A 72089-nucleotide genomic window follows, 5' to 3' on the forward strand; every position below is an offset into this window, starting at 1 on the left:
GGCAAAAATGACTTTAGTGCGGTTAAAGCGAAAATCTTGAGGTTTGAGTCACACAAGCAAATCCACCTTGGAGGGAAGCCTTAAGCACTATACCTGAGGCTAAGCCACAAAGAGTTCTTCTTGAAGAAGTCATCTCACGGGCTACAACACCAAAAGCATGACGCCTGAGCCATAAACAAAGCCCACATTGGAAGGAAACCTCTGTAGTTAGAGCCATGCTTCCATCGTTGAAGCCACGTCCTAGAAAGTTTAAAAAAATAGAGTTGCTCCTTTTTTTTAGGAGACTTCTGGAATGATCTTAGAGAGATACTTTTAGAGAGTTTTTCATACATTTTCCTCTATACTTTTAGAGAATATTATTAGAGGTTTAAGAGATGATATCTCTTTTTTGTATTGAATTCTTTCCATCCATCACGAGGAGCTAAATCTCCAAAAATGTTGAAGCAATATGTAACCCTTTGAATCTCTCTTGTAACTGGTATTGTTTTATTTATGAAAGTATGTTTTTAATTACATGTTTGCTAATTGGTTTATACTTGTTGTTGGATGAACTGATCACTCAATACAAGCCTTGAAAAGTCCTTGTGATGATAACTTGCTTGTGAGTGTGTTTGGTATGTGGTTAAATGAAAGGCAAAGTTGATTCATGTTACATTATGATGGTGGATGTAAGAGTGTCACCTCAATATACACTTTTGAGTGCTTGAGTGAAACACTTTTGAGTGCTTGAGTGAAACACTTTTGAGTGCTTGAGTGAAACACTGCCTTTGGTGAGGAATAGTTTCATACACATAGGGTAACATTTTATCTGCTTGTTGATCACTCATAAGGTTGTTGCATCTGTTGTGTATTTCTTGATTATGTGAGCACCATAATTGAAGCTTGATTGGCTATGACATCATCTATCTTGATTGATCTTTCTATGATGAGCAAACATGAGTGATTTACTTGTTCTAGATAAAAATGCTTTTTTGGTGTGCTAGACCAATGTAGTTTAACTATGTTATTTAAGCCAGGTTTTGTTTTGCTTGAGGACAAGCAAAGTTTCAAGTTTGGGCTTGTGATAACAGTTGAAAAACCGTTATTTTTATACTTAATTTTGATATTAAAAACACCCTTTCTGACTTAGAAACTTGCTTTAACTCATGTTTTTGCTTTAGTTTTGTGAATAAGAGAACTGAAGGTGAATTTAATGGTTTTGTGCTAGATTCCCTTGATTTTGTAGGCTATTGGAATGATTTGAAAGAAGAGTTAAAGTACCGAATGGTTGAAATGCAGAAAAGTCAACCAGAATGCAGAAAAGTCAACCAGAGTGCAGAAAAGTCAACCTGAATGCAGAAAAGTCAACCAGTCAATCAGAGTGTAGAAAAGTCAATCAATGTGCAGAAAAAGTAGCGCTGAGCGCCAGTTTAAGTGTCGTTTTCCGCCTGGGCGCCCCACTTAGGGCGTTGAGCGTCAGCGAAGTGGGCTTGGACCTGTTTTCTGTTATTTTTCTGGTCTATTTAAGGACTTTTACGTCCTAGGGAATGTATCTTTTGATGGCTTGATCACAAAAACACATTTTTCACCCCTTGGGGGTAGATTTTGGGAAGTGACAGCTCTCCTCTTCTCTTTCTAGGTTTTTTCTATCTCTTTCGTTCTTTCATTCTTTCATTCTTTCATTCTTTCATTCTTTCATTCTTTCATTGTTCATCTAGTTTCTCCATGATAATGGGGAACTAAACCTTATTTGTTGTTGGGAAAGATGTAACCTCTTAAACTCTCATGTATTTAATTGATTCTTGATTATATATGCTTTACTTCATTAATTGTTAGGGTTTTTCCTCTATACTCTATGCATGCTTTGTTTAACTCATTCAATTGCATGATTATTGGTTGTCACTATGGACACATATAAGAAAATCTAGAACTGGGAAAATTCTCCCGAAAGCAATATTACCTAGACTTAAGAATAGGAGGATCGGTTGCCTTTAAGCTTCTGTACGAATGTAATGCATGATTAATTGCTAGGGAGACAAGACATTGTGAACTAGTAATTAGGAGTAGGCTTTCTTCACCGAGACATCGGGTTTAAGGTAAATTAAAAAGTGGCATTAACATTAATGAAGAAGATGAATTCATATATGCATGAGAGTAAATTAGGTGAAATCTAAACCCAACAACAATATCATCAACTTTAGTCATTCATTATTGTGTTTAGCCTCAATTGATCAAATTGCATTCATGTTTATTTTATTGCATTTGCATTCAAAAACCCCAAAATTTGTTCTTTAGAGTCTTAATTAGTTGAGTAATCACATAAATGTTTAGTGTCATGAGTCTCTTGGGAAACGATACTTGGTCTTACCATTTATTATTATTTGATACGATTCGATACACTTGCCAAGGTCTTAACAAGTTTTTGACTCCGTTTTTGGGGATTAAAAATTTGTTTATCAAGTTTTTAGCGTCGTTGTCGTGGACTCGTGGTATAACTATTCTATTTGTGTGATTCTTAACCGATTTTAGACTTTTTATCTTTTTATTTTTTTTATCTTTTTATTTTTTATCTTTCTATCTTTTTATCTTTTTCTCTTTTATCTTTTTCTCTTTTTATCTTTTTCTCTTTTTATCTTTTCATCTTTTTACCTTTTTATCTTTTTATCTTTTTACCTTTTTATTTTTATTTTTCTATCTTTTCATCTTTCTATCTTTCTATGTTTCTATCTTTCTATCCTTCTATCTTTCTATCTTTTTATTTTTTTCTTTCTATCCTTCTATCTTTCTATCTTTTATTTTTTTCTTTCTATCTTTCTATCTTTCTATCTTTCTATCTTTTTATCTTTTTATCTTTCTATCTTTCTATTTTTTTATCTTTTTAATTTTTTATCTTTCTATCTTGTTCTAAAGTTGCTCTATTGTTCTATCTTTCTATCTTTCTATCTTTCATATCTCTTCATTTTTTTATCTTTTTAATTTTTTATCTGTTTGTGCTAATTGGGTGATCTAGTGTAGTGTTCTTTAGTGTTTGCAGGATAAAATTTGAAAATCTGTACTAGGTGCACAAGATCATCAAGAGAAGAAGGAGGAAAGCATCTACTGAGGGATGCTAGGAGGACTCGGATGACAACATCTACTGATGGATGCTGTTATGATGAGGGTGATGAATGATAGCGTCTATTGATGGAGGTTATGTGATTAAGCATCTATTGATGGATGCTATGTGATTAAGCATCTTCTGTGAAGCATGAGAGAAATATAAGGCATTGTGAAAAAAATTTCCAAACCATAGATTTGATGATCTATAGCACAACTGAACATGTTTTACAATGGGCTTAAGCCATAGACCAAGATGTCACTTGATGGTTATGTAGGTGAAATCATGATGATGAGAAGTGTTGAAGAGGTCATTATAATCTTTGAATCATTGGGAACAAGTGACTATCAAGTCCAATATGACAAAATTCACCCTTCTAAGAGAGGAATTATGGAGTTGGGAAGACAAGGTGCTATTCTAGCACAAAATAAACTCATTTCTCAATAAATGGAATAATTAAAGAAGCAAATGACTACATTGAACTTAGGTTGCGATCGTAGGCTCAGCTCAACAAAAATATTGAAATGTGACGTTTATTACAACATTGACAAGCACATCAAATCGTTTCCCAAGAGACTCGTGTAATACTAAATAATCATACAATTAGTAACTCATATAGACTAAAGAATAGTTCATGAATGTATGTGCAAGAATGGAAAAACTTAGAAATAGACATAAGGGAAGTATCATTTCCAAAGACTAAAGTTTTAAAGAGGATAGGTGCATAAAATGTGATGACATTGTTGGAAAAAGGGAATCAAAGAGAAAAAAGTGAGTTGAGGTTTGTATTTTAGTTCCGTAATGTTCTTCCATGGATGTTCAACATCTTTGGCTGCTTTAGTCGCCTTAACGAGATCTTGAAACTCCTCTTCAACATTATCCATGCCACAAATCTTTTGCAGCATTTTCTTAGCTTCTTCTTTTTTACCTCTTTCGATTAAGGAGTTAAGGGTGTCACCTAAAAAAAGAGATCCTACACATAGCATGATTTTAGGAACTACATCAGCACCTAAAGAAATTCTCCAACCATATTCTAGTTTGCCAGTGTCGTAATTAATAAGGTTTGCAACCAATATGGCAATTGTGATCATTATTTGAAATCCAATATTAAGTGCACCTCTTATCATGTTGGAGCCATTTCAGACAAGTAGACAAGTACAGACTATTGGAAATAATAATAGCAAAAAAGAAAAAGGAAATGTTAAAAAAATTCAATAATGAAGGTTTCCCCATAGTCATATAACCAAATTGGAAAGCATTGACAATGATGCAAAGCCTTACCTGATTATAATATCCAACACCAAAACCAAGTAATAATCGACCTATGATGAGCATTTCAATATTGACTGCAAAATTGTTCAACAACGCACCAGCAAGGAAGAATAAACCACCTACAAACATTAAGGTCTTGTGTCCCATCATTCTTGAGGTGGTGGAAGTAAAGAAAGAAACTATTAATGCACCAAGATATAAAGAAGAGGTGAACAAAGTAATGAGTTTGTTGTTAAACTTGCGGTATTGACTTTCATGGAGAGACTCATCTTTCATTTTTTTATAAAAACTTGGGAAGAGTTTTAATAAGAATGGTTTCATGGAAGTCACTCCTCCCGTGATTCCAAGAACATAACCAAATAATAGAACACTCATTGCTACTACAAAACATGTGACCAACACGAATAATGTGATCTTACTTCCATATTGTCTTCCATTTTCTAAAGTAGCATAAGCTCCATCTGCCATCTTTAAAATGTTATATTTTAAGTGGATCACTTTCTTTTCTTAAACTTTCTTTCTTTTTCTACATATAAGATTTTACGAACTTGTTTTATAATCTAAAATATGCTAATAATAACATCTAACGGATAAGAATGAGTTATTTAATTGAAATAACTTTGCTAACAATACAATATCTTTTATGCTTCTAATTATCTATCATGTTGTTAATAGCCAAACTGAAATGTATGGTTCTTTTTTCGTTAGAACTCATAAGTTATTTTAAGGACTTAAGATAAGAACTAGTTAGTGAAAATTTAAAGAGTAGCTGTTTTTTTAAACTAAGGTTAATTTGGTCATTATGGATGATAATAATTTGTTTATAATTTAACAACATCGATTAATACTCAGTTTATTTGTTCATTCGTTTATAAGAATTTATAAAAAAAAGTCAACAATATTTTAATTTATAAAGTAAAGTGCTTTTATTGAAATTTTGAATAATTGATAAAAAATATTGTATGCACAACTTATTTAAGAGACAATTGAGTACTCTTGTTGTTTGTCTCTTGTAAAAAAAAATCGACTTTCTAATACTTAATTCTAAACCTCAAGTCATATAAAAAAAGAAGAGAAAAATAAATTTGTGATTCAATTACAACAATATATTCTAAAAAAATAAATTGGTGCACTAAGCTTATAGTTTCAACCACAAAGAAAAAAATTAAATAAAAAATTTTAAAAGAAAGTTTATAAGTAACCAAAACTTAAAAAACAAAGAACTGAAAGAAAAATGCCTATTTTTTAAACTATAAATTTTATTTAGTATTATTCTTAAAAAAGAGAAATTTTATTAACATGTATGGAGGAATAGAAAAGAAAACATCTTCCAACAAAACAAATTTGTACATAACTTAAATAATTTATTTTTCATGAATGGATCTTAGTTTTAGTTCGTATTATTATCATCTTATTTCTCCAACTAATTCTTTTTTTTTAATGACTCTGTTATATTTTATTTTTGTTAGTTAGTATTTATGACTTTATTTCATGTTATGGCAACAAAAGAAAATGACAACAACAAAAACTAATGTAACAAAAGGTGTTATTAATGGTATTGTTATTGTCTTAAAATCCCTACAATAAAACATCATCAACAACAAGATCTTTCAATACAAAGCTATCGATCATAAGATGTCATGATTGTCTTAATGATCTTTTAGTAAAAGGTTATCACTTCGATGTCAATCATAAAATCTCATTGAATCAATTTAGATGATATAATATAAACACACTAGGCAAACTTAAATAAATATAAAAAAACTCTTGAAGGATTTAGTGTGAAACTCAATGTCGTATACGTATAGATAAGATGATACCCTTAATTAGTATAAACAAACTCTAAAGGGTTTAGTACATATAGCCTACATTTGCTTTCCAATCCATGTGAATAAGTCATAATTTTTTAAACTATTCTATATCCATTACAAAGTTGTTAACAATAAGTAATCTGATTACTTATATCATCCCAAGCATACATAATCAATGTTATATATGATCTCAACTTAACTAAATTTTCTTTATTACAAATTATGTTTATTTTTAACCAACATTTATTTTTATTTTTTAATTACAACAAACTCAACATACAATACTATCATTATTCTTATTATTTTTATTATTATTTTAATCTATAATTTCGTCTTCTCTCAACTATGACTTCGAATAATAGAGGAGAACTTTTTGTGTTCAAATTCAGTAAAAACAACTTTTTGTTTAGACGAACATGTGAATATTTTCGTTGATATTTTATGTATTTAATTGAACTTTTTCTTTCATTGACTTCCAATAAGTTCAAGGATATATATCTTAAAGAAGCACATTCTCATTCTTTGAAAATCTAATTTTCTAAATCAAAATTTAAAAAATTCCTCTTTCTTTTACATGAGTTATAAAAGATAACTATTTTTCAATCAAAAATAAAATAAAAAATCTAATATGTTTATGTGTCTCATATCTTAATTTGATAATGATTTCTATTAGGAATCTAAGTATGAGTTTAAGCCTCATTTATGTAGAAATGAGAGAATGGACCACCGTATAAAGGTAAAGATATAATAATCCATTCTCTTAAGATTTTAAATTGAGGTAAAGATATAATAATCCATTCTCTTAAGATTTTAAATTGAGAGAATAATATCAATTCTTTATGATTAGAATCATATTTCACTGGTGTTGTGTTTCCCAAGAAAACACTTCTTATCAATCCAACAATGTTAGTTTGGTAACAATATTGTTATTAGTTAAACTATCGAAATTATAATTTCACACCAATTTCAATTCTAATTAAATTTAAGCACGGTTTATGTATGTAATAATTGATGTTTAAACACTACAAGTAAACATTGAAATAATATTTACTTTTTGTGGTGTTTAAAAGTCATTACCAATTCATTAACTTGTCTAATGCTTAAACTTACTTTTTGTATTCCCTGGTTCTTTTATCCTTGTACTATATGAAATATACCGATCGAAATTAATTGTTATTTATGGACAATTAACAGATATTAATAGGTCAGATTGACTTACACTTTACAATTATACGGTATTATTGGGTTTGATTGCCTAAAAATATATTCCACTAATGGTTAATCAATGGATTTGGCTATCACAAGTCCTATAGGTACAATGATCTTGATCTATTATAATCAAATATAGACATCTTTATAAAACATATCTGACTTGAGCGTCGGAGTGTCTTCTGCAGGTCAACAACCCATCGGAGTGGATTGCGTTCTCGGAGAGGATTGGACAATCGAAAGAAAGTAGAGCAAGGAAGGATGACCGACCCTCGGACAAATACAACCGAAACATTTTGGCACCCACCATGGGGTCGAGCGACATCCCCATGAAACCACGAGGAACGAGACATGTAGACGTGCGCTCGGCCTCGACATTGCTACTTCTAATCAATACCAGGTTTTGCAATAAGAGTACAAAATTCCATAATAATCTCTAAAGGCATGTCTTTTGTTTTGAGAACTTTCAAGAACTTTCAACCCTACATCCAACCTTGAAGGTTCAGTCTAACGTTCAACCTTGTCAGGTTCTGCTTTTATTATAATTTATAAATTATAATATATTGAAGCATTTATTTTATTTTGTTTAACTCATTTTTGTGAGTAAAAATATTCTTTACACGAAGGTTCAGTCTTACGTTCAACTTACGTTCAACCTTGTCAGGTTCTACTTTTTATTATAATTTATAAATTATGATATATTGAAGCATTTATTTTATTTTGTTTAACTCATATTTTTGTGAGTAAAAATATCCTTTATAGGAAGGTTTAGTCTTACGTTCAACCCTGTTAGGTTCCACTTTTTATTATAATTTATAAATTATAATTTTTATTTTGTTTAACTCATATTTTTGTGAGTAAAAATATCCTCCAATTTACATTATTTTATTTAAATCATATTTTTTTGAGTAAAAATATCATGTGCGGGAGTCCAATGTTTAGCCTTGTCAGGTTCTAATAGGGCTCCTCATTATAAAAATAAAATATGAAATATTTTATTTAACACATTTTTCTGAGTAAAAATATCTTGCACAAGAAAGTTCAGACCAATGTTCAACCAACTTTCAACCTTATCAGGTTCTAATGTCATCTCATTATTGAATATTTTATTTAACACATATTTTTGTGAGTAAAAATATCTTGCACAGGAAGGATCAGACCAACGTTCAACCTTATCAGGTTGTAATGTCATCTCATTATTCAATATTTTATTTAATGCATATTTTTGTGAGTAAAAATATTCTAAGCAGGAAAAAGTTCTAAAAAGAACTCCTATCGTTTGCTGCTCGGCTTAGGAAAAAGTTCTAGAAAAAGAACTCTTATCAGTCGTCACTCAACGTGGGAAAAGGCTCTCGCTCTATTAAGCTCAAAAGGGAGTCCCCACTGATCATTGCCCAACATAGGAAAAGGCTCTCGGGCTATTATGCTCCAAAGGGAGTCCCTACCGTTCGTTGCTCAACGTGGGAAAAGGCTCTCGGACTATTAAGCTCAAAAGGGAGTCCTCACCGATCATTGCCCAACGTAGGAAAAGGCTCTCGGGCTATTATGCTCAAAAGGGAGTCCGTACCGTTCTTACTCAACGTGGGAAAAAGCTCTCGGGTTATTAAGCTCAAAAGGGAGTCCCCACTGATCATTGCCCAACGTAGGAAAAGGCTCTCGGGCTATTATGCTCAAAATGGAGTCCCTACCATTCTTACTCAACGTGGGAAAAAGTTCTCGGATTATTAAGCTCAAAAGGAAGTCCCCACCGATCATTGCCCAACGTAGGAAAAGGCTATCGGGCTATTATGCTCAAAAGCGAATCCCTACCGCTCGTCGCTCAACGTAGGAAAAGGTTCTCGGGCTCTTAAGCTCAAAAGGGAATCCCTACCACTCGGCCTAAAGAAAAAAGTTCAAAAAAGAACTCTTATCAGTCAACTACTCAACAAGTCCAATCATTTCCCGCTCAGACCACCTACGTTCAGCTTTATCAGGTTCCAATGTCTTCTCATTATTAAAATAGATATTGAAGTGTTTACTTTATTTTGTTGAACGCATATTTTTTGGAGAGAAAATTTCTTGGACAATATGCCGCTTGGTACAGAAAGAAATGAAGACTTAAAGCGCATAGAAAATAGACTCCCTAAATACAACGTGAGCGACCTCTTTTAAAGCTCATAATAATCCCTACGCACCTCTTTTAATAAAGAGCTTGTTTGGGCTTGGGGGGCTTATGTACATATGAAATATATCGATCGAAATTAATTGTCATTTATGGACAATTAACAGGTATTAATAGGTCAGATTGCCTTACACTTTACAAATATATGGTATTATTGGGTTTGATTGCCTAAAAATATATTTCACTAATGGTTAATCAATGGACTTGGCTGTCACAAGTCCTATAAATATGCAATTGATGTCCAGATACAATGATCTTGATCTATTATAATAAAATATAGACCCTTTATAAAACATATATGACTTGAGCGTCGGAGTGTCTTCTGCAAGTCAACAACCCATCAGAGTGGATTGCATTCTTGGAGAGGATTGGACGATCGAAAAAACAAAATAAGGAAGGATGACCGATCCTCGGACAAATTCAACTCAAACAATCCTTATCATAGAAAGTGTGATTATTTTGATAGTAGAGAGTATCTTAGAACATTTAAATCGAAATAGAAAACAAGTTTCAACAAAACAAAGTTATACATGTCTAACTTAAATAATATTTTATTTTTCATGAAAGGGATCTTAGTTTTAGTTCATATTATTATCATTATGCTTGTCCTACTAATCTTTTTTTTTAATAATTATATTTTATTTTGTTTAGTATTGATGACTTCATTGCACATCATGACGAGAAAAAACTTGTAACCAAAAAGTTTAATAATGAATAGCATTTAAAAGTATAATATTTTTTAAAATGTAATATATCAAACATGGCCAATCTTTTAAGACATCAATGTTGTAAAACGTTTATTTGAAATATATAAAGATGGATTATTGTGTTAATGCAATATTTACAAAATAAAAAATATTATTGTAAGCGAAGTTAAGTTTAAAAATTGCATATTCATTATGCATTACCTTCAACACTTCCAAAATCATCTTCAATGTTATGCATTACCTTATCTGCAAACTCCAATTGTAAATTCGTTTGATTTCTGATGGAGATCTTCAACATATTTTTATGTTAAGACATATCAATTATGAAACTAAATAATAATAATAATAATTCAATAATAAAAAATAAATGTTAATACTATTTTAATAAGTATATTTAAAATTTTATTTTATTTTAAAAAATTTGTTTGGAACTAAAATTAACATAAATTTATATATTATAAATTTGTTTTACGAGAAAAAAAAATTATAGTAATATGAGGAGAATGTTGAGGGGTCGTGTTCATTTGATAATTTTAGGCTTAATATCTCTTTTGGTCCCTCGAAAGAGGAGAAATGTTCATAACTGTCCTATCTTTTTTAAAAAGTTAAAAATGATCCCAACTTTTTAAAAGAACTGGTCAAATTAATCATTTTTTGTTACGACGTCAAATTTCTAACGGTGCATCTGCCACCCTGGAGAAAACTTAATGACGTGGCACACTGAGGTAATATAACGTGTCAATTTTGAATTTTTTTTAAAAAAGTTGTTTGCCACATCAACTCTATCTTCCACCTCTAGAAACGTTAGAGCCACAAGCAGCCGCCGTCAACACCTCAGACCACCGCTAAGGCTACCAACTTCTTCCTAACAACCCGATCACATTTTTCTCCTCCATATACAACTGCAATGAAACCAAAAAACCACCATCATCTTCTCCGCTAGACTTTCGAAAAAACTCAGAAACAAAAATGTGAGCTTCTCCACCAATCTCCTCCTTCGAAACTTGCAAGAAACCGTAGAAACCTAAAGAAATCCAAATTGAGCCTCATCCATAGCCACCAAGAACCTGCGAAAACCAAATCCCATATTAACACTAATCGCAAAACAGGAAAGCCCAAATTAGGAACCCTAATCGCGAGTTCATCACGAATAAAAAAACGCCCAAATAATTTGACTGGAAAAAAATTGGAGGAAGGTAGTGTTGGGGTTGAAGGGTTGCTGGTCGTCAGGATCGGAGGGGTCGACGTCGGATCGTATCTCGCGAGGATGCGGTTGGTCTCCTCGATAAGGTTCTGGTTGACGGCGTGGAATCGGAGGAACCGAGATTGACGCCAATGGTGCCGCGGAGGACGAGGATGGTGACAAAGCCGCATAGTATAGTGATCTTGATGTTGTTGAAGGTCTTCTAGATCTGGCAGCTATGGGGGATCCCGATGGCGCAGCCTTGGACGTTGGAGTTGCGCTTGTGGTGATTGTCTTGCCCCTCACCCCTCACAGTGTAAGGCAATCACAGAAACTTGACACATAATTAAGTTTTCTCTAGGATGGCAGCTGCACCGTTAGAAATTTGACGTTGTAACAAAAAAAGATGAACTTAACCAGTTTTTTCAAAAGTTAAGACCGTTTTTAACTTTTAAAAAAAAATAGGATGATTCTGAACATTCTCATCTTTCTAACGACCAAAAGAGATATTAAACCTGAATTTAAATAGTGTGTTCGGAATTATGTTAGCAACTACTAACTGCCCATTCATGTCAATCCATCAATAGAAAAGCCTATAAAACCATTGTCTATTAATAATCTATTAAAGATATTGGTTAGTGAGGGAAGGCCATGGATCCAAGTCTATGTTTGATTTTACTTGCCTGTTGTCTGGGTTTTTCATTTTGTAATTTTCTCTTATTACCACATTGTTTTTCTCCTTCCACACTAACTGTGCATGTGTTTTTCTTCCCAGAAAAAATATAATAATAATTCTTTCTTTCTTTTTTATGGATTCCAAGTTAAACTAAACAAATTATTAGGTGAGGAAAAGAAGGCCAAGAGGTGGAAGAAAAAGGAACCTTGAACCTTATATTTATTTCTCACTGTAGCCTGCTAACCTTATTTTGTTTTAAAAAAAAATAGAAATTATATAGTTTTGACTCATCTATATACTTTAATAGTTTTTTTTAAAGAGTCTATGAACACATTTTAATAATTATTAAAAGTTATTTTTTAATATAATTTTTATATATTTATTATATGAAAAGATAAATTTTAATTTTAATTTATATATTTTTTAATTATACCTCTCACTTATTCTAGTCTAACTTTTGTGTACAAAATATAAACATTCCATTGAATTAAAAAATATTTTACAAATAACTCTTATAAGAAAATAATCATTCCTTTGAATCAGTAATCATGTTGATATATTTCGAGATATTTTATTTTTTTAAACTTTAATATAAAATTAACCAATATTAATTAAATTTAAGTAAAGTTAAATAAAGTATTGTATAATGTTTCATAAAATTAAGGATACAAAAAATAAGATAAAAGCAAGTTGGCCAGAAATAAACAAATAAGTGAATAAAACTAACAAAACAAACTATTTCTTTCTATTCCCGTTTACAGTGTGTTTCATACACAAATATGATTTAATATTTTGTAAAAGAAATTAAAAATCTTAAGAAAATAAAAGAATAACAACAATCCAATTTCAAAAACAGTGTGTAATGGGTTAAAAACAAATAATTGATTTTTAATATTTTTAATTTAATCTAAACTATTTAATTAAAATTAGGTTCATTTTTTGTGGTAATTATATTGGAATAAAATAAATCATTATATTTTTAATTTATAATCTTATATTATTTTATATAATTTTTTATTGAAAGAAGTTTTATAAGTCTTAACGAGGACCACATGAACAAGTGTTTACATGCCAAACTAAAATATCCTGTTGTACATGCTCTCAATGAGGTTAAACACATGCTTCATGAACTACGGATTTCTCTTCTATTATCTATACAATGATAATGTTAACATTTACAATGAAATCAGTCCTTTTATACAAGGAATCCTCCCTCCCCACTCTATCGTCAAAAGGATGAAAGCCATAAATCAACTTGTTCAAATAATCTTACCTTGAAAAAATATTTACATTTTTTACTTTGCAGCTTCCAAGAACTTTTGAAGTAAATGATTACTTCTCTTAATAAAAATAAACTACTTGTATAAAAATAATATTAAATATTCTTATACGGGTCTAGGACAGAGGAGAAAGTCTGGTTGTTGTCTCTGTAGCAGTATCCCACAAAAGGGACAAAACGGTTTTGAGGACACGCTTGAGAGAAGATTTAATGAAAGAGTCTGAATCTACATGAAATGAAGACATTCTAAAAAGTGGCTCTGGTGCCAATCTAAACCCTGACCTTTGGCAACAGACACAATACCACAAGGGAGTAATGGGGCAAACCTGCATACAAACAACACATCTTAGTAACCTGTGAGACTTAACATCATCATCACTGGAATTTTCACATTGACAAAAACCAAACTCAGGGATTCAAATGGAACGGAAGCTGAACAAAAACTGCATGTCTCCACTGCTGAACATCTATTGGCCAGGAACCTGCATTTTAAGAGAAACACATTAGTATAATTATCATATTTGAAGTTTTGAACCAAATCTACGTATTTGTATGTCAATTTTAAAAGCTTATGGTTGTTGCAGGAGCAATTAGATATATATCCGTATTTGTATGACAATTTTAAAAGCTTATGGTTGTTGCAGGAGCAATTAGATATATAGTTTTGAACTACCGCAAGGGAAATATGTACAAACAAAAATTTACAAATAAAAACTAGGGCAAGTGTGCACATAAAGCAAAACTGGAAGATAACCTTTTTCAGAAAAATGCCAATGTATATGTGTTCTAATTAGAGAAATATTTATAGAATTTTCTTAATTAGAAAAAATATCTATAGAATTTTCTAATTAGAGAAAATATTGTAGGATCTTCTAGATTATATTTTAGTATATTGTTTCCTTATTTCTCTTTTTTAGAAGATTAGATTATTACAGACAGAGGTAAGGAAAATGTAATTGATATGAATGAATATAATAAACTCATTCTCTTTTTCAAGTATATGTTACTCAGATTGACATTTGATTATCCTCGGGGACAAAAAATATTTATGCACATAAGTAGAGTGAATAAAAAAATCATTATACAGATGACAAACAGTAAAAAGAAACAATATCTAAAATCTAAAAAGTACCTTTTCTTGTGACTAACTTCTGAAACAATGGCTTTCAACTGGTCACCTAAATGTTTCTGGTCTGCAGCAATCCATTGTTCCATCTGTGCTAGTCCAACTGGATACCAACAACCATGTTGGGAAGATGTTTCAGGATTGGACATGCTAGTTCGGTAAATGGAAAAACTGAAACCCACAAGCCTTTTCCGGAGCTCCCTTTCACTGCTCAGAAGAATTTCTGTCCACTTTGTAATGTGTTTTTCCATGGCAGGACATACCGTTTCCAGCTTTTCAACCTTTCTGGTTAATCCAGTTATTTGATCAGCATCCAGCTCTGCTAATATTACACGTCTACAGATTATGTTGAACAAATGCAGCAGTCGAGATGGAATATCTGACAAGCTTGAAGAGACAAATGATAAAACTTTTTCAGAGGAAAGATCCATATCTAATTGAAGGAATGATGATGCGATCCACTTAATGATTATATGTTCTGCATATTTTGAATTGTGATCCTTCAACGCCAATAATGCTGTAATTATATCCCAAAGAACCAAAGGTTTATCATGAAATTGAATTGGTTTAAAGACCATATGATATTGGTTCCCCAATAAATTAATTCTTTTTCCAGATAACTAGAATTTCCTTCAATGCAACATGAAAAAGGAGATTTCAGCTGAACATCCATTTGTAGCCCTCCAATCCAAAAGTAATCAATGGCTGCCCTCAGAATCCTGTCCAAAGTTCAAGAAAAATTTCAAATTTCCACATGTATACTTTTTCTTTCATGAAACCCATGTTTTGAAGGACAAGTGGTACAAAAAAAAATAGAAGACCTAGTATATAAACATTAAATTACACTTGTTCTTGTTTTCAACTTTAATAAGTCGAATGTCAGAATAATCATTGTATACGTACAAGATTTCTATCCGTTGCCATTCTTTTGCTACTTTTAACATGATTGACTTGAATAGCAATTTTGTAAATAGTATACTTCCAATTGGTGCCAAATTCCAAATTATAGGTAACCAATAAAAATACGTATGTCTCTCCACATACTCAACAATAAGAAAAGGCAAGAAAATAATAATTTGCAAATCAAGTTTATACCTTCCTTCATACATTCGATTCAATTTCTCAATATCAAAGCAATGAACCTGCAATGAATAAGCAATAATAATCAAACATAACATATTCAAATATGATCCAAGCAAATAAAATAATAGGCTAAATCACAACTTCAGTTCCTCTTTAAATCCTGATATGTGATTTTGGTTCCCTTATTTAGTCACCATGTTTTAGAAAATATGCAAATTTGGTTTAATTCTCAACTTTACAAATTTGTATTATTTTTCATAATTTAGTTAAACTAATTATTTTTCTAACCGTAGCTTAAATGATATGTTAGATTTAAGGTTCAATTGATCAATAAATAAAAGAAATAAATGCATTTAAAAATGAGATTTGGACCAAAATTTCAGTTTTCGAAAATATAGAAGCTAAAATCACAAAAATGAAATTAGGGAAACCAAAATCAAAGATTAGGAATAAAAGGTAGACCAAACTTGTAATTTAGCCTAAAAAATATTAAAGATGAAAATGAATTGCTATGTTATGTGGCAACATATTTATTTCTCATGCTCTGGTTATTGTTATTTAGCCAATTATCAACTAACCCAGTCAACATAATGCCTCTTTGAGAAAAAGACAGGAAAAAAGTGACATATGTAGCAGGTTGGAACCTAAGATTAACATAAATTGTTAGAACTCAATTAATTAGGGTTAAGGAATGATTGGTGAACTACAAAGTCAGCTCTCACTTCTTTGTATTATCTACAAGAATAATGGAATAAATAGTAAATTACAATCAAACACCACGGAACATAAAAACCTCGCTCTATCATGGAAAAGATTGTTCACATAAAATAAGTTATAGAAAGTCGAGCTAGGGAATTAATATTTGTGATTCAGACAAAAGACTAAGGGGCTTCAACAAAAACAAAACAAAAAAGACAAGAGCTTAAGGGTGACATTCAAATCCCAGGATATAAGGAATTTTACATAAAATGCGCCCCTTATCCACAACAACCATCTAAAAGGGACACATTTACCCAGGCATTTCACCAAAAGAAGCATTCCTCCGATTGCCTTTGCCTCTGTTCTGCAGCAACAGCCAAAAAAAAAAGGCAAGGTGGTTTCCGTTCTACTTGAGTAGGTCAAAGATGTCAAAATGTCAAGGCGAGAGAGCATAGTATATGACATGATTTTTTTCTTAGAAAAGCTTGCTTGTATTTTGCAACCCTCTTTTCTTAAATAGGCAGCATAGAATATTTTTACATTAATATGGAAGATTGCAAAAGAAATGCAATAAAGGGATGGATTATAGGAGATTTCCTATTTACAGAAAGTAATTGTTGATACCTAATAGCAATCTATTAAAGATAGAACATAATCTAATAAAGAGTAATAAAATACATTAACACCCCCCCCCCCCCCCCCCCTCAAATTGATTATGGTAAGTGAATAGGGGAGATGTAAAGTAGAGAGTTGACAGTGTTGGTCAAGGCTTTCCAAATATAATGACAATCTACTTCATTATACTTGGTAGATTCATCAAACACTGGATTTGCAGTAATTTGAATAGCACTCATATTATCGACATGAATAGGTGTAGATGTAGGTTGAGAAAACCCAAGCTGCTCCAAAAGATCAAGTAACCACACAACTTCAGCACAAGCAGATGCATTGAACTATATTCAGCCTCAGTAGAAGATTTAGAAACATGATCTTACTCCTTACATTTCCAAGAAATTAAGGCACCACTAAAACATACACCAAGCTTTAGTAGATCAACGAGTATCTGGACAACTTGCCCAATTAGCATCATTATATGCCACAAGTTGTAAAGAATAAGTCTTTTGGAAAGAATGACCAAAGTGTAGGTGACCCTTTAAGGTATCGAATAATGCGACAAACAACAGCAAAATGAAGATGATGAGGAGCAAGCATAAAGTAGCTCACCTGGTGAACAACATACGAAATGTCAGGTTGAGTATTGGTTATGTGGATAAGACTTCCTACCAAACACCAATAGAGTGGGATCCGACAAAATATCTCCTTCATCTTTTTGGTACTTGTCATTGACTTCCATAAGAGTATCAACTGACAAAGTTCCATCTAAACTCTCCAATTGAATCAAATCTTGAATGTACTTTTGTTGGTTTAAAAATATTCCATTGGATCGATGACGTACCTCCAATCCTAAAAAATAGGTGACTATCCAAGATCTTTCATGTGAAATGTTGCATCTAGCTCAATGTGCAACTTCTTAAATAAGTCATGATTAGTTCTTGTAATGATGAAATCATCCACATAAATCAAAAGGAGAACTATATAGTGGAAGACTTGTGAAAGAAGAGACAATAGTCATATTGACTCTATGTGAAGGAGAACTGAAGTAGATTAGTACGAAACTTCTCAAACCAAACCAAAGGATCCAAGTTTAGGCCTATACAAGGAAAGTCATAGTTTACAAATATCAGTAGAAGAAGAAAGCAAACCAGAAGGAAGTTTCATGTAGATTTTTTCTTTGAGATCACTGTGAAGAAAGACATTCTTCACATCCATTTGATGCAATTGCCAAGATTGAGAAGCAACAAGAGCAAGGATTGTCCGAATTGTAGTCATCTTGGCAATAAGAGAACATGTCTCCTTATAATCAATCCCATACTCTTGTCTATTACCAAGAGCTACTAATCGAGCTTTATAGCGATCTAAAGAGCCCTCAGATCGAAGCTTGACAGAGAAAACCCATTTACTTCCAATAGGTTTGATCATTGAAGGACAAGACACAATGTCCCATGTGTGATTTTCTTGAAGTGCCTAAAGTTCTTTGTATTGCCTTTTTCCAACATTCATGTTCCATAGCCTAGGTATAACTAGAAGGAATAGAAATAGAAGACAAGGTAGTTGATGAAGAAACAGAGTGGACCAGCAAAGAGGTAGAACAAACAGAACAAGTTCCAGTGCAGGAGGTGGGTCAGGATCAAGTGTTAGAGCATCATCATGAAGGGTACTAAGAGGATGGGACGACGTCTTTCATACACAAAACCAAGCTTGAATCGTTCCATAGTTTGTGAAGGAGCTCACCAGCCGAGTAGACAACACCAATCTCACGAACTTGTGAGTGCTACGTATGAAGACGGAGGGTAGGTTCTAAAACCTGCGTTTGCGGTGCAACGAACTCACGAAACTTTTAGGATCAAGACAAAATGAAGATACCATCCTTAAGAGGTGCTTTACTCCAACCCCAAGATACTCACAAGAAACACACTAGAACCCAAGAAAAGACCACAATTTAAAGACCAAGCTCTGATACCATGTCAAAATGTCAAGGCAAGAGAGAGCATAGTATATGACATGATTTCTTTGCTTAGAAAAAAATGTTTGTATTTTGCAGTCCACTTTTCTTAAATAGCCATCATGGAATAATTTTATATTAATATGGGAAATTACAAAAGATATGCAATAAAGGAGGGGATTATAGGGCATTTCGTATTTACAAGAAATAATTGCTGATAAATTCTAACAGCAATATATTAAAGGTAAAAAATAATCTAATAAAGATTAATAAAAACATAATAAAATACATTAACAAAAGATCCCCATAAGCCCTTTGACTCCGCATATGCTTAAAAGTATTCATCTATAACCCAATCCCACCCATGGAGAAAAGTTCAGGGGACTGACCACGGGTAAACTTAGTGAACTTATACTCTTCTTTAATTTCCTAGACATTAGGGCATATAATACACACTATTTGGGCATTTAAGAACCACATCATTTTGATGCATTTAAAGAATACGAATATGTCAAGGATTGATGTACAATAGCAAAATCTGAACGAAAAAAAAAACATACAGTAGCAATGACAAGATTTCCAGGGGACACTGCTACACCAAAACATGAATCAAATGCATCTCTCGAAATCTGAAAGGAAAAATAAGTATAATTTAGTAGGGAAAAAAAAGATCGTACTCAAAAGGAATGGTAGCTATAAAGATAACAGTAACATACATTGATTGAGCTGTCACGGGGCATATCAGAATTGAGAGTTACTTCATCAAGATGATTCTCACGCAAAATCCAGCTACGCACTAAATTATCCTATCAACGTTCAAATAATAATCCATCCATTATAAATACATCTAATCAATACACATTAAAAGCACAAAAACAAAAATTGAAAGACACTTTAGCAACCATACAAAAAAGTGGGAGAGAATCATGCAACATCTTGCTGAATGTATTTTAAACTGTACAAAGCTCAATGCATAATATAATTAACTAATTTTGCTTTCAAGCTCTCCAGTTAACATATGCGGAAAATTAATCATTCTTGGTATCAAGTTTTTTCTTCAGTATGAAAACTAACTAGTCTAGTTGTTTAAGAGAATAAGAGTTTCAAGTTCTATTGCTTCAACTACAGTCTAGTTGTTCCTCTAGAAATGGGTAATGCTGATTTATGAGGAGCAGCATCTAGTGGCTACTATCGTTTTTCAAATGCAAACTTATATTTCAAAACAAAAATCTAACACACTTCCATTATTTTGCTAGTTTAAGTCTACAGTTGAATTGTAGTTTAACACTAAACTTCAGCCTTCAAACAAATTCAGATGGGGGAGTTTTATGTCTTTTCTGTCCATTTTGGAAATTGTACAAAGACTCTATTGTCACTCATCTTTAATGAGTCAGAAGAAATGAAACACATGCATATAGTAGAAACAGGTCTCGTATTCCTGGCTCAAGCCAAGCTCCCTTTCAGTTTAAGGACCATGCCTTTTTCACTGCAGTTTTATTAACAGACTGCCCTTTCTACACATTCTTAAAGGTCTTTTTACACTTTATTTTCATTTCTCAGACCCTATAATCCAAATAAAACGCCCCTTTGCTAAAATAGATGCATATTTGTAGGCTACACCGTCTATCATATTGGACATAGAAGGTAAAATTTGTCTTTGAAAATATTATAATTGAGATGTTGAGAAAAGAGAGACCGAGAAAGTATAAGATGAACTCCGTGTACAGTGTATAGTACTGCTATAATTTCATATGTAACACAAGTATTTTTATTTATAATGAAGAAGATATACATTGATAAGGAATAAAACAAATAGTTAATAATGAGAAATATTAGCAAATATTTCTCTACAGGTGTAATCAAATCATATCATATTTTCCCGTTTAATGTAATAAATCATATCATATTTCCCTATTTGATGTAATTATCATATCTTTAACAAATACATTGCCCTAACATGCCTCTGGATATGTTAAAATCTCACAGTTAGTTATATAGTTCTAAGGTTCTAGAATCTTCTGTAACAGACTTCAGAGACTAACAGATTTGGCAACAGCCTTTCGACTATAATTAGGCACTTATGTAGTCAGATCCCATAATGATTTAATTCCAAAATACAAAAATCACAAATTAAGTAACTTTTCAAATTCTCTCTCCCTGTGATTTCCTTTCCCTTTTGTCTTTCTAATGTGCAGGGATCCAACTGTAATCCATATAATCTACACAATTATCAAAGCATGTTTAACCATGGAAATGAAAATCATGAATGTAATTGGTAGAAACGAAGATACAAATGCTGAAGAAACTTGGTATGGATCAAGCAATGTATTTTATGTCCACGTAAGTATGATATTTCTTTTCTGCCAAAGTCATAAATTGAACGTATACAAAAATAGTCAAATCACTTAAGAAAAAGATTATAACCTGGCTACAGCTGTATAAAAATCTTCCACCGAATGCCCAGGCCAATCCCGTAACCTAAAGGAATTAAAAAATGTAGAGATCAGAGGATAGCCTGCTTTTCTTTTCAACTAACTCCAAAAGAAAAAGAGGGGAAAAACTTACGACATAATCATGAGCATAATATGAGCCAAGCTTATCAAATTCCCTTGAAGATATGTCGAATAGCCATATTTCAAATGAACCAGAAACTTTGCCAATGGCTAAAAGAATCTTCGAAGGGTATTGAACATGCACATTTACTGAGAGTACAGAAACTGGGACAGCATTTTGTGTCATAACCTATTTGGAATTCAAAGATGCACTTACGAATTATTCAGAAAAAGCCGAGGGAAATGAAAACTGATACAGAAAATGAGTAGCATGTACCTCCTTCAATAGCGAGAAGGAAGTTTGATCCATTTTGGACAGCAATTTGTCATTGTCAGCCAACCAAATCTTCACACTGCAAAGAACATACATGATACTTTCAGCTAAATTAAGATGCTAGTAACAAAATGTAACATCTTACAAAAAGGTCAATCCAATTGGAGTACAAGGGAAGTGTACAGGAATATGCCAATACAAGATTCTTGAATGAATAATATGAAAATAAAAAGTTTGAAAGTGCACTTCTCTAGGGATTAATCTACAGCTTTTGTTCTTGTAAGCATAAGATGGTAAACGGTGAGTGACTTAGCTGAAAAATCAAACATCATGGAGTCTTTCCCTACCTTTTCCTGATGGAGACATGTTCAGTTTCTTCCATTAAAAGCATTAAAATAAATTAAAAAATGTCTCTTTTCACGAGAGAACTAAGATTTAGAAAGATTGAACATTTAAAATGGATGAATGGCAAAAATGAAAGACATGTTTTCAACTTCAGTCTAATCAAACAAGTTTACTTTTAGGTTAATGTGACAGGTTTCAAGTCCATGCAATGTACATAGGATGTAAAAGGTTAATATTTGTGCGTCCTAAGAACACGTTTGAATTCTAATGGGCCATAAATGGTTGCAGTCTACAAATTGTCATTTGGAATTTTGAAAGTACCTCTTTCCTGTGTGTTGGTGCCAACATTGCTAATACCAAAGTGAATATTATATAGATAAGGAGAAACCAGATGAATTTTGACTAGATTGTTGGAAATAGTAACACTTAATTATTATTAATTTTCAAAGAAGGTTAGCTATTGTTCTTAGCTGACAACAAAAAGCTTCGAGGTGGTTTGATTTGTACTCCATTTGTACCCTCAAAGATTCACAAGGTCAAGTTGCAGAAAATCTTACCAAAGGAGTGTGCAATTCAAATTTTGAAAGAGTTATATGCAAGCTAAGAATAGAAACCATCTATTCTCCAACTTGAGAGGAGTGTTGGAATAAGAATGTCTATGATTATTTACTTTTGTAATCATTATTATTACAAATTGTTAAATATATTGCATTTTATGTTAATTAAGGAAACATAAACTTTTGCTATTGTTTGATATTGGTAGATATTGTTGATATTGTTTTTAACAATATCTTCTATTTACCATATCTATATTCCATATTTATATTTGGTTGTCATATATACTTGTATCATTCTTCATTATAAATATGTTTACCCTATGTGTGTTTTAGACACTCAATATGGTATCAAAGCCATGATTTAGAGTTTATCCTACCGAGATTTCTTATTTGTTCAACCTATTGTGTCACCCGCTATCGGAATATTTGTTGTTTGTTAGGAATACTGTTTCACCCGCTACGAGGCGCTACCGAACCACCCATTAATGTCTAGTCCCACATACCAGAATTATATACCTCGACGTGAGGGGGTTGTGTTGGAAGTCTCACATTGACTAGAGATAAGGCAAATTTAGAGTATATGAGTGGGTGCAAACGTCACCTTACAAATTGGTTTTGTTGGATTGAGTTAGCTTAAAATCCATTTCTTAACATGGTATCAGAGCATGGTTCCAATCAGGGACCTGTAGGTTATGGAGATACTTTTACTCTAATGGCAAAGATTACTTTTGTTCGTTTATTTGTGGCCATGGCTGCACTTCAACAATGGCCTCTTTATCAACTGGATGTCAAAAATGCTTTCCCCAATGAAGATTTGTAGGAAGAAATTTATATGGAGAAAAATCTCAGATTTGTTGCTCAGGGGGCGTCTTCTAGATTTGTATGTCATCTTCACAAAATTTTATATGGCCTAAAATAGTCTCTTAGGGCTTGGTTTGGCAAATTGAGCAATGTGGTTCAACAATTTGGTATGACTCGAAGTGAGGCAGATCATTCAGTCTTTTACCGTCACTAAGTGTTGGATATGTCTATTTGATAGTATATGTTGATGACATTGTTCTTACAGGCAATGACCACCATGGTATATCCCAGATGACAACACTTCGGTCACCATTTTTAAACCAAAGATCTTGGTAAACTCAGATACTTCTTGGGTATTGAGGTAGCACAATCTAACGATGGTATGCTATATTTCAAAGGTAGTATGCATTTAATATTTTGGAGGAAATTGGGTTAATGAATTCAAAACATGTTTACACACCCATGGGTCCTAATACCAAACTCCTACCAAATTAGGGGAGCCTATTTCAAATCCCGAGCAATATAGAAGATTGGTTGGGAAATTAAATTACCTTACAATTACTCATCCTGACATTTCCTTTGCAATTAGTGTGGTGAGCAAATTTCTCAATTTCCCATGTGAACATCATTGGAATGCAATCCGTATATTAAAGTACATTAAAGGATCTTCAAGAAAAGGTTTGTTATGTGGTTCCAATAACTATACAAAAGTAGTTTGCTATTCAGATGTTGATTGGGTAGGATCTCTTTTTGACAAGAGATCTACTTCCAGGAATTGTGTCTCCATTGATGGTAACTTGATTTCTTGGAAGAGCAAGAAATAAAGTGTTGTGACAAGATCTAGTGCAGAAGCAGAATATAGAGCTATGGTCTCAGCCACAAGTGAACTTGTTTGGCTTAAGCAATTGCTTAGAAAGTTACAATTTGGAGATGTCACTCAAATGACACTTATATGTCACAATCAGGCGACTTTTCATATCAGTTCTAATTCGGTCTTTCATGAAAAGACCAAACACATTGAGATTGACTGTCATTTTGTTTGAAGAAATGATTGTATATGGAGACATCTTGTTAACTCAAATGATTAGTTAGCAGATATTTTCACTAAGCTTTAAGAGAACCAAGAATTGATTATATTTGTAACAAGTTTGGTACATACGATTTATATGTACCAGCTTGAGGGAGAGTGTTAGATATGTTACAATTTATGTTAATTAGAGAAACATAGACTTTTGCTATTGTTTGATATTGGTAAATAAAGTTGATATTGCTTTTAACAATATCTTCTATTTACCAAATTTATGTTTGGTTGCCATATATCATTCTTCATTATAAATGTTAACCTATGTGTGTTTTAAACACAGGAGAGATTAAACCTATACCTAGGTTTACTATATTCAATAATATCACTCTACTAAAAGGTAAACAAGCTAAAGCAAATTCAGAAAAAAAAATCTCAGCTCTGAAATTTTTTCTCCACGTCATTAGGTGTAACTCCCATTGTCACTACAATGATGCAAATAAAGCTCCAATAAAAAATCTCGCCTAAGTTCCAGAAGTGCATATTAGTCGTTTAATGAGATGAAATCAGACCGAGAATAGATATAACATACTTGCCTAAGCATGCTTAAACTCACCTCCCATCAGAGCTTCCAGAAGCTAATAAAATTTGAGGATTTGAAGGATCAGAAGCAAACAACAACCAACTTATAGTAGTAACCCAAGAATTGTGTGCATGAAGGAGGCCAAGAAACTTCACAGTAGTTGGAACATCTTTGTCGTCAATAGTGTAACAATCTGGTGGATGAAACCTCCATAAAGAAATTTTACCAGATTTCCCTCCAATAGCAAGCAGACTGAAAGAACCGCAAACTGGATAATATTTAGATGCTAAATGCAGCAAGGGAGACCATGAAACAACAAGGGAACATAGCATTGCACTACGAGAAGCATATTGATCAGCACTTATCAGGGGGCCAGTGGTTCTCAGGCTTTTCTTTTAACAATTTCCCATTATGATTATACAAAGAATCCATTCGATCTGATGCATTTTTCTGCAGGAATGATCTAATATTAGGCTACTAACAATCAAATAAATGCAAACCATAGTCATCTTTTAGAAGGCTCATAAACAAATTGTTTCTAATCAAAATTAACCCCGATTTGCATGAGAAAATGCTGCATAATTAACTAAATATTGGTAAAGTTTTACACCAAGTCCTGTGGTGGTGCTCTTTTACTATTTCTTTTTTATGAATCTGGTAAGAAACATCAAAGGAATTCTGTTATTTAAGAAAAGGGTTTTGCTAACGAGTGCCCTAAGGCCAATGATTAAGATGTATTAAATACATCCAATTACTTAAAATAGAAAGCATTGAAGTACTCTCTCTTTTGATACAATATTTCTATTTTGTTTGCTTGACTCGTGTCTTAGCACACTAGATAGCATTTGTCGTAGGGGCTAGAACAAGCATATTAACGTTGACAACCTGATGGCAATAAAAGTCCATCATTGGAATCACTAGACACAATAAAGATCGTTGCACAAACATCAAAACAGCAAAATTTATGAACATATCTTGAACTGTATATGCACATTTGACGAGGCACATAAATAATCTAAGTAACAAAAACTAGTTCATGCACACTCCACATATGTCATTTAAAACTGTTTTTCACATGTTATAAACTTATCTTAGCTTTTCTACAAGCATCTGATAGATATAAGGAATAAGAATAAAATGCATCCCAGGTACAACCTGTCTTGTTAACTAATTCACCAGAAGGAAATTTAGAAAAAGAAACCCAACCAAGGTCCAAGAACATAAATAAGATAACTTACATCCAATGTGGCAATCCCTATACCTCGAAACTCTGTACATTTAAGATTCTCATACAGCCTTTTAGTTATGTCCACAACCTGAACAAAATAAGATCGACATATTATACTTAAAGCAGTCTACACATATAACATCAAAATATTCATTTCTTTATATAGCAAAATTCATATATGGGAAATAGAATGAACCCCAAATACTTAATACAATACAGGTATGATATGACATATACACAGGAATTCAAGAAATTCTTAAGAGTTCAAGATTCAATTAAACCTAAGTATCTCAACATGAATTTTAAAAAGAAACGTAATTTACATAAATGTACAATATTTGTGAAGAAATATTGACAATTTCTCAATAATACATACCTCAATCCATTCAGCACAGTAATCACAAAAAGGCGGACGATAAATCTTCACATGTCCTTCAGAGGTGCAAACAGCGATCAAACATCTGTAGCAAGTTATATCTTTAAAAATCCATAAAATCATATTGATTTTTTCATGAATGAACAAAATATGATGCTGCTAGAAGCAAACTATGATCCTAGGAAGCCCTACTCTATCAAATCAGATATTTGAAACCAAAAATCACTGTCATATAGAGTTTTACATCTGCAAAATCAGAGATTCAAAATCTAGAATCATCTTGTCAAAAAGTGCTACCTGGAGACAAACTATCCCACAATTACATGACCAATTCAACATGTGCCAAAAAGACTGAGTCTATAATTGCCTTCTAGTTCTAGGATACATGAAATTATTCAAGAAAACTGAAATCCATACCCTGAATTAGCAGCCATGCCAAGCGGAGACCATGATATTGATCGGACCACAGGCTTATCATCCCTATACAAAGCCGTTGGCAGGAGGCATCCAGAGAGTAAATCTGCAAATCAATTCCAACATGTAAAAATTATGTGTTAACACTACGCGGTTGGTAACAGGCCAGTGAAATTTCTCATTCACATTCAACATCATCACATGTGAAATTTTAACTATAGGCACTACACTAATAATAATAATGTTGCTTAATCTTAAATTTGGGGTTTTAGCTAACTTAACCCAATCAATTCATAAATGAGGAAGACTCCCCCTCATATGCATTATTTTTACGACATTACTAGTCAACAAGAGATCTCTAACACAACTCCTCACGCCAAGGCCTAGATATCCCTTTCCTGAAGTTCAAAAAAGCTGGACATCTACAAGTGACCGATAATCAGTGGCCCCATCAGTCCAATAATAACCATTAGGATACATTCCGATATCAGCTTACAATTTCAACTTAGACCTAATTCAACCTCAAAAGCTAGTTGATGAGATGAGGGTTGCCCCCGCTCATAAATCCCATGTCAAATTTTGAACACACACCTCGAATTAAGAGACTAAACATCTCAAGCATAAAGTAGACAAAGTAGGCAAGACCGAACATGTACAGGTGGCCAGATAATAAATCCAACGACATCTACTGGGATAAGTTCTATACCATATTAAATTTGGAAAAGAAACTAACTCATCTTAAAGAACAAGCTCATGAAGTGATGCTTAGCTACACTTATACACACTAATTTGAGTCATTCACCATAGATAAGACACGCCAAAACAGCCCATCGAACTAACTAATGCACTAAACAAGCGAAGCAAAACACTAATGACTAATTAACGAATGATTTTCAGAATGAAGGTTGCAGTAATGGCAGTACCTTGTCTTTCTACAAGTCCTACACAAAGAGGCTGGCTTGGGACGATTTTAATTACGCCTCGTGGTCCACCAACAGGCAAATCAGGTCTCTGAAAATAAGAAAGAAAATCAAAGGAACAAACTTATTCCATGGAAAAAAGAGAAAGGAAAGTGAATAGCGCATTCAACTTGGTGAAGGTTGGATTCAGTACAAGAATGGTGACGAGGTGGCCGGAAGCAACGGCAATGAGGTTGTCGTCGGACCAAGCAATGGCGTTGGGAAAAGAAGGAGCGCCCAAAAGCATCGCAGGTTGTAACGGACTGGGACAAGAACGCGCCATGCTGTGGTTTTTTGAAGAGCGAAGAGATGTGAGTGCGAGAGTGAGGGTTCGAATCCCTAATATCATACAAATAAATAAATAGCGATTAAAAAATAATATACTGAACTGAATGATTATGTGTGTGTGTGTGAGGATCCCCTGTATGAAGGTGCACGGTATGGACGATGAGCTTCAAACAAAATAGGATTTTAGATTTGGACTTTTGTCAACGGTAGCCGACGACTCCCATTAAAAAATAGGGCAATATTGAGTTTCCATATTTTTTAAAGAGTATCTTTCAATTTTAAAAACAAAATCGAACTAAATGTTAAGATTTTTACAATATAAATTATGATAAGGATTTTGTAATTTATATTTTGATAAATTTTAATTATATCATTAAAATTAGAAAAATTAAACACTTTATTTTTTTTTATAAGATTTGAAAATATTATACGACTTTCAAACAAACACATTTAAAATTACAAAAAATTACTGAACAAATTTATAAGAAATATAAGGTTCAGAGAGAAAAGTAAAATCAATAAAAAAATCAGTCTTTTTAAAAGTTAATTACTTTAAGAATTTCAAAATATTATTAACAATCTTTTTATAAGTAATAAAATTCTTAACTTTATGCATTCAGATTTGAAAGGTTTAATAATATTTTTAATTTATAAAAAAATTATAATCCCACAATAAATGAAGGATGGGGATGATGGAGGCCACGTCAACAACGAAATACAAACTTAATAATTTGACTCTTTTTTCCCTACATACATTCATATAATATAATATATATATATATATATATATATATATATATATATATATATATATATATAATGATTTTATTTATTATATGTAAAATAAGATAACAAAATATATTATTTATTATATATTTTAACACATTTATATTGTAATAAAAAATTATTTTATAGAAATGAATATTTTTTAATTTTAGGTCTAGGGTAGATAATTATTTATTTTAAAATGTGTTTTACTTTTAGTTCTTTTTCTTGTTTTTTTTTTCGTTATTTTCTATTTTCTAGATCAGTATCATGAAAAGAAAAAAGTTTATATATATATATATATATATATATATATATATATATATATATATATATAATGATTTTAATTATTATATGTAAATTAAGATAATAAAATATATTATTTATTATATATTTAAAAAATTTATATTGTAATAAAAAATTAATTTGTAGAATCGAATATTTTAAATTTTTAGGTATAGAGTAGATAATTATTTATTTTAAAATGTGGTTTACTTTTAGTTATTTTTCTTGTTTTTTTTCGTTGTTTTTATTTTCTAGATCAGTATCACGAAAAAAAAAACTTTATATAAATAATGTAATTATTATTATTATTATTATTATAGTTTTTAATATTGGTCCCAGGTGTTGTTTAGGCCCAATGAAAACAGCGGTGTAAGGATGGCATGGGAGGTGCATCCGAAATAGTGTGATCAGGTTCAACCATTTTTTTTTATTTTTTAGGGTTCTTTTTCTGAAAAAAAAAAATGGCAGCTGCCTTTCTTCTTTCCTGGGTAAAACAGGGGTCATCCTCTTCTCTCTCCGTGGGAACAGCAGCACCCACCGAGCAAGCACCGCCACGCTCCCTCCGGTCAGCCAAAGGTGTAGCTGGCGACGCCGCTCGTCGCCAGACTCATCGCCGGCCACCGCGAAAGCCCTCTTTTCCCGTCTTCTCCTCGTGTGCGAGAGAGAAACACCCTCGATCGATTCTCCTATTCCCTTATTTTCTGTTTTGATTGGTTGGTTTCCTAATGGGTGCGTTGATGATTTCACCATCGAAACTTTTGAAGATGGGGGGTTTTGGTGACGACGGCGTTGTGGAGGAGGGAAGGGTGATGATGGTGTTCGGTAACAATGGAGATTATGATAGAAGACAGAGACGATGGTGATTAAATACGGGACTGGAGACTTCAGGTTAAAGATGAAATATGGCTATGCATTTGGATGGTGATGGAGAATGGGGAAAATAGCCATGATATATATATACAATTCTTTTGGAATATTTACACAACAATATCATACACACAGCAGAAATGTGTTCAATAGCAAGTGAAAAATTTGGTATCAAATGCAGCAAACTAACTCAAAATGAGGTATAAAATGCAGCAAACTAACTCACTAAAACATGATGACACAGGTGTTCAAGGCATTGCTTACCTCATGGAGCTCCTTTCACTGTTTCGTCTCGTACCTCATATGGTTTCCTCTTCCTCATATGGTATAAAATTGCACAAATGTATATGTTTCAAAACATTTTTTTTTATCTCTTTTTTTTTTCTTCTTTCCTTTTAATTATATTAAAAGCAAAACTATTACACACGTTTTTGTCTAATATTTTAGAATCTTTTTTCTTTTTATTTTAAAAAACAAAAACAAATAAAAAGAGAAATCAGTGATAATTGAAATTAAAAAAAAAAAAAGAAGTTCAAAAATAGAAATAAAAACGAAAAGAAGTAAATAAAAATAAAACACGACAAAATAAAATAAAACAAAAAAACAATAAAATAAAGATAAAAAAATAAATACAGTAAAAGAAAAATGTAACAAACAACTTTTTCTTAAAAATAATAAGTTTATACAAAGTTTATTTTACGTTTTAATTATTTCTTCTTAACTCTAAGTATTGACACTGTCATAATATTAGCACTTGATATATTTGTAATTGTAACGTGAGTAATAAATCTATATATTTGTATAATAAACATAAAGGAAATAAGTATATATATATATATATATATATATATATATATATATATATATATATATATATATATATATATATATATATATATATATATATATATATATATATTTTGTCGCGATCGAAATCGTGACCGGATGACGAACAAAAGATAAACGAATTTAAGAAAAGATTTTGGGAGTCGTCATAATTTATTCTGGATAAAATATGAAAAATCATAAAATAAAACATGGTCTACAAAAACTAGATTTTAAGTTCGGAAATGAGTTACAAATAAGGAAGTTATTAACATCCTATCTCCTTATCTAAAACCAAACTAGATTTTAAGTTCGGAAATGAGTTACAAATAAGGAAGTTATTAACATCCTATCTCCTTATCTAAAACCAGTACCTTCAATTAATTGTACAGTTTTCAAAATATTTAATTTTCCCCAAACTTATAATATAAAGAAACTATTAAGAAACAAAAAAAATTATTTTTATCAGCAAGATTGATATTGCTCTTATTTATGATAGAAAATGAGAGATCGTGTAGTTCTTTATAAAAAAAAGGTTTGTAAATTTATTTGAAAATTATTATGGATTGTTTTAGATTTTTGAAAAGTAAATCCGACAAGAGTTAACCTTGTTTCTACGTATATTCATTTATGATGGAAAATAAGGGATAACGTAGTTTTTGTAAAAATAATTTGTTTAACAATGTTGTCATTTTTAGTTTTGAAGATTTTGTATTTTTTTATTTTAAGAATGGTGGAAAAAGGAAAGAAATCGACTATAAGCCACGTGGTACTAATACCCTTTATTTTATGATTTATTATTTTTTTAAAACAAAATATGTGATAAGAAAATACTTTTTATTTTTGAAATTGTTTATTTATAATTTTTTTTTTGAAAGAAAAATTTAAAATAGATATAACATGATGCAAGATATCTAAACAATACCAAAAGAAACAAGGAAAGACCTTCTTTTTTATGATTCTAAAATGTTGTTTGTGAGCAATGCCTTTTAGAAGAAAATTCCAAAGTTAAGTGTAAGCGTACAAAATAATATAATACACCAAATCAAAGGAGAAAAATAAATGCGGAGGTAACATACCTTTCCATCTTTTGATACTCTCCTAGTTCTTCTTTGGCAGTTGTTGTTGACAGAATCCCTTTTGCGTGAAAACTTATTTTTCTCTATACTCTCATCTCTCTTTCTATGTTTCTCTATCTCCATTATTTTTGTATGCCTCTCTCTTTTCATCTTTTTTTTTTAATGATAGGGTGCGTATTTATATACACATATTGTAATATTAGGATACTTTTGTCTTAATTATGAATTAATTGACAATTAACCAAATATGGAAAAAATGGTCTTGGTTGCAAAAAAATCAAATCAAATAATATTTAAAACATTGATTATAATTATTTTTAGAAACTTTGTTGTCAATTTTTAAGACCATATTTTTCTCTTAAAAAAAACTGACGCAGTAGTATAATATCAATATATTATTTATATTTATCACTAGGAATATCACTTATAATTATTGTCATATCTAGAAACTAATATTTCAAATAGGTCCTCTTCTTTTTCAGCGTTTCAATTGGATCTTTACTTTTGTAAAATTGAATCAAATAGAGAGTTGCCGTCAAATTAAAAAGACGTCGTTAAGGAGGGTGTTACGTGGAATGCTCACAGTATACATGTGTAAGCAAAAGTCGGCATGCTGACACCTTGGTGGGTGGTCGGCCTGGTGGGTTGGTCGGCCTAGTGGTCGGCCACTCGATTTGGTGGTCGGTCGGTCGGCTGGGTGGTCGGCCTGATGGGTGGTCGACCACTAGACCGAGTGGCCGACCATCAGGGCGACCACTAGGGTGTGAGCATGTCACGCCAGCATGCCAACTTCCCTTACACATGTATACTGTCAGCATGCCACGTAACACCCTCCTTAACGACGTCTTTTCAATTTGACGACAAACCTCTATTTGATTTAATTTTACAAAAATAAAGATCCAATTGAGATGTCGAAAAAAAGGGACCTATTTGAGATTCTGGACGAAAATAGGGACCTACCGAAATATTAAACCTAACAAATAATTACATACGTTCTAATGTTGATCACTCTCTTTTCTGAAACATGATACATGTTATACTATTGTGATCTTAATCTACGTGGATGACATTGTTCTTTCGGGAAACAACGCTACTGAGATACAACACATCACCACTTCTCTTGATAATCTCTTCCACATCAAAAACTTGGGTGATCTCACTTACTTTCTCGATTTGGAAGTTGCCCGGAATAGTTTTGGCATTCATCTTTCTCAACACAAATACACCCTTGATCTCCTTACAGAAGCTGGAATGCTAAATTGTGCCCCAATGCCCACACCTATGACACTTTCCTCTCAATTAACCAGTCAAGGAGACCTCCTTACTGATGAAGACGCATCATCCTACCGCAGACTCATCGGACGCCTTATATATCTCACCAACACCAGACCCGAGACACATTTTCGGTTAACAATCTCAGCCAGTTTGTTTCCGCTCCTACCACCCTACACCAACAAGTTGCCAATCGCATCCTTCGATATCTCAAAGGCAGTCTTGGTCATGGCATATTCCTCCCAAACAAAAGCATCAATCAGCTCAAATCGTATAGTGATTCCGACTGGGCTACCTGTCCTGAATCCCAAAAATCCATACTGGATATTCCGTTTACTTCGGTAATTCTATCATCTCTTGGAAATCCAAAAAGCAACAAACTGTTTCTAGAAGTTCTTCAGAAGCCGAATATCGGGCTCTAGCCATTGTCACTTGTGAGCTACAATGGTTGACCTATCTCCTTCAAGATCTTCGCATATCCATTGTTCAACCTGCTATTGTCTATTGTGACAATCCCTCTGCTATTCAGATTGCTTCAAATCAGGTGTTCCATGAACGCAACAAGCACATAGAAATAGACTGCCACATTGTAAGAGACAAAATCAACAATGACCTCTTGAAGTTGCTTCCCATTTCTATAACTCAACAAGCTGTTGACCTCTTCACGAAACCTCTTGCTGTAGCTACGATTAAATACCTTCATTTCAAGATAAGTATGACTGATATTTACTCCTATCTTGAGGGGGGATGAAAGCTGTTACTATTGGGCCTGTTTTGGAAGCCCAACCCACTTCCTTTTATCTTTCCTTTTTCTTTGTTTGCTTCTTCCCTTTTAATGTACACTGCTACTCTGTTGATTGTGCTAGGGATTTCTTAGCTTTCAATTCACTGTATTTTCTTTCTCTTTTGGGTGTACGTTTCCTGCACTTCATCTTCTTTGTTCTTCTTTATCAATGCTTTGTGCTTTCATCATGTTTTACCTTCATCATGTTTTATTTTGTAAGTTGCATATATTGTAATAGCCTTTACAATTTTATGATGTAAAAGTGTTAGACATTCATTCTATTCATAGTAAAAGGTTAATAACAGGTTGGTTCAGTAATCGGTAAGGTTTTTATGCTTTTAAAAATGTGAATATAATTATATTTTGTATGCCACGAACGAAAATGGTTCTTGGTGAATGAAGTTGGGAAAATGGAAAAATAAAATTACACCATTTGATAGAGGACACTTTTCTGCCTTCAAATTTAATAAAGATTTTTGTACTATCTTATTGACCTGAAGAAGGCTTCAGTAGAAAAAAATGCGTAAAAGTGTTCTTGTTATACTCTTTGATATATCTTGTTTTGGTGAAGTTTGATATTTTTCAATAGGCATGCAGTTTCAATCTCCCTTGAGTTGGATAATTTATTGATTTGCATGTTGTCATCTTAATTTCTTCATGACTTCCTATATTCACAAGTTAGAGTCCTTCATGACTATTTTGTCACAATGATCCAATTCTGTAAATATCTCAACCAATTTTCAATAATATTTAGTTAAGATTCTTTTATTTTATTTTGTAGTGAATGTCCTTTCATTCATAACAAACATATGTATCTCATGAAATGCTTCTGACAAAAACATTCCAAATATCAAGGCCAATGGGTAAGAAAGATAAATTTTCATGATTGACTTCATATAGATCAGTAACCATTTTTTCTTTGGTTTTTAGTATTCCATTTTTCATATCCTATCGCCAGTGGAGAAAACTCTAAATCTGGAGCTGCAGGTATTTTTTTTGAACTATTCTGCAGTATCTTGATAAGTTTGACCATTCAATGTACTATGAAGCTATAGAGTTTATGTAAAAGATGAGGTTCTCAGGGTTGTTTGATTGTACGAAAATACGTAAGAGCACACCTATTTTTTTTCGTATTCTTAAATGCAATTTCAATGTTTGAATATATATATATTTTTTTTTTCACGGAGAAGGTGAAGTTACTTAGACCTTATTTTGGTTCGCTTCAAATGCTGTGATCAGGTCAGTGGAGTTGCTTTCGATTCATGTTGGTCATCACCAAATTCAAATGACAATGGAGAGACCGTTATGTATCGTTTTGGTTCTGCTGGTCAGGTACTCAGAAAAAAATGTTTTAATTCTACAAATTAGAAATTTAAAATAATTATTTAAAATATTAAAGATATGAAATTTAAAAATAGCAGTTTATAGAATCTAAAATCTAAATTCATATATTCTATAAAGATTAAAAAGAATAATTTCAAGTTTTATGAATTAAAGAATACAAGAATATAAATCAAAACTTACTAAAATTTAAATGAATTAGGAACTGAAGTTAGCAAATACTAAATGTAGCTACATTTTAAAGTTATCTGATCTTTCTCCGAAGATTGGTCTTGGGAAGCTTTATTCATCAAAACGATTGAACTTTGTAATTATTTTTAATATACAAAAAGTTTATATTTATTAATTTTAATTTAAAAATATAATTTGGGATAAAATAAAAATATAATTATATATATATATATATATATATATATATATATATATATATATGGAAGAAAGTAATCTATATTTATAAATACAAAAATTCCTTTCTTGATATTTATCTTTATTTTTTTAATTTTATCGTTTAAATAAAAGTTTTTTAAATTAAAATAATTATTTTACCAATTTTACTATTTAAATGAAAATTTTTTAAAGTTTGTAGTCGAAAAAGTTTTGATCTATATAAAATAAGAAACAAAAGTTTTGATCATATAAATCGAAAAAGAAGCTATACATAGTCGTCATTTTTACTTTACGTTGCTGTCACTTAACAAAATAAAAATACTGTCGGCATGGTTGTTCCCATTAAAAAAAATTTACCATTGTATTTAGAAAATTCACAATTTTAGTTATTGTTTCATCAAATCAAATATTTAAATTTTAATTTTTTTTTCTAAAGTTCGTTATTTATTTATAGATATTTCCCTGGGAGCATTTGCAAGCCCTCTTAATAAATCATTTAATACAAAATATCTAATTACTTATTAATAAAGAAATGAAATTTTTATAAATTAAATTTTATAAAATATATTTTATGTTTTTTATAGTGATTCTATTGAGCTAAAACTATTGTCTTACTACTTGATATTAGACTAAGTATTGTGAGGATTTGAAAAATATTTAGAGAATAATTCAATGATCTCTTTGTGTATTTTGCTATGTTTTTCATTAGAATTAAAAAAATTTAATATTATGTGATGATAAATAGTAGATATGACGATTCAAGTAATAATGACTAAAAGTACTTACTAAATTTCTAGAGAAAGGTGATATTATTCCACCATGTAGTTGAAGAATGAAACGAAGCAAGATTTATTCCATTCGTGCTTCCATAGCTTTTCTCTCTCCTCCACGGCGCTCCCCTTCATTATTTCGCTTCATTTGCGTGGCGCGCCTCAGTTGCCACATCTTCATCTGTGATTCGCGCTCTCGCTCCGCCACATCAACATCTTCTCTCGCGAGAGCATTTCTCCCTCGCAGGAACCTCGTCTTCGTTTTCGTATCTTCTGCTTCTCACGGCCTAGAGAAACTTCATTTCTCTTCAAGTACGTCTCGCGCCTCAAGGTATTTCTTCTACTTCACGAGTTCATTCGAAGCACCAAACCCTAGAACACCTCTTCCTTAGGTTTTCTTCCATTTTCTCCGCGTACAACAATGCTTTCTTCTTCCTTCAAGCTTCGGACACACCTTATCCATGGCAACTACTACACCCAAACCCTAACCACTAAATTTCTAAGCACCTCTGCTCTTCCACACCATTATCAAAGATTCCCTTCCCACCAAAACCAACAACAATCACCTTCTGATCCTACACACTTTCAGCCTCAACAATGGCAGCAACATCAGCCTCAACATTTCAATCCACAGACCAATCAATTTCTTCACCATAACCATCAACCTCGTCAACATAATGTGCCTCCTCCATTTCCAGAACATGGCCATGATCAGTGGAATCCTCAATCCCCAACCCATCAAAGCCCTAATTTTCAAACTCCCACTTCTCAAAATCCTAACTTACGCCCATCCACTTTCCCCAAGCAATGGAACAATCAAAACCCTGCTACCCCGAATCCGTGGAGCCCTAGGACTCAGGGGTTCCCAAACCCCAACCAATTCCAAAACCCTAGTAACCAGCTGAACAACAATCAAACATCTATTCAAGGACAAGCCTCCCTGCTCTTCCACCGCCACCTCCTTCAATCACTGATTTAGCACTTTTGTGCAAGGAGGGTAATGTTAAAGAAGCAATTGAGTTGATGGACAAAGGGGTCAAAGCTGATGCTGGTTGCTTCAATCTTCTGTTTGACTTGTGTGGCCAATCCAAGTCCCTTGAAGATGCTAAGAAGGCCCATGACCACTTTCTGCAGTCTTCTTTTAGGAGTGATCTCATGCTCAACAACAAGGTGATTGAAATGTATGGGAATTGTAAAAGCATGACGGATGCTCGTAGGGTGTTCGATCATATGCCCAGCAGGAATATGGATTCTTGGCTCTTGATGATGCGGGGTTACGCAAATAACACCAATGGGGATGATGCCTTGCAGTTGTTTGAGCAGATGAATGAACTGGGTTTGGAGATTACTTCAGAGACTTTGCTTGCTGTGTTGTCAGCTTGTGCCAGTGCAGAGGCTGTGGAGGATGCTTACGTACATTTTGAGTCAATGAAAAGCAAGTGGGGAATAGAGCCTGGGGTGGAGCACTACATGGGGCTTTTGGATGTTCTGGGACAATCTGCATATCTCAATGAAGCTGAGGAGTTTATTGCCAAATTGCCATTTGAGCCCACTGTAACTGTATGGGACAAACTGAAGCATTATGCTCGGGTTCATGGAGACGTTGATCTTGAAGACTATGTTGAAGAGTTGATGGTTAGTCTTGACCCATCAAAGGCTGTTGTGAATAAGATCCCCACGCCACCTCCGAAGAAGTATACTGCAATTAGCATGCTTGAGGGAAGGAACAGAATTATTGAGTATAAGAATCCTACTCTTTACAAGGATGATGAAAAGTTGAAGGCCTTGAGTGGGATGAAAGATGCGGGATATGTTCCTGATACAAGATATGTTCTTCATGACATTGATCAAGAAGCAAAGGAGCAAGCCTTGCTCTACCACAGTGAACGTCTAGCAATTGCCTATGGCCTTATTAGTACTCCACCAAGAACACCTCTTAGAATCATCAAGAACCTTCGTGTCTGTGGTGACTGCCACAATGCCATCAAGATCATGTCCAGGATTGTTGGGAGGGAATTAATTGTTAGAGATAACAAAAGGTTTCATCATTTCAAGGATGGAAAATGCTCTTGTGGGGATTACTGGTGAAATCTTTACTTGAAATCTTCCAGTAGCATGGATATATCATTTTCTATCCCCTCATACCGGAAAACAGATGTGCGCCCAAGCTTTAAATACTACTAGGATGGAACATGAAGTATGTAATATGCATTGATTTAGTTTTGAATTTCTAAATTTGGTTGTTTGTTTCTTTTGTATAGTTAGCCATTACAGTTTTCTTTTAGTTGCATTAATTCCTCATCTTAGCTTAGGTTTCTTTAGCTTAGAGTCTTTAATTCTTTCCTTTTAGTTTCATTGTTTTCTTTTAAAGTGTCCCCACCTTGCAATAAGTAGTTAGTTAATAAATAAAAACAGGACCTAATTTTACATTTTCTAAACTTAATTTTTGCCAAGTCTGCTGATTGATTCCCTGGTCAGCCCTTTACTTCATTGGTGGGGATTAGGTTTTGTTGACTTTTTGCACGACGAAAAAGCCTTTCAACAAATGGCGCCGTTGTGAATTAAGTTTAAGAGTGCAAAGTTAGCCTTGTATCCATATAGCTTGTACAGTTTTTCTCTTTCATAGATTTTAGCTTGAGTTTTGTAATAGAGGTCTTAGTGGTCTGATTGGTGTTCTTCTAATGTGCATTTGATAAGCATGGATCATTCCTCTGCATATGGTAATTGCTTTTTCCCTTATAATGCTCAACCACAAAGATTTGACCTGTTCTGTGAGCCTTTTTTTGAGCATTCCTTGCAGCAACCACCACCCTGTTTTCAACCTTATGGTGAGCAGCCATCCTGGCCTATGCAGCAACAACTGCCACATTCATATTGGGACCAGTATGCTGAACCAGAGCAGGAGAATTTTCAGTCAGTACAGCCATGGCAGGATCAATTCTGTGATCAATTGCAGCAAGGCATGCCATCATCTGAACTTCAAGGACTGACCACTCAAGTGGCTCAGTTGGTAGCTGCTGTCAACAAGTTGACATGGAAAGCTGAAGAGGAAAATGATGCAACAATTAAAGAAACACCATTGGAGGCACCTGCTTTCATTGAGAGTCACACTTTCGAGAGCTTAACTACTTCAGGCATTGCAAGCTCTACACCACAGTGTTACCAAGATGCAGATCAGCTTTGGCAGACCCAATTTCATGAATCAGAGCAGCAAGTGGCATACTCTTCAGATTGTATGGCCTATATGTGGAAGGTGGCAGCAAAATTTGCTAGAAATGACTCCGATGAGGTAGTTAGTGAGAAAATATTGCAGGTATATTCTGAACTTGATATTAATGCTTTTGAATTGTTTAAACTTGAACCCATAGAGCCTGTTTTGGATTCTTTTACTGGTACACCTGTGCATACTCATATTTTAGCTTCACTATTTTCCATAGAGCACATTGACATATCTGATAGTCACCATCTTTGCACTGACATGGAATTCTATGAAAGTTTTAATGATGCAGCTGCTGACTTGGAGTTGGTAAGGTGATTTTTGAGGAGCCACAACAGGTTGATTCTAAAATTGAACTTCCTGTCTGTTTGGGTGAGGTGCAGAATAATTTTGATGATCTTGTGCATGTTAAATCTGAGAAACCCTTGCCTGATATTCTTGCTATTACAGTTGGTAATTCTGAATTGGTGGATGAGATTTTTGCTGTGAATCATACAAACACACCTACTGATGGGTGTTCTGACTTGAATGATTGTTTTTTGATGACCTGCTTGAGGATCTGATAAGTGCCTCTGATATAAATGAACATGTTTTTATGGATACACATGCTCACTTTGAATTTGATGTTAGTGCAGCAGAGTTAAACGAGCAAGAAGCTGCAGAGACAAAGGTAGTCCTGGTGGAGGCAAGAGATGATGTCAATACTGCTCAAGGAGTTTGGAACTTTCAGAATCAGCAACAATTGCAACAGGAGTCGTGGTTGATGCAGCAAAGTGCTTGGAAAGTGCAGAACCAACTGCTAGCCTTAAATGGAAAGCTATTGTTGCTGCAGTGGAGAGCTGAGAAAGAGCAATTCAATGCAACCTTGGAGGCAATGCATAAAGTGGATGAGCAAAATGGAGAAAAACCAATACGATTCTTCTTTCCCTTTCTCTTAAATAGTAGTTATAGGTCTTTTATAGTAATTAGCATAGTAATAGGTAGTATCATAAATAGTAGGATAGATAATATGTTGTTCTTCATAAAAATAAAGAAAATTAATTTTGATATGTGGCCAATTTGAATAAGTTTTCTTCTTGTTTTAGTTTTCTTTTTCCAGTTCTGTACATGTATATTTTGTGTTCAAGTGGGATTAGCTTTTCAGTTCTGATTTGTACAATTATTGTTCTTTAAATTCTGTTCTGTATAAATTTCTAGCTGATTGATTTGTCCATATGTTTCTGTGTTGTATCTGACCTTCCTCACTCACATTGAGGGCAATGTGCCTCTTAAGTGTGGGGGTGAGAGGGTATAGTTAAATTTTTTCTTTACTTTGTTGCCATGGATAAAGTGTGTCCGAAGCTTGAAGGAGGAAGAAAGCATTGTTGTACGCGCACGCTGAATCAATGGAAACGTCAAGCAGGGTCTTGGAGGGGACTGCGGATTTGTTAATAGGAGGAAAAGTTCTTCGGCTGCTCGTTTTCGTTTTGGGCCCTTGGTTTTTAAAAGATTATGGATCAATACATATTTTATTCACTTTTACTTCTTGCATCCCAAAATTTCTTTACGCGGTATCCACCCACTTACCTCTTATAAGGTCCACGGTAGATTAATTCAGAGGAGAAAAAAATGACTAAAAACATGTTAAAGAAAATATTTCGATAGTTGTGAATTAATATAATTGTGAATAATTGATATTTAATAAACTACAAAACATTTCAGTTCAGTTGTTTGTATATAGGTAAACTAACTCAAAAACTTCACCATAAACTTTATATATATATATATATATATATATATATATATATATATATATATATATATATATATATATATATATATATATACTAACTGAAATTTCATATTTTACCCTTTTATAACATTATGGAATTATGAACTTGCTTCTTTTAATAAAGTACTAAATAAATAAATTAGAAATGAATAATATTACTTTTCCAATATTATTGTCATTATTTTAGTTTTAAATGAAAATGAATATACTTAAATGTTTCTTTCTCTAATATAAAAGAAGAACCAATAGAAAAAAAAATTATGACCTTCGTTCAATGGATTCAAATACGTTTTTTTTGCCTTTCTTTTTAGATCAAACTCAATGTTAGTTCCTATGGTTTAAAATTAGATTAATCATTACTAAATATTAAATTTAAGTATAATAAAGAACACATCATTTATGTAAAATGTAATTCTTTTATGAACTTTGTGATGAATAAAAATTGTCAGTAAATATTCAATTCAATTATAAAATATTTAAAATCACTTTTTTAAAACATGAAAGATTTAATTTACCAATTTGAAAGTATAAGGATGAATAGAAAACAATTTAGTGTAAGAAAATTGACAACTATTGTTGATAACATTAATGTAATGCAATAATAATATAATATTAATTCAAACATGCGCATTCATCAGGCGAGCAACAGTGAGTTTTCAACTCGATTTTGCACAGCTTCCGCGTTGAAATCATCCAACGCTTTTAACCTTAAATTCGTTGTCTTCACTTCCTTCCTTCTTTCGTCTGATTACATTATCTTCTGCAGGTACCAAAGTCTCTTCCTTTCTCCTTCTACCTTCTGTTTTAGCCATTCTTTGTATATTTTTTTAAAATTTATTTTCCACTTTCAATTTTGTGACTCCTTCGGTTTTGTCTGCAATTTTGATTATTTCAGCATAAATTCTATGAATTTGGATTCATCGTAATTTCAAAATTCAATTTTGAGTAGAGGGTTCTTGCTATAGAACTTGATTTTGATCTTTGGATTTTTCCTTGTTTGTCTTCCCGGGGTGAAATTGATACACAAGATCATTGAGAGAGAGAGAAGATGTTTGGTTCAAAGAAAACTCCGTTGAGAGAGGCTAAACCTAGCTCTGTTAGTCCTGTCCATAGCCCCTTTGATTCTGATAAAGAGTCAAGAGATAAAAAGTATAATTCCTCTAAGAAGACTTTAACCAACACCAATCCCTTTGATGATGATGTTGAAGTCAGTGGCCACTCTTCATCATCTTCCTATGGCCTTTCTTCTGCACATAGAAATAGGTATAAGAACGATTTCCGCGACTCTGGGGGGTTGGAGAGTCAATCTGTCCAGGAATTGAAGGACTATGCTGTTTACAAGGCTGAAGAGACCACAGAATCAGTGAACAGTTGTTTGAAGATTGCTGAGGAAATGAGAGAGGATGCTACCAAGACTCTGGTGATGCTGCACCAACAGGGGGAGCAGATTACTAGGAGCCACCATGTTGCTGCTGATATTGATCATGATCTGAGTCGGGTATTGATCTTGTTATTTTCTCAGTCACAGCTTCTTCATCTTCTGAAAGAAATTGATGCTGCTTCAATTGGTATTCTGCACTACTCTTTTGACTGTTTCGTTGACGTATTTACAGGGAGAAAAACTTTTGGGAAGTCTTGGTGGCATGTTTTCCAAAACATGGAAACCCAAAAAGACGGGCGCGATAACTGGCCCAGTTGTTTTTGGAGGTTAGTATTTTCTCTCCTTTCATCTTTTTAATATCAACTGATTTTGGTTGTGTGATAATTGTATTTGTTATGTGCTTCACGATATAGATGATCCTGTGAGAAGAAAAGGCAATGACTTGGAACAAAGAGAGAAGTTAGGATTGACTTCTACCACTAAAGGCCAATCGAAGTCACGGGCAGCACCTTCTGAGTCAACAAATGCGCTTGAAAAAGTTGAGGTTCGTATTCATTTGATGAAGATTTAACTGTTCATGTTGAAGTCATTTGAAGTACTGAGCATGACAAAGCTTCAGTTTCTTAGTGCTATGAAATGTGATTAATATCTGAATGTGTTCTTGTCCTTAATGACCACCATATCACTAGTGTGAAGCCAACCATTTTATTTAAAAACAGACAGTTTTGCAACTATTTCTCAGCATCGAATTCGGCTAATGACTGGAATATCCTGAACAGGTTGAAAAGAGAAAGCAAGACGATGCACTGTCAGATATAAGTGACCTCTTGGGAGAATTGAAAGACATGGCCATTGACATGGGATCTGAACTTGAGAAGTAAGTTTATTGGATTCTATGATCGATCTCTCTAATTTTACCAAACAGAGATTCTTTGACACTGGCAACAATGTTTGCTCAGGAAGTACTCCTAGTTAATGATTATTCAGAACCGTTTCACTTATTTCAAGATGTCATAATTTATGCTGGTTTTGGTAATGTTGCAGGCAAAATGATGCTTTGGATGGTTTTGAAAATGATATGGATAAGTTGGTCATCCGTGTGAATGGTGCTAATCAACGTGGCCGTCGTTTGCTTGGAAAATAGGAGTGTATGCCATGAGACTGATACTGATTTTTACTTTGCATTTTTCAATTAAAGGAGCTTCCATGTTCCAGGATACTGGTTTCAAATATGGTAATGTACAATCCGCTTGTGAAATATGTCTCTGAAATATATATAGTATTGATTCAGTATAAAGTCATGTAATAGTTTCTACAGTACCAAAATTTTAGATGGAGGAATATGAGAACTTCAAATACATAAAAAAAAGAAAAAAAAAAGCTATTAGAAGAAAAAGAATTTCTAACAGTTTTTTAGTAAGCTTCCCCGAATCAATCCAAAAAACTTTAAAAGCCATAATTTTTATAAAATAGAAAAAGGTACCATGGTTATTTTGAAATAAAGGGTGACGCAAGAATGAATACAAGAAACTAAAACCACCTTTTAAATAACAGATAGTTTTAAACATATCATTTATCCAATCCAACTTTAGGCATACATATAAATTCTTTGAAAGTCCTAAAACCTCTAACCCAATCACATACTAGTTATAGTTTAAGCTTAATAGCACTTTTAGTCCTATATTTCTAATAATATTTTAATATTTTTCTCTATTTACTTTTTTCTCAATGTAATCTTTTTTGTTAAATAATATTAACGTTATTTAGAAAATATTTAACAAATACTCCATTGTTAACCAAAACCAAAAGCAAATTTAACAAATACTCTCCATAAAAGACACATGTGAAACAAATTTCAAAGATTTTTTAATGTTCTTGAGACCTTATACTTCAAACATCTTTTTATTGTAGCACATAGTTAAGATCTTCCCTTCTTAACATAAAAACTTGAAGAATCATTAAACCAATGAGAACCACTCACAATTAGTATCTCATAAAAAAATTCCATCGTTGTTCTAAATATCAAATTAAGCTAAATACTTAAATATTATTATTGAACAGGAAGACACAACCCTCTGCATTAGAAACACCTTATTGCAGCACTTATGCTGTGTTCTTTTGTAGTGATTTGGGGGAGATGATTTGAATGAATTTGAGTAGATTTAAGGGTAATTTTTTTGTTGTTTTGTTGAGTGGATTTGTGGATAATTGAGACTGGATTTGGAAGTAAAGTGACAACCCTCTACATTAGAAACACCTTATTGTAGCACTTATGATGTGTTCTTTTGTAGTGATTTGGGGGAGATGATTTTTGGGAGATGATTTGAATGAATTTGGGTAGATTTGAGGGTAATTTTTTTGTTGTTTTTTTTGAGTGGATTTGTGGATAATTGAGAGTGGATTTGGAAGTAAAGTTTGTGAGAATTAGTGTAGAATTTGATTGATGTGATAGATAAAAAATTATTAATTGATAGAAATTGAAGATTACCAAAATGCCCCTAGTGATTATTATAATATAAAATTATATTTGTTAATTTTATATTTAATCTTTTATATTTAATAAGTGAAGGTAATTATTGTAATACGTGATGCATGATGCAGTGTGTTTCTAAAATGGACACACAAGCACACACGTTGCAAGACATCATCTTTAGTGCTCCTCCCTTCCTTCAGACATAACACCAACAACATGCTCTTTCTTCCCCACCACTATCATCATCGCCTACCTCCTTTCTCCCTCATTCTTCACTTACAAACTCATCCTTTTCTCGGAATATTATTTTCTCCTTTTTCTTTGTAAAGGAAACCAAAAAAGGTCAATTTTTGCCATTCTTTCCTCTACCCTTTCGATCGCACGTACGCTGCATTCTCTTGCACCTAAATTCATCCAATGTCTACTAATTCAACCTTTTAAAACTCAATTTGGGATCTACTTGGCGGATCTCAATTACTGAAATCCAATGCACGATTACACTTGCCTGGGCGGAGCAGCGCGTTCGCCACCGTCGTCATCGCGATTCCACCACGACCGGAGCAAGAACGGAAGCTGGAATTCATCTAAGGAAAGCAATTCCATGGAGAAGTTGGTGTTTATTCTTATGTCGGCAGTTTTCAGAAGGCGGGGTTTGCTTCTATTTGCGCCTTTGCTATACATTTATGGAATGTTGTTGTATATGGGTTCCTTCAGCTTCGATGTTGTCAATATAAAGAATGATGTCGAATACTGCTACAAGGTAATTGAATACACCACTGGGAACCGACTTCATTTTTAGAAATTCTTCACTCTCTGGAACCGAATACTGTTGCAAGGTAATCGAATACACCTCCAGTTTTTCCTCTTCAAATGCTTCGAATTGTTCTTCGTCTTCAACCATTTGAAGATCAGCTAGGACTGGAGTTGAAATTATAAAATACGCAAAGGGTAAATTAGATATTGTATGTAAATCTTTGCAAATCTTTGTACTTCAGCGGATGATGAAAAATACTCCAATCCCGCAAATCCGCGCCTTTCCATCGTCGCAATTCCGTTAATGTGAACAGACATAGTCCCGCAAATTCGCGCCCCCATTCTCTCTTGAACAGTGAAATCAGCTTAAACGAACATAGTGTTAGAGTTAAGATCTTCCCTTCTTAATATAAAAACTTGAAAAATCACTAGACCAATGATAACCACTCACAATGATATTAGCATCTAGCATTGCTCATGTTAAAAAAATTCCATTTTTCTTCTAAAAATAATATTAAGCTAAATATTTAAATGTTATTATTAAATAGGAAGAAACAACCATCTCTGTTAGAAAACACCTTAGAAATCATTATAAACTATCATAATGTATTATAATAGCAAAATTCCAAACAAACAATTAATTTTCGAAAATCTATAATGTAAACATGTGGGTCCTATTAGAGAGAGAAGAATTAAATGTTAAACAAAAATTTATTCATGAATCAGAATGAAAAAAAAATAAATATTAGACACCTATCAATTATTGTCCATAAATTTGAGGAAGTAGAAAGGCATTTATTGTGAATGATAAATAAATAAAACAACTTAAAGCGCATTTATTATATTATTTATTTTATTAAGTAAAATGGGTATAGGAGAGTAGCCGTTGCACTTGTTTAATGCTCCCTCTCTTTTTTTTCTTTCTCTATGGTTGTTCGTCACTATTTCTCTCTCTCTACCCTCACAAAGACACACCACCATTGAGTAAAACGCTGTCAACACAACACTCTTCTTTCCGTATAGGCTTTTCCAGTGACCTATTTGTTTATTCTCAAATTTCCGGTTGAATTTCAATTGCATAAAAAGAGAAACACTTACCCTTGAAGCATGTTTCTCAAGTCATTTTTCATTTTTCTGTGTAGTGAACAAAACCATACTGTTGGATTCGAGTGTGAAACAAAGAAACAGAAAACCCATAAAAGAAAGAAGAGAAAACACAGAGAGAAAAATGATCTGAATATTTTGAGATTGAATTCGCTTGAAAAACAAAGACAGGCTACAATATATAGCCAATCCAAGCGACAAAAATAAAACTAAACGATCGTAAGCAGTAGAGGCCGAACGTAGGCCGAGTACAGCAAAGACCAAACAACACAGCCAAGAACAAAAAATGAACGAATATAACCAAACGCTCACAAGAGAACGTTTGACCACAAATGACCAGTACAAGCCGAACGATTATCAACAAGAAACCGAACGTTCAAAAGTAATAGAAGTGAGTCTAACTAATAAATCTCCACCTAGACTCAACTATTACAAAGAAGAACAAAATTACCGAACGGTACACAATTACAGACCGAATGGTAAAAAACCAATCTTGGACAATAACTTCAGAAACTTCTCTTTAGCGAGTGACTTAGTCAACATATCTGCAGGGTTGTCTTCAGATGCAATTTTGCAGATTTGGACATCACCGGATTCCACAATGCTCTTGACAAAATGCAGCTTGACGTCAATATGCTTTGTTCTAGAATGGTAGATCTGATGGTTGGCCAAATGTATGGCGCTCTGACTGTCACAATGAACCTGTATGGTCGTTTGATTAATACCCAATTCCCGAATCAAGTCTTTTAACCACAATGCCTCCTTTACCCCTTCAGCGAGCGCACAATATTCAACTTCAGTGGTTGAAAGGGCAACAACCGATTGCAATGTAGACCTCCAGCTTACAGTAGTACCGAACAATGTAAACACATATCCCGAACATGATTTCCTTGTGTCCATGCACCCGGCAAAATCTGAATCAACAAAACCTTCAATATAACCTCCACCTTGAAAGTTATTTTGGAAGAGTAATCCAGTATCAAGAGACCCCGTATGTATCTAACCATCCACTTCAACGCTTCCTAGTGAATTTGTCCAGGATCAATCATAAACCGACTGAGAACACTTACCCCATGCGGTCTTGTGCAGACCATGCCATACATGATGCTCCCAATCCCATTTGAAAATGGAACAGATTCCATCTTCCTCCTTTCATTCTCGGTCTTTGGGCATTGTTCTTTGGTGAGTTTCAAGTGTTGACCGATCAGTGTGTCAGCTGGTTTGGATTCAGTCATCCGATACCTTGAAATCACCTTCTGCAAATAACTCTTTTGAGATAAAAACAAGTTTCCCTTCAGTTTATCTCTCTTTATGTCAATGCCAAAGATCCGCCTTGCTTCTCCAAGCTCCTTCATTTTGAAAGCACCACTCAACTTTGCTTTCATCTCATGAGTCATGCTCATGTCACTGCTAGCAATCAGTATATCATCCACGTATAGAAGAAGATACAGTACCTCACTGTCACGGTTCAGAGTATACATGCAGTCATCATAATTGCACCGCTTGAAGTTCAGCTTCATCAGAAAACCATCAAATTTCCTATACCACTGTCTTGGACTTTGCTTTAAGCCAGAAAGAGACTTCTATAACAGGTACACTCTATCATCCACAGCAAATCCCTCCGGCTCTTCATATAAATTCTTTCCTCCAAGTCTCCATGCAGAAATGCAATCCTCACATCCAACTATTCTAGATGCAAATTGCGGTGAGTAACTATCGCCATTAAAACTCTGACCGAACAGTGCTTCACGACAGGAGAAAAAATCTCATGATAATCTACACCTTCAATCTGAGTAAAGCCTTTGACAACAAGTCTTGCTTTGTACCTTGCTTTCTCACCCCCTGGTATAACTTCCTTTTTCTTGAAGATCCATTTTGAACCTACAACCTTCTTACCCTTTGGCAGATCCACCAATCTCCAGGTGCTATTCTTCCTCAATGCCTCCAACTCTTCCTCCATAGCACCCTGCCAAAGATGACGATTGCTGCTGTGAAGAGCCTCCTTGTAACTTCTCGGTTCACCCGAGCTTTCAAGATCTTCAGCAACATTCAAGGCGTAGCAAATAAATCCGCCTCTCCAAACTGTTTGGTTGGCTTAGAGATCCTTCTTTCCCTATCTCGGACAAGCTGATATATCTTCAATTCATCACCAGCTCCTCTTGAGTGACTCACATCACCAGATATACCATCTGTTTCATCACCAAGATCTGTTCGCATTTCACCCGTTCGGTTCTTCTCCAATGACCGAACGTTTTCATCTTGCCTTTCACCCGTTCGGTCTTCCTCAGTCAACGACCGAACGACCCCATCAGTAGTATGCTCCACCTCAACGAGCGTCTTCTTCTCGCATCTAGGATTTTCAGCATGCATAACCATTTTTGTTTCGTCAAAAGCGACATCCCTACTAATGATCAGCTTGGACGGTTTAGTATCTAACCTCCACAACCTGTATCCCTTAACTCCTTCAGCATATCAAAGGAATACACTTCTCACCGCTCGGGCATCCAGCTTATCTCCTTTGACATTAGAGAATGCCAAAGAACCGAACACCCTCAAGTTTGAGTAGTCAGCCGGTCGTCCACTCCAAACTTCCATTGGTGTTTTGTAATTGAGAGCCGAAGACGGACTCCTGTTAATCAGGTATACGACTGTATTGGCCGCCTCTCCCCAGAAAGCCTTTGACAACCCCGATCCAAGCAGCATGCACCTAACCCTCTCCAGAATTGTTCTGTTCATCCTTTCAGCCAAACCATTCTGTTGAGGAGTTCCCACCACAGTCTTGTACCTCCTGATCCTTTTAACCTTACAAAACTCATTAAATTCCTCTGAAACACACTCAAGACCATTGTCAGTTCAGACATTTCAGCCTATACCCCAATTGGTTCTCGGTCTGAGTATGCCACTCCTTGAATTTTTGAAACGTTTCAGATTTATTCTTCAGAACGTAAATCCACACTCTTCTTGAAAAATCATAAATTATGCTCAAGAAATACGTTCCTCCACCATGAGTCTGAGTTATTGCAGGCCCCCACAAGTCAGCATGGGCGTACTCAAATGGTCGTTTAGTTAAGTGCTTCCCTTGACCGAACGATATCCTGTGTGATTTCCTCAAGATGCAAAGATAACAGAAATCCAGCTTCTGCAGTTTATCACCCAGAAGTAAGTCTTGCTTTTCCAATTCTTCAAGACCCTTCTCACTGATATGACCCATCCTCAAGTGCCAAAGCCGAGCGTTGTTCTCAGTCTTCCCACTTGCTATTGAGACATGGCCAATGACTTTGGATCCCTCCAGAATGTACAAGTCATTCTTCCTTCTGCCTTTGACAACCACCGAATTTCCAGAACACACCCTCATCACTCCATCCTCGACTTTTGTGGTGTAACCTCCAAGATCAAAGGAACTTATTGAAATTAAATTTCTCTTTAGTTCAGGCACATACCTCACATCCTACAGTACCATCTCTCGGTTATTAAACATCTTCAGCCTTACCGACCCCACTCCTTGCACTCGGCAAGCCTTGTTATTTCCCAGCAGCACATTTCCATGCTCCTTCTGGTCCAAATTCTCAAAGAACTCCTTCACCGGACACATGTGATAGCTGCAGCCAGAATCCATGACCCAACTCCTTTGAGAATCTTCAGACGAAGCCACCAGAACACCAGCAGATTCATATCCTTCAAAAGCCTTTACCACATCTGCAGTTTCCTGTGGCCAAACGATTTTGCCCTTCTCTAGACAATACTTCTTGATATGTCCCCTCTTCTAACACTTGAAACATCTCACCTGTTTCACACCTTCTGGCTTCGACTTCTTCCCATTTCCAGCCTGCTTCTTCCATTTCCCTTTCACTGAAATTAGCCTAGATGCCACCTCCTCGGTTGCCTTCGAAGCTTAGAGCTTTTGAAACCCCCGTGGTTCGAATTGACGTCACAACCTCCTCTAGAGTAATCACCTGATCCTTGTCATAGAGCAAGGCATCCCTGAAATGCTCAAAGGTTCTTGGAAGTGCATTCAGAAGAATAACAACTTTATCTTCATCTTCCAACCTCACGTCAATATGTTCCATATCATCAACAATCTTGCTGAATTCTGAAAGGTGCTCCTCTATGGTTCTTGATTCTGTCATCTTGAACGAATAAAGTTGTTGCTTCAAACACAAACTATGAGCCAACGATCTCGTCATGTACAAAGATTCCAACTTTGCCCAAATTCCAACCGTAGTCTTCTCCTTCGCAACCTCTCTCAGTGCCTTATCACCCAAACACAATATGATTGTGCTTCTTGCTTTATCAACCATTCTTTTCTTCTCTTCTTGCAACATCCCAGCACCCATGTTCAACTCACCCTTCAACGCTTCATCGCATCCCTACCGTATCAAGATAGCCTTCATCTTGATCTTCCACAGCCCGAAATCATTAGAACCATTGAACTTCTCAATATCGAACTTGGTTGCCATTGCTTCTTGAGTTTCTTGATTCACTGCCCCACGGTGGGTGCCAATTGTTGGATTCGAGTGTGAAACAAAGAAACAGAAAACCCAGAAAAGAAAGAAGATCAAACGCAAAGAGAAAAATGATCTGAATATTTCGAGATTGAATTCACTTGAAAAACAAAGACAGGCTACAATATATAGCCAATCCAAACGACATAAATAAAACTGAACGATCGTAAGCAGTAGAGGCCAAACGTAGGCCGAGTACAACAAAGACCGAACAACACAACCAAGAAAAAAATTAACGAATATAACCGAACGCTCACAAGAGAACGATCACAAACGACCAGTACAAGCCGAACGATTATATACAAGAAACCGAATGTTCAAAAGTAATAGAAGTGAGTCTAACTAACACATACAATTTTACATTGTTTGGGAATGATGAGCATCAGCTGCCAATGAGACCTATCATGATTCATAAATAGTTAGTAAACTAATTAAGAAAAATTTAATGAAATTTTACATAAAGCAACCCATACCCATCAATGTATTCACAAAGTATATGTCTCTGTTTGACTCAACCATCCATGTTTCTAAATACTTTTGTTTGCTCTCAATTGTGTTTCCAGAAAGTTGGATGGTCTGAGGTTCAACAAATCCGTACATGGAAGACCGACCTTGGTCCACAATGACTGTATCCATGTACTTAAAACAACAAAGATAAGTTATTAGAAACTAAGAATGTAAATAAGTTTAATATGGAAGACAAAATTAACTATCTTACATGCACCATAGTTATAAGTTCTCATTATACCGAACATGAATAGATGGTCACGCATATTGCCTAAGTCATGGAGTGTTTGATTAAGTCAACGAACACAAGGACAAAAATATGTCCCATTCATAGACTTAACATTTTGTTCAACATATTGCAAGAACTCCGAAACACCCTTCTCATATTCTTCACTGATGCGACGTTCATTTATCCAGCTTCGATCCATACTATGTTCGTAATATACTTCACCAGTTTCAATTTTTTAACTCTCACAAAGTTAGGTCCTACCCATTTAGAAAAATTATTTTTCATAATTTGCTAAGACACATGCAAAGAAGTCTACATCATAAATTTGATAAGATTTCGACAACATTTCGACAACATTTTTCATAATCAAACTTTACCAACCTTACCCAAAACCCCAACCTATAGTGGCCACCAAGCCGTGCCGCTGACTCACATAATCAATATAATAAAAGAAACCCAACATAACCCCAAAGGCTCTCCCTCTGCCAAGAAATTCTCACGCAAATTAATACACTCAGCTATGGCTTTTTCCATTTATATATCACAAGTAAAACTATAATGATTCATGGAGAGGGAACCACACGACCCAATTTATTATTCCATACCGAGTTTTAGGAACAAAACATGTAACGTCTCCCTGCATCAATTTCGAACACCCCATTCAAACAAGGTTTAATACATCAGTTGGTCCCTACTTTTAGGGGTTTGGTTCAAAGTAATCCTACCTTTTAAAAAAGTTCAGTAAGACCTCATATTTCGTTAAAAAATATTTAGTCCGGTCATTTCCGCTCACGCCGTTAAAAACATAACGGTGCAAATGCCACGTCATCATCACCATCTCTAGACAAACCCTAATTTCTCTCCAAGAAACCCTAGCCGACGCACCATCTAGCGCTGTCACCGCCATTCTCGCCGGCAATCATCCTCTCCAACACATTACGCGCCACCACCAAAGCGTCTTCTCCCTTCTGTTGCACCTCCATCACCTTTGCATCTCACCTTCGTTCTTGCGCCACCACCCAATTCGATCCCTTGCTATGCCGCAACCACCAATCTTCACCATTTTCACCCTCACACCAGCCAAATCGTCGTCGCGCCAGCAGTACTGCCGTCCAATCTCCACCACAGATCGTCCACCACTAATCACCAGCCAAATCGCCAGCTGCTGCAGATTGCGAATCGCCACTCTTCTCCACCACTAATCGCGCCGCTGCTTGCCTCCACCTGCAACCACAATCAAACTTGCAAGCAAACCTTGGAGACCTAGGGGTTATCGCGTTCTCGTCGCAAGCAAATGCCACTCTTCCCTACACAAAAATACTACTAAAACTCTATGCCATTTAACCATGCAACAACCCTCCACGACTGTTATTCAAACATATGCGCACATCTCACTCTTTTCTTTCCATAAACCAATCACTACCCGAGAACCACCCAGTATCCTCCCACACCAAAACTCTCTTTCTTAGATACTACCTGAAACTCTATTTTCTCCTTTCTTCCCACCACTACTCTCACCCATGTATTCAATGTAGTCTAACTCATGCATGCCTCTGCCATACACTGATATACACACAAAACGCAACATAACCCCATTCTCTCTTTCTCAACATAATAAGACAACTTCCCCAACAACACAATACTATCTATATAAACAAAATCCTCTTATGGTCACAAAGTAAATAAAATATTTACTTTTATTAAATTGATATAAATACATTATTATATAACATTAATTAGATATCTGTAAAAATTTATGGTTACGAATAGTTAATAAATCTTAACATTGTTTCATTCTCAAATGTAGGTGCAGATTTTACTGTAATTTTTTGTTCAATATTGATAGCTTTTTGGTCTTAAAGGGAGTGTTTTCTAATAAATCTAAACTTCTGTAAAATATAAAAAAAGAAAAATCAAGAAAAGACTGAATTTATTACAAGAATACATTATATCATTATCCTATCATTAAATGCTATATGTTTTTATTGGAAAGCTTTAAATTTAGAATTTGGCATCTTGAGAAACTTTTTGAAAACAGATAAAAAAATAAACAGCTTTTGGTTCTTTGCATGAAAATGTGACTTCTTGGCCTGCTTTTTTGAAACGTCGCGCGTTCACGTAGTTGAGTTGGAAAATGAGTAAAGAAAAAAAAAGGTTTAACACTTCTAAAAAGATACACGCATTTAAGTTGTTTGCCTTAGAAGGAAAGAAAAAAGAGATAAAACGAAAATAAAAGGAGGGGATAAAAGATAAAGAACTGGAATAAAAGTAGAAGAACAGAAAAGAAGAAGAAGTGAAAAAAAGAAGGTAAAAAAAAAAAAAGAGAAAGAGAAAGAAAGAATATAGAAAAATGAAAAGAAAAAAAAGAGAATGAAAGTGAAAGAAATAAGTAAGAAAAAACGAAGAGAAAGGAGAGAGATAAAATAATAGAAAGAGTAAAAAGAGAAGAATCAAAGAAAGTAAGAGAAGAAACAGAAACAAAAAGGGGAGAAAGAAAAAAAAGAAAAAAAAACAGATAAAAGAAATAAAAGGAGAAAAAAAGAGGAAAAGAAAAAAAGAGGAAAAGAAAAAAAAAGGAAAAAAGACAACAGGAGAAAGAGAAAACTGAAGACTAGGAAAAAACAAAAAAAAAAACAAAAAAGATTGAAGAAAAAGAAAAAAAAAAAAAAAAGAAGAAAGACAAAAAAAAAGAAAGCAAAAAAGAGGGAAGAAAAAAAAGAAAAAAAAAAAGAGAAAAAGAATAAAAAAAAGAAAGAAAAGGAAAAAAAAAAGAAAAGAGAAGGCGGAAGAAAGAAGAGCAAATTTAAAACGAGAAAAAAAAAACAAAAAGACAAAAAAAAAAAAAAAAAGAAAGACAATAAAAAAAGAAAAGAAAAGAAAAAAGGAAAAAAACAAATGAAAAAAAGCAAGAGAAAAAAGAACCAAAGAAAAAAAGAAGAGAAAAAAAGAAAAAGAAAAAAATAAGAAAAAAAGAAGAAGAAAAGAAAACAAAAGGTTTAATACTTTTGGTCCTGCTTTCGTTGGATAATGTCAATTTAGTTCTCATTTTTAAAAGTGTTTTAAATATGTCCATAGTAAAATTTGCGAAAGGGAATGGAATGGAAATAAAGAACCGTTCCGCTAAGGGAATGGAGGGTGAAATAGCCGAACTCCTCACGCGAGTTTCTTCTTCAACCTGCAGAAAACCATATTAAGAAATCAACCCCTAAAGTCGCGATGAGCCCTAATCACGTGAAGAAATAACATAGATGACCAAATTGAACCTTTGGGAGAAACGAGACCGTTCGGTTTGGGACGGTTGGATGATCAAAAACTTGTTGGATGATCGACAAGTGTACCGAATCGCAAAAGTAATATAAAATGGTAAGACTAAGTATCGTATCCCAGAGGACTCTTGGCACTAGACAGTCGTGTGATAACTCGATTAATTAAGACTTAAAGAAAACGAGATCATTGATTTCAAATGCAAAGACAAAAGATTAAATATGAATGCAGTTTGATCAATAGTAGAATAACACAGTGAACAGATGTTGTTTAATATGAGATGAATATGTTGTTGGGGTTAGATTTCACCAAGTTCCCTCTCATGTATGTAAGAATTCTTCTTTATGCATTAAAGTCAACGTCTCTCACTATATCACTTAAACCCGATCCCTCGGCGAAGAAGCCTGTCCTTAATCACCAGTTCATGCAATTCCTAGCATTCCTAGTAATTAAATGTGAAGATCAAGAACTTTAAGACGACCAAGACTCATACCCTCATCCCTGAGCAATATTACTCTTGGGAGAATTCAACAAGAACCTGAATTGTAAGGAACCTCAAAGCATGTAATAAGCACAGATGAATTACTCTAACAATTAATGAAAAAACATATGGTATTAAGAATCAATTCAAATACATGAGAGTTCACAAGGTTACATCATCCCCCAACAACAAATAGAGTTTAGTTCACTATAGGCATGATGAAACTAGATGAATAATGGAAAAGCATGAGATACCAAACCCTAAAAGTAGCGGATGGAAGCTCCTGCATCCAAATCCGCCTTCAGAGAGTGGAAGAGTGTTGATGGAAGCAACTCCAGGAAATGCAGAAGAAGCTTCCCGAAGCAGAGAACTGGTAGCGGATTGAATGAAATGCAGTGAAGTTTATGGACGCATGCAAGGTGTTTGTGAATATGCTGGAAGTGTTTTGGAGTGGTTGTTTGGTAGAGTTCTAGCTCAGTAGGCTTTCCAAAGGGGAAAGAAGCTAGAGGAGGTGCAAGATAACAATGCACAAGGTTGAACTTGAGAGTAAAAGCTGAAAATTGGCAGCATTTCCTTACTTGAAATCAAGTTACATTTACAAGTGATGAAGCTCTCTATTTATAGAAGAAGGAGAGCTTCTAAAACGTATTGTGCAAGTTATTTTAAATGTGCACATGCTGTAAAACAGATGGAGGAAGCTTGGGAGGCAAGCTATAATTGCCAACTCAGCAAAGCAATTGAAGAAGATGGAGTTGTTGTCTTTGGCGTTGAACGTAGTGCAAAGGCCGTGGGCACCAACCATCCATTTGTGCTTCTTTGGTTTTCTTATGTGGCATCTTTTTTAAGTTGCATAGACATGGTTCCTCCCTTTTATTAATATTCTACAAAAGCAATGTAAAAGTATTTAGCATAGAGAAAGAGAACTTAGTAAGTAATACTCCATAAGAGTAAGGTAGTGAGTGCTCCCTCTTCCTCTTGGATTCTCATGGACATGGCTCTTGTTAAAGGTCCTATGTTAAGCTTAGATGGTCCTCCATCAGTCCCTCCCTCTTTAAAAAGATCTGTCCTCAGATCTTGGGAATCTTGTTGGGCATCTCCTGTGAAAGGAATTAAATCACAAATGGTAAAAGTAGGACTGACGCCATAACTTTCAGTAAGGTCTAATTGATATGCATTATCATTTATTTTCTTGACCACTTTGAAAGGACCATCACCTCTTGGGCTTAATTTGGATTTACGTTGAGAAGGAAATCTTTCCTTTCTCAAGTGAAGCCAAACTAAGTCTCCTTCTTTAAAGATTACTTGTTTTCTTCCTTTGTTGTTGTAGTCAGAATATTTTTGAGTTTGTTTTTCAATATGGGTTTTAACCTTTTCATGTAACTTTTTGATAAATTCCGCTTTAGAAATACCTTCTTTACGAAGAAAAGAAGATGAATCTGGAAGAGGAAGTAAATCAAGAGGTTGATAGGGTTAAAACCATAAACAACCTCAAAAGAGAAAGTTTAGTAGTCTTGTGAACTACTCTATTATAAGCAAACTCTATATGAGGTAGATGATCATCCCAATTTTTAATATTGCCCTTTAACATTACCCTTAATAGAATGGATAAAGATCTATTTACTACTTCTGTTTGCCCATCAGTTTGTGGGTGACATGTAGTAGAAAATAATAGTTTAGTTCCTAGCTTGGCCCAAAGTGTTTTCCAAAAGTAGCTAAGGAACTTAACATCTCTATCAGAAACTATTGTTTTGGGTAAGCCATGTAATTTGACTACTTCTTTGAAGAAAAGTCTTGCTATATAGCTAGCATTATCTACTTTGTGGCAAGGTATGAAATGAGCCATTTTACTAAATCTATCAACCACCACAAAGATTAAATCAAACCCCTTTTGAGTTCTCGGTAGACCTAGGACAAAATCCATACTAATGTCCTCCCAAGGGGCGCTAGCTATTGGAAGAGGAAGATAGAGTCCATGAGGCATGACTTTAGATTTAGCTTGTAAACAAGCTATGCAACTAGAACAATGCTTTTGGACATCTATTCTCATGTGTGGCCAATAAAATTTGCTTTTTAAAGTATGAAGAGTTTTATCAATTCCGTGATGGCTCATGAGTCCTCCTCCATGACTTTCCTTGATAAGAAGCTTTCGAATGGATCCTTGGGGTATGCATAGTTTTCCTTTATTAAAAAGATACCCCTCAGAAATATAGAATCCGTCGAATGACTTCTTAAGACAAGATGCATAAGTGGATGCAAATGTAGGATCAGTTTCATAAAGTTGCTTAATGTCATCAAAACCTAGTATTTGTGATCCTAAAGTAACTAACAATGCTTGTTTCAGCTTTCCTTGCCCTTTAATATACTTGAGAGATTCATGGTCAGTATTGATAATAAATTCTCTAGACACCAAGTAATGCTCCCAAGTTTGCAATGCTCGAATAAGGGCATATAGTTCTTTGTCATAGGTAGGATAATTCAATGTAGGTCCCCTGAGTTTTTCACTAAAATAAGCTATGGGGTGACCTTCTTGTATAAGGACAGCTCCTATTCCTACCCCAGATGCATCACATTCGACTTGAAAAGCTTTAGAAAAATCAGGTAAATGTAGAATGGGTGCATGTGTTAACTTATGCTTCAAGGTCTCAAAGGCTAGACTTTGCTTTTCATCCCACTTGAATGACACATCTTTCTTTAAAAGTTCATTGAGGGGAGCAGCAATAGTAGAGAAATTTTCTACAAATCGTCTATAGAAACCTGCTAGACCTAGAAAACTTCTTACTTCTCCCACTGTTTTCAAGACAGGCCACTCTTGGATAGCATTGATTTTGCTAGGATCAACATGTACACCTTCTTTCCCAACTTTGAATCCCAGAAAAATGACACTTTCTTGACAAAAGGTACATTTGTCAAAGTTGGCAAATAAGTGATGTTGTCTAAGTAAAATCAAAACTTTCCTCACATGGTGAAGATGTTCTTTAAGACCTTTGCTATAGATTAGAATGTCATCAAAGTAGACTACAACAAAGCTGCCGATGTATTCCTGAAGGACATGATTCATTAGTCGCATGAATGTACTAGGAGCATTGGTTAAGCCAAAAGGCATGACTAACCATTCATAGAGGCCAAATTTGGTCTTAAAAGCGGTTTTCCATTCATCTCCGTCTTTGATTCTTATTTGATGATATCCACTTTTAAGATCAATCTTGGTGAACATGTTTGCTCCATGTAACTCATCTAACATATCGTCCAACCGAGGAATAGGGTGCCTATACTTGACTGTAATGTTGTTGATAGCCCTACAATCTGTACACATTCGCCAAGAACCATCTTTCTTTGGGACTAACAACACTGGCACGGCACAAGGGCTAAGACTTTTTTGTATCCACCCTTTTTCCAATAAATCATGGACTTGCCTCTCTATCTCTTTGGTTTCTGTAGGGTTAGTCCTATAAGCTGGTCTATTGGGAAGACTAGCTCCAGGGATCAAATCAATCTGATGTTCAATTCCTCTAAGAGGTGGTAAACCACTTGGAACCTCTTTAGGAAATAAATCATCAAATTCTTTCAAAAGCTTTTGTAACCCTTTGGGAAGAGAATCAAGTGGATGATTTATGGAAACAAGTGCCTCTTTGCAATAGAGAAGAAAGTGAGGTTGTCCAAGAAAAAGATTTTTAGATTGTTTTGTTGGGACAACTACATTGGTTGAGGCACTTTCTAACAAACTCAAATTCTTCTCTTTTGAAACTGTTTTATTTTGAGCTTTTTCTCACCATCCAATTTTTTTTAAGTATTATTTGATCCTCTCGTACTTGTGATGGTGTAAGAGGGCTCAAGATAATCTTTTTGCCTTTGTGTTGGATGGTGATCTTGTTGGTGACCCCATCATGCAAAGCTTGTTTGTCATATTGCCAAGGTCGCCCAAGTAAGATGTGACCTGCTTCCATTGGAACAATATCACAAATGATTTGATCTTCATACTTGCCTATGGAAATTGGTACACTTACTTGTTCCTTAACAACTATTCCTTCATCCTCTTTTATCCATTGAAGTTTGTAAGGGTTAGGATGAGGAGTAGGAGTTAAGCCTAGCTTTTCCACCATTCTAAAGCTACAACAATTACAACAAGAACCACTATCCACAATCATAGAACAAGTTTTATCAAAAACTTTGCAGCGTGTGTGGAATAGGTTTTCTCGTTGAGATTGTTCTAACTCCACATGCTTTGCTTCAAGGAGTCTCCTAACCATAAGAAGATCTCCATCACAAGGTGGAGCTTCATGTTCCTCTTCAGATGAGGACAACTCAGACGCACTGGAGGTTGATACCTCACTATGATTTTCATGCTCAAGGATATAGGTTGACTTTTTGAAGTGACACTCAGTTGAATAGTGTCCTCTAGCCCCACATTTAAAACATCTAGTCTCCCTACCCTTGGAATCTCTAGTTTGCTCTCTTGGACCGTTGTTCCTTTCCTTTAGAGTTCTCTTTTTCTTTTCTTAGCTCTCTATCCTTGCTTTTGATCTTATCTTTCTCTCGTTCACGCTCTCTCTCTTTTGATTCTTCATATCTTGGAAAACTACCCTCCCTCTTAAAATCTTTCCTATATGAAGAGTAGTAGGTAGGTCTCTTTGTGGAAGCTTTTCTTCTATTTTGTTCTTCCACTCTCACACATAGCTGGACAAAGTCATTGAGATCTAAGTAAGGTAAGAGTTCTACCTTATCTCTAATCTCATAGTTCAATCCACTCTGGAATCTAGCTATGGTGAATCCTCCTCTTCTTTTATCCCAGCTCTTAACATGAGTAATTCTAATTTTGCCGTATTCCTCAACACTCATGTTTCTTTGTTGAAGTCTATGGAGCTTGTCCATGACTTCTCTAGCATAATAGCTGGGACATGCCTTCTGTGTAAGGCTGCTTTCAATCATTCCAGTATTGGATGGTGTAGTCGCCATCATCTTTTGATCTCTTATGATGGATGTCCACCAATAAAGGGCTGCACCTTGAAAGGTCAAGGTAGCTAAGGTCACTCGCCTCCTATCATCTATGTGGTAGCACTCAAAAATCTGTTCAACCTTCATCTCCCACTCAAAGTATTCTTCTACATTGTCTCGTCCAAAGGGGGGAAGGTCAGTTTAGGTTCCACATGATGGTCTCTATGGTTATGATGACGCCTAGGAGGGCGTTGATAGTGATCATAAGGGTGATAACTATGGTGATCACTATGTTGGGAATGATCATCATGATCATGGTTTTACCTATGAGAGTGATCCCCTTTGTGAATGCCCTCTTTTATTGAGAGTAAGATTGGCGACCATTTGCCTTAGTTCATGTAACTCAGCCTTGGTTCTATTGAGCTCTTCTCTCAAGTCTATTTTGTCCTGATCATGATTGGTGTTACCTTGAACACTAGAGTGACTCATGCTTGTGAAGTAGAGAAAGTGTTTTGACAAAATTTGAAAGCCTTGCACAAGTATGAATCAAAACTTTTGGAAAAGAGGATTTGTTGTTTTTGGTGAATGACTTCTATAGAGATTCTAAAGGTGAAGAAACCGAATAGCTCCCAGGAAGGAGAGGTGAGTCACAATGGACAAGCTTAGAAACCTTGTCCTTCCTTAGCCAGAGTGTCTCCTGACGTTTCTTACCAAGTTTCTAGATAGAAGTCTTTCAAAACCTTTTGGAATGTAACGATGTTATGCCCCTAATAAACCAAACGAAGGTTTGTCTATATGGTAGCACACCTAGCTATCACGGAGACGTAGAACACAAATATTCAACAAGCAAAAGAAAGGAAGTATGAAATGAATGGAAAAAGAAAAACGGCCCTAAGTGAAAGTGCAAATGACACTGGAGCCACTTGACACACTTCCACACTAAGATGCGCAACTAGACTATTACAATGTTTAATGGAGTACTTGGAATTGCTTGATAAGCATTTTCCCAAGTAACTCAAGTTTCAAAAGCAAAGAAGAATTACTACAAAGGTTCCGTGATAGAATGCCACTTATACAATGAAGTGTAAGACAATGTAAACAAAGCCAAGTGTGGCAGCAACAGCTAAATAAATGAGCTGAAATGTAACTTTAAAGTGGTGTTTTTCTGCTGCAAAGAAGTGCTGGACAGCCAATGGAAATTGCTCTTGAAGTCCACTTGAAGCAATGTTAGCAAGACCTCCACTCCTTAAGATGCTACCCCTTTGATAAGGCCTAGCTGGATGTTAAAACTCACCACCAAATGATATTCCAGCACACCAAAATTCACAAAACCCTGAGTGATGAAAAGCAAGGTGCATCCAATTTAAATGCAGAATTAATATGACAGCAGATATGGAAGTCAAGAAAAGGTGATTTCTAAACACTTTGGGGCTGGAATAAAGGCTAGCACACAAAAGGAACCTAAGATAGGTCTAGAACAGATTAGAAAAGCAAGAAAAAACTCAAAACAAAGAGCAAATTCAAGTGCAGTGAAAGTGTTTGATGAAAATGCCAAACTGTTTGACAAAATGCCACAAAGAACAACAGATTTTGGTGTTTTCTGGTTTTGGATTCGTGAACACTGGATTGCAGGGGTTATGTGCTTTTTAATGATTTGAATTCACTTGTATAATGATCAAAAATGGTTGGAACAGAATCCCCTAGCTTTTGCCAATCCAAATTGCAAATTGAAACTTTTAAGTGTAGAAAACAGCAAAGAAATGCATACTGCACCAAAAATGTGGCTGGAAAAATTGGAACAGCATTGTGCAAAACGAATGACAGTGTATCCAAGGTTCCAATGATATGTCAAACAAGTTTATCTCATCAATTTTGGTGTGTACAAACACTTAGACATCAAAGAATGATACTGCAGCAACAAATCAGTAGTGCACTTCCCAATTTAGACAAATTTGATGTTTTAGGAAGTGATTTGGCACAAAGGTGTAAAAATGACCAAATGAACAGTACAGATGAACTTTGATGCACCAAATATATGTATAGAAACAACCAAACTGTGCCAAAATCTACTGAATCACAATATGACTTGTTGAGTTCCAAATTTCAAGCAAAAATGGGAAGTCAAACTATGATTTTGCAGATTTAATGAAAATGGACCAAGGCAACAGTTAAAACAAGTTTCAAATGGTGAAATACACTTGCACCAACAGTTACAATGCACATAAATTCAATAAAACTCGAAATCACTATGAGAGTTGCTAATTATGCATCAAAATATACAAGACAGCAGCAGAAATGATCAATAAAGTGGATTCAAAGCTGGATAGATCAATAGACTTGTAAGAAAGGCCCTAGGTAACTAGATCTAGCTAGAATATAGGAGCTAGAAGAAGGAAAGTGACCTAATGCATGGCAAAGACACAAGCAGCACGGTGCAAGCTGCATAACAGCTTTAAGTCTCGGAAACAGAAAAAATTGCAGCAACTCAAACATAGTTTTTTTAGATGCAGCGGTAAATACTGATTTTCAGCAATTGAAACATGATTAATATCATCAATTAAACTTGTCTCATGCTTTAGAAACAAAGAAACTTGCCCATTACCGATTGCATCATGTTGAACAGTCAACAAATGTTTGGTGTAGAGTGTAAAACTGTTTTAAGCAATATGATCACTCAATTTATGGAGCTGTGAGGGAAATGAATCGCAATCATCTTGAACATGTTCCAACACATCAATCAAACTTGGACAAAGGCTGAAAACACGAAAAATATGGCGGAAAAACAGATCGAAAAATGCAAACCCGATACAATGCAATGTGTTGAAGAATTTGAAACAAAACAGAGTGCAATGTTGTATAAGCTCCAATGATCAAAGCTGACTGATTGTCTTTGCTTTATAGATCAACATATAGCTTAGAAAATGCACATGACTCAAAGAAAACGAAAAAAAAATCAAAGCTGAATTGAATTAAACATTGTGACAGAGGTAAAACTGCAAAAACATTTGAACAAGACTTGACAGAAACTGGAATTGATAATAAAGCTTGACTTGAACTCAAATAAACAAATTGCACAGATTAAAATGATGAAGAAAAACTATGGAACAACTGAATGAACACAAACAGCAAGCTCAAGTACGAATTAAGACAAACAGAATTGAAAAAAAAATCAAAAACAGCATGACAGTAGAACAACACAACACGTACAAACTGGAAATGAACGAAAGAGCAACTTAGCTCTTGCAGTGGCAGCGTTGAAACCGACTGGCACTGGATGCCAAATGATGGAAGCAACTCCAGGAAATGCAGAAGAAGCTTCCCGAAGTAGAGAACTGGCAGCGGATTGAATGAAATGCAGTGAAGTTTATGGACGCATGCAAGGTGTTTGTGAATATGCTGGAAGTGTTTTGGAGTGGCTGTTTGGTAGAGTTCTAGCTAAAGAGGCTTTCCAAAGGGGAAAGAAGCTAGAGGAGGAGCAAGATAACAATGCACAAGGTTGAACTTGAGAGTAAAAGCTGAAAATTGGCAGCATTTCCTTACTTGAAATCAAGTTACATTTACAAGTGATGAAGCTCTCTATTTATAGAAGAAGGAGAGCTTCTAAAACGTATTGTGCAAGTTATTTTAAATGTGCACATGCTGTAAAACAGATGGAGGAAGCTTGGGAAGCAAGATATAATTGCCAACTCAGGAAAGCAATTGAAGAAGATGGAGTTATTGTCTTTGGCGTTGAACGTAGTGCAAAGGCCGTGGGCACCAACCATCCATTTGTGCTTCTTTGGTTTTCTTTTACGTAGTAGCTTTTTTAAGTTGCATAGACATGGTTCCTCCCTTTTATTAATATTCTACAAAAGCAATGTAAAAGTATTTAGCAAAGAGAAAGAGAACTTAGTAAGTAATACTCCATAAGAGTAAGGTAGTGAGTGCTCCCTCTTCCTCTTGGATTCTCGTGGACATGGCTCTTGTTAAAGGTCCTATGTTAAGCTTAGATGGTCCTCCATCAAGTGTGGTGTTGTGCTACTCCAACCAGAGATGCAAAACCTAGAACGCCTGGGTTCTTTAAATAGAGCGAAGACAGAACAAAAACAAAGCCCATGCTCGTGTCAGTAGCGCTCAAGCGCCCCACTTAGGGCACCCAGGCGGTGAGCGGTGGTTTCCTACGCTCAAGCCTCCAAAAAGGCGCCCAAGCATCGAGCACTCCTCCTTCTTGTGCTTTTCCAGACCTTTCTGAGCTCATCTCTATGGCACTTCATCCCTGCTTTCTATATTATCTCATTTTCTATCAAAACAAGGAGAATTAGTCATAAAATCATTAAATTCAACCTCAACTCTCTTATTCACACAACTTAACAAAAAAATGATTCCAAGCAAGTTTCTAAGCATAAAAGGGTGCATTTAGTATCAAAATTACATCACAAATAACAGTATTTTCAACCGTTATCAGTACGTGGATTTAAGAACATGCGCTAGAACCGAGCGTGTGGCAAAAAAGTTGAGAACTACATTTTGTTGGTAGAGGTAAACACTTCATACAATGTTGTGATAGACAAAGCCTACTTAAATGCCTTAGGCGATATAATTTCAACGCCCCACCTAACTCTTAAATTACCATCAGATAGAGAAATTATCTATATTTTTGGGCATACCAGAAGGTGGCTCGGTAATGTTATGTGGCAGGGTTGAAGGTTGAGCCCTTAGCTTCTCGTCGAAGGATTAGAAGGTCATAGGTAGCTATGGCAAATTTAGATCCAAGAAATAACACAGATGACGAAATTGAACCTTTGGGAGAAACGAGACTGTTTGGTTTGGGATGGTTGGATGATCAAACCACCTCCATTGGAAGTGGCCTTGCAGAGGAACAAGCAAGAATGATAGGTAGGGAGCTTAAACGTAATAGTGATATCTTTGCATGGACAACTGCTGACATGTTGGGAATACATCCCAAGATTATGTCACAGAAGTCAACCTTGTTCAAAGATATTGGCCCGGTAGCACAGAAGAAAAGGAGTTGGGGGAAGAGAAGAGACAAGCAAGAGACGTCGAGGTGAAGAAAATTTTGAAGGAAAATTTTGTTCATGAGGTCAGGTATACTACCTGGTTGGCTAATGTTGTGATGATGAAGAAGTCGAACGGGCAGTGAAGAATGCATAAAGACTTCACAGATTTAAGCAAAGTTTGCCCTAAAGATGCATATCCTCTCCCCAATATTGATGCTTTGGTGGACGGAACCTCAGGGTACCAGGTTCTTAGCTTTCTTGATGCTTATTCTGGGTATAATCAAATCCCCATGTATCCCCAGAATAGTGACAAAACGACCTTTATTACTGAGCCGTTCGATTTAAAAATGCGAAGGAACTTACTAGCTTTTGATGGATAAGGTGTTTCATCATAAGATTGGGAAGTACATGGAGGTTTACGTAGATGATATGGTTGTGTGGAGTAGGTCGATAGAGGAACATGTTCGAGATTTGGCTGAGGTATTCGGCCAAGTGCATAAGTATGGAATGCATTTGAACCCAACTAAGTGCAGCTTTGGGGTGTCGGCCGGTAAATTTTTGGGTTTCATGTTGATGGCACGTGGGATAGAGGCCAACTAGATAAGTGTAAAGCGGTGGTAGAAATGAGGAGCTCTCAAAATCTTTAGGAGATGCAACACTTGGTGGGATGCTTGACATCATTATCCCGTTTTATTCTAAGGTTGGTCGAGCGTATCAAGCCTATAGTAAAGATAATGAAAAAGAATGCCCATGCAAATTGGGACGAACAGTTTGAGGCAACCTTCGGAGAGGTGAAAGGAATTCTAGCCAGTCCTTTGGTGATGGGTTGGCTTGATCCAAAGCATGATTTGTAGTTATTTTTGGTAGTATCTGAAGCGAAGGTTAGTGCAACATTAATACAAGAGAATCTAAAGTTCAAACTCATGTATTTCATTAGTAAGACTCTTCAAGACACCGAGCCAAGGTACCAAAAGGTGGAGAAGGTTGTTTTAGCCCTTGTCACAACTGCTTGGTGCGTGAGACCTTATTTTAAAAGCCATCAGGTAATTGTTAGGACTGATCATCCTATTGCAAAAATATTGCACAAACCAGATTTAGTTGAAAGGATAGTAGGTTGGTCGGTAGAATTGTCTAAATTTAGTTGGGAGTTACCTAACCAGACAAAAGAGCCATCACATCCATGGAAGCTCTTTATAAATGGGTCAGCAGATAGGAGGGGAGGAGCTGTAGGAGTGGTCTTAGAAAGACCAAACGGGCTTGCGATTGAGTAGTCTCTGGTTTTCCGGTTTCAAATAAGTAATAACCAAGCTGAGTATGAAGCCCTCATTGCAGGTGTAGAACTGGCCAAAGATATGGGAGCAATGTCCGTGGATTTCCGAACGAACTCACAATTGGTAGTGGGGTAGATAGATGAGAGTTTTCAAACTAAAGATGATCAGTTGCTCTAGTATTATCACAAAGCTGGGGAATTAATCAAAAAATTCCAAGAAGAAGAAGTAAAGCATGTATCCAAAACAGAAACTCGGGCAGATACCCTTTCGAAGCTAGCTAGTGGTAAAGAAAAGAGCCAGTTATCCTCAATAATATGACAAATGCTGACGAAACTGACGATCGAGTGTTTATCAGTGTCTAAAGGGTCAAATCGTGCGAACTAGAGAAAGGAGGCAAGGGATTTGATTAAAAAGCAGGAAGAAGGCCTACCCATCCAAACCCTAGAGGCAAAAAGATCGCTCAGTATCTTCTCATAGGGGGCGACCTTTACTAGAGGGGGTTCTCGACCCTATTGTTGAAATGTGTTTCCTAGGAAGAAGATGAATATGTCATGAGAGAATTGCACGAGGGGGCATGTGGAATGCATATCGAGCAGCGGGCTCTTCATACACAGGTTTTACATGCAGGGAACTTCTAGCCGATTGTGGAGAAGGATTGTAAAACTTTTGTTCAAAAGTGTAGCAGAAATTAGGAGCAGGAGAACAATCTCAATCTACCATCGGTAGAGTTGCACAACCTAATGTCCCCTTGGCCTTTTGCGCAATGGGGAATGGATATCGTAGGGCCTCTCCCGATCGGCCGCTCATAGAAGATATTCCTACTAGTGGCTATTGATATTTCACAAACTGCATAGAGGCAGAGCCCTGGGCTATTATAACAGCCACACAGGTCCAGAAGTTCAAATCATTTCCTTGTTTGGTGTACCACGAACGGTAGTGACGGACAATGGTCGACAATTCATAGATAGAATGCTAGTAGACTTCTATACAAATTTGGGAATTAAGCATGTTAATATCTCAGTTGAGCATCCTCAAACAAAATGGTCAGGTGGAGACAACCAATAAAATGATAATTTCTGAGTTAAAAGGGCGCTTGGGAAACGCCAAGGGTGCACGGGTTGACGAGCTACTAGAAGTTCTTTAGGAATATCGTTGCACGCCGCATGGGACACCCTTTAATTTGACGTACGAAACTGATGTCATGTTACCAGTATAGGTTGGTAAACCAACACTTAGAAGAAGAATGAAAGATATGATTATAAATGAAGAGTAGTTAAGGGTGGTGTTGGATACCCTTTCAGAGAGAAAAGAGATTGCAGTCGTTCGGGCAGAAGCTCAAAAGAGGCTAGTAGCTCGTCGATATAATCCTAAAGTAAAACCTAGGCAGTTCGCTGAAGGTGATTTAGTTTGGCTCAAAATTGGAGAAGCTCGAAAAATTGTGCTAAGGAAAAATTGGCTGCTAATTGGGAAGGCCCTTTCAGAGTCATAGAAAACTTGAAGAATGGTGCCTACTGCCTGGAACATCCAACTGGCAAGGTCGTACCAAATACTTGGAATGTTGTACATCTCAAGTTTTACTTTAGTTAAAGCTTTAAATGTAATACGACAATAATCATTAATAACATATGTTTTGATTCAATTTTCAAGCAGGCTATGTCAAAGATCTTCGACGCTCGGTGAGGAATGTTCTTTGTAAACTTTCACTATAGACTTCTTCGACCTAGGGATGTTCTAAGTGAACTCCTAGAGTTTCGACGCTCGATGAGGAACGTTCTTTTGAACTCTCACTAGAGACTTCTTCGATCTAGGGAACGTTCTATGTGAACTCTTAGAGTCTCGACGCTCGGTGAGGAACGTTCTTTGTGCACTCTCACTAGAGAATTCTTCGACCTAGGAAACCATCTAAGTGAACTCCTAGAGTCTTAACTTTCACCCAAAATCGAGTTATCTAAACACTCAGCCCTTCTAATGGCTATTTGGCAAGTGTATAAAATTATACAAATAATAGAAGGGAAAGTTCAAATATTGGTTTCCCAAAAGATTCACATTTGTTTAGAAAAAATATGATTATTTATTGATTAAGGCTAAGAACTTTAAAATAATGAAAAGATTGATTTTTTAATAAGATAGATATAAAATTCTAGAAAACAATTAAATTGATGAAATTAACTATGCGGTAAAAACTTCACTAGGGTTGAATTTCATGCACCAATTTAATGTTAAAACACCAAAGAATATACCTAATTTAAGTCTGTCATTCACACCTCAAGTTAACAAGCCCTAATTCCTCAGTGACAAGTATAAACCTTGAAAATAAAAACCCTAATTCCTTAGGTGTTTATAGCATAGATTTGCATTAAGTCGGGATGTTTTAATGACTAACTGTTAAGTTTTACGTCTAAATGCAAATCAATTAATTGTTCTATCCTAATCAGAATTCTAAATTATTTTCCAATAATTTAAATATCACAAATATGCAATCATTAATCATGTACTTAAGAGCGAGAAGAATACACAAGAGTATGAAAAAGAAGTATATTGAATAGCAGAAATCACAAAAGAGTGAAGATACGTTCTATTCAACCCTAATGAACAAGGGAGTTAGTTATCCCTAGACATTCTAAGCACTAAAAAAGAGATAGATGATGAAAAAAATGGTGTTGATGTGTCTTTGTCGTCTCTTCCTTAGAGTTTAGTTCCTTATTCCTTAAAATTATATCTAATTATGTGATGTTTCTATTTAATGATTTGTTAAACATGGAGATTGTTCACGAGCTATAGTTGTTGGGTGACTTGACCTTTCTCCCTAGGCTAATTAAGCTGACTCATTAGGGGAATGGGCCCTGTGTCTGGAATTTGTACTTGAAAGACTTGAAATTGATAATCTTTGATATATATCTTTCATATTTTGATATATATTCCAACATATTTGATATATTCTTCAAATATTATGAGATTTCCATTTATTTTACAAAATTTTTAAAATAAAATTCAAATACTTATCTTTGCAAAATTATTTAATAAAATCTTAATTATTCAAAAATATAATAGTAAAAGCACTAATAAAAGATAAAAACAAACAAAATAAAGAACATGATAATGATATTATCAGCCCTCAATCTTCATCTCGGACTAGTCTATGTTGACCCTCTACCTAGATTGAGGATGACTCGTCATGACCTTCAACAAGGTACAACTTCATTCGACCTTTGGTTCGCCGACTAAGCTTGAACTTCAATTTAGGTAGATTCTATCGACTTTGACTTGAGCTACTTAGTTTGATCTTTCGTTTAGGCCAACTTTGCTCGATCTTCAAGTCAGAGTGACTTGACTTGACCTTTAACCCGTGTTAAAGGTGTTTCCTAATTATATTGAATATAATTATAGTTGTCATCTTCTATCATCTTTAAAATAATTTACTATTTTTTTTTGTTAGTTATACTTATTGAAAACTTCCTATTATAGTTTATTATTTATATTAACATTAGGGGACTAAGTAAATATAAAATATATGTAAAATTAGATTTAAATAAGTATAACTAACCACAAAAACTAAAATAGATAATTTTCAAATGGGAATAGTAAATATAAAATATATGTAAAATTAGATTTAAATAAGTAATAAAATTTTTATGCTTTCATAATTTTTAAACCGACCACTCTAATGTTGTGCTAGATTTATTACATATGACAGGGTCAAAATGATTAATTGTTTGATTTATTACAAATTAGTTTAATTAATGTAACTTTTAAAACATTAATTAAACTACTTGACTTGGACAACCCTTTATAGTGTGCATAGTTTGGAGGCACAGCTTTCACAATACCAATTCCCGCTTTGTATCAGATTGTTCTTAAGCATGTTTCAATGCCTCTTAATAGTGTCAATCATTACAGATCATATGAAAAAAATGTTATATTAGATTTGTACTGGTTAAAGAATTTCTTCCTCAGCCCGGTTGCACTAATTATTATAGTCAACTATGACAGTTGGAAGAGACCAATTCCAAAGCAATCTTTTGCAAATTTTCCCACACGCGGTTGACTTTGTCTAGTACAAAAAAGTCCACGTCGAATAAAGTAAGAGATGGACATGGTTTATATACACATAAAATACCTCCATTGATAAGAGGCCTTTTGGATTGGTACCAAGAGGCCTTTTGGATTGGTACCAAAAGCAAATCTGTGAGGACTAGGCCCAAAGCGTAGTATCTTATCAGTATGGAGATCTATGTGTGTGTGTTGAACCTCCTTTATTCCTTAACAACTTCACCATCTGCAGGTTCCTTTCCCTTTTCTCTATTATTTTCCCATTGCATACTGCATTTAATATTTAACAATCCTTTGAAATGGCATTAGTTTCATGTTTTTATTAGGAGTTTAACGTAGTAGTATGTGCTACGCTCTAACCATAACATATGTTATCATTTTACATGTTAATTTTGTTACAATGAGTTCGGTCAAAGTACAAATTACAAAAGAATGAGAAGTGCTCATACAATCTAGTTTGAAATATTTGTGCTAAACCTTTTTATCGGAATAAATGATAGTTGATCCAACTTCAACTTCATGTTGTTGATATGTAACTC

The 72089-nt window shown here is 34.6% G+C and overlaps 3 protein-coding genes and 1 pseudogene across 5 annotated transcripts; 3 read left to right on the top strand and 1 right to left on the bottom strand.

Annotated features, from left to right (window-relative positions):
- Window positions 1–13480: 13480 nt before the first annotated feature.
- LOC148199397 (uncharacterized) lies at window positions 13481–28286 on the bottom strand (annotated as a pseudogene). The gene is made up of 14 exons (XR_015786225.1): window positions 28110–28286; window positions 27920–28007; window positions 27000–27102; window positions 26583–26667; window positions 26217–26294; window positions 25012–25428; window positions 21675–21750; window positions 21411–21587; window positions 21270–21323; window positions 19562–19651; window positions 19406–19474; window positions 15596–15642; window positions 14507–15219; window positions 13481–13856 (listed from the first exon to the last, which is right to left on the bottom strand). The product of XR_015786225.1 is annotated as an uncharacterized LOC148199397 (transcript).
- Window positions 28287–36681: 8395 nt separating this feature from the next.
- LOC148199398 (pentatricopeptide repeat-containing protein At2g15690, mitochondrial-like) lies at window positions 36682–38872 on the top strand. Its single transcript, XM_088113642.1, has one exon. It carries the CDS (start codon window positions 37642–37644, stop codon window positions 38704–38706), a length of 1065 nt encoding a protein of 354 aa, XP_087969768.1. The 5' UTR covers window positions 36682–37641; the 3' UTR covers window positions 38707–38872.
- Window positions 38873–39016: 144 nt separating this feature from the next.
- Window positions 39017–40919, top strand: LOC148199399 (uncharacterized). The gene is made up of 2 exons (XM_088113643.1): window positions 39017–39931; window positions 40471–40919. The coding sequence occupies exons 1-2, from the start codon at window positions 39317–39319 to the stop codon at window positions 40477–40479; spliced, it is 624 nt and encodes a 207-aa protein (XP_087969769.1). The 5' UTR covers window positions 39017–39316; the 3' UTR covers window positions 40480–40919.
- A 1299-nt stretch (window positions 40920–42218) lies between these two features.
- Window positions 42219–44304, top strand: LOC148199400 (SNAP25 homologous protein SNAP33-like). Of its 2 annotated transcripts, none has more exons than XM_088113721.1 (6): window positions 42219–42372; window positions 42635–43104; window positions 43220–43313; window positions 43401–43531; window positions 43767–43864; window positions 44032–44304. In XM_088113721.1, the coding sequence occupies exons 2-6, from the start codon at window positions 42655–42657 to the stop codon at window positions 44129–44131; spliced, it is 873 nt and encodes a 290-aa protein (XP_087969847.1). In that variant the 5' UTR covers window positions 42219–42372; window positions 42635–42654; the 3' UTR covers window positions 44132–44304. The 2 variants fall into 2 exon arrangements, with proteins under 2 accessions (XP_087969847.1, XP_087969846.1); XM_088113720.1 differs by having other exon boundaries at window positions 42229–42372; window positions 42502–43104.
- Window positions 44305–72089: the final 27785 nt, after the last annotated feature.

The sequence above is a fragment of the Vigna umbellata genome, chromosome 4, assembly GCF_029865625.1.
Source record: "Vigna umbellata cultivar VRB3 chromosome 4, Vumbellata_1.0, whole genome shotgun sequence".
In the NCBI taxonomy this organism is placed as follows: Eukaryota; Viridiplantae; Streptophyta; class Magnoliopsida; order Fabales; family Fabaceae; genus Vigna; species Vigna umbellata.

Bases quoted from the DNA above. Each gene is read 5' to 3' on its own strand.
- LOC148199398 (XM_088113642.1), top strand. From the start codon at position 37,642: ATGGACAAAGGGGTCAAAGCTGATGCTGGTTGCTTCAATCTTCTGTTT.
- LOC148199399 (XM_088113643.1), top strand. From the start codon at position 39,317: ATGGATCATTCCTCTGCATATGGTAATTGCTTTTTCCCTTATAATGCT.
- LOC148199400 (XM_088113721.1), top strand. From the start codon at position 42,655: ATGTTTGGTTCAAAGAAAACTCCGTTGAGAGAGGCTAAACCTAGCTCT. The intron at 43,105-43,219 runs GTATTGATCTTG...ACGTATTTACAG, and splicing joins TTGATCATGATCTGAGTCGG to GGAGAAAAACTTTTGGGAAG. The intron at 43,865-44,031 runs GTAAGTTTATTG...GTAATGTTGCAG, and splicing joins ATGGGATCTGAACTTGAGAA to GCAAAATGATGCTTTGGATG.